Here is a 72,089-nt window from a genome sequence, read left to right as displayed (position 1 = left end):
TTCGTAGAAAAGTTCTTCCAGGTCAACGCCTTTGACCACAGGGCCATCAGGCAGTGGTCAGCACGTAAGGTCCTGCAGGCACTGCAGAAGAAGGACGTGATGGACACAATGGGTGGTTCCCTGAGCAGACCGTCCAGTTCATCTGGCAAAATGCCTCATCGCCAGACCTCACAAACAGGCACCAAGACCTCGCCTGAGGCGATGAGAGGGGCACTCCCAGTCAGATCGCTCCTGTACACCCGGGACGTAGTCTCCACATCCCACTGCCCACGGGAGAACTGCACTGAGGAGGAGTCGGTGACGACGTCTTTGCACACTGTGAGTTCGCTGAGAAGGTGTGGAGGAGGATGGAAGGGACAATGTCAAGATTCATTCCCAGCAGCTGCATAACAGGTCTTTCTGATCTACGGGCTGTTCCCGGGGACATATACAATGGCCAACATTCGGTGCTGCTGGCAGATCAACTTCGTGAAAGACGCTCTTTGGTCGGGCCGGAACTTGATGGTCTACCAGCACATGGAGATGTCCCTGGAAGATTTCTGCCGACTGGCACATTCTCGGCTGCAGGAATACCTGCTGAGAGACGCACGGAAACTTGGTGCAGCCACCGCAAGGACCCGGTAGGGAAGGACCACAGTTTAGTGTACTTCTCCCGCTGGAGCTGAGTGGTAGGGAGCATACCCCTCAAAAATGGAATGTAAGTATGAAACAACAGAGTGCCACGTGGGTGGCTCGAAACGTGGAAATGTAAAGACCGTAATGGAAACATTTGTAAAGGACTGAGAGACATTGAATGGTTTATTGTACATAATTTTATTTTTGTTTAAAAATCTGCTATCAGTTTAGTATCTGATACGTCCCTTATCTAGGGACCATATATTAAATTGATACTTGGAACAGGGAGATTGAATATGGGCTTGCTCCATCCGTTCTGCGTATCGACCCAGTATTGCAGTGCCTCCGGGAACAGTGCACCTCCCCTCAAGGAGATTAAACAACAAATGAAGAGTAGAATTCATTGTCCGTACGCGTTAAACTTCTTGGGCTTTTTTTTCCCCCGTTTCTTCCTCGTACAGGCCTCTTATCGCTGTTTGTTCTTAATGAAGACACTGGATTGCGTTGGTAAAATATTGTTTATGTACCGAATAGCTTCAGCTCAACAAGGAAGAGCATGTGTGTTGTAAGCGTTTCTGCTTGCTGTGAACCAGAGGTCTGTGTTGTCCCGTTGAGTATTTTAATTGTTTTATCTGACCCTCCTGCTGTTTGAATCTTCTCAGTTCTATCAAGTCAAGTCGCTTTTCGACCATAAATTGCTGGTACAGTACACAGTAAAAACGAAGCAACGTTCCTCCAGGACGATGGTACTACACGAAACAACACAAAACTACACTGGAGTACAGACCTGCACAGGACTACATAAAGTGCACAAAACAGTGCAGGGCAGTACAATAATTAATAAACAAGACATTAAGCACAGTAGAGGACAAATTACAGAGTGTAATTAAAGGCAAAGCACAAGTTTACACAGCTTTAACTGCTGCGCAAGCACTTGATTATGATATTGTGAAGATGCATATTCTAAACGCATACGAATTAGAAGCTTATAGGGAAAGATTCAGAAGTTTGAAAAAGTCTGTGGAAAAAAGATTATGTGGAATTTGCCTATGATAAAGCTGTGTGTTTTGAGAGATGGGTTTCTTCTAAAAATATAAATGGGGATTATGATACATTGAGAGAGCTGATTTTAATGGAGGAATTTAAAAGAAGCATTCCTGTTGAAGTAAGGACCTACTTAAATGAGAGGGATACTGATAAATTGCAGGACTGTGCTAGATTAGCTGATGAGTATGTTTTAATCCATAAGAATACATTTCCTCAGGTCAGAAATTTTAAGAGGGAAAATAACATGGAGACTCAAGGTAAATCAGAAATTAAATCAGAAGTTAATGAGAAAGGTAAGGAGGAAGGAAAACCTGCAAAGGAAAGACAGCTTGGTCTTATTTGTAACTATTGTAAGAAGCCTGTCCATGTAATAGCTAACTGTTTCAGATTGAAAAAGAAAGAGAAGGAAGCAGTTCCAGATGCTTGTGTACAACATACTGATGCACCTGTAAAGTTACAGGGGTTGATAAACACAAATGAGGCTTTGTTAGAGTCTGACCAGGTTAGAAAGGGATATGATCATTTTATAACTGAAGGGTTTGTATCCTTGAAAGAAAGATCTACTCTGGTGCCAATAAAAATCCTTAGGGATACTGGAGCTTCTCAATCCCCGATGTTAGACAGTGTGTTCAAGTTTAATGAAGAATCTGATACTGGTGAGGTAAATTACATAAGAGGTGTTGGGAGTGATTTTATGCCTGTACATTTACATAAAGTAAATTTAAAGTCAGGGTTAGTTACAGGATTTGTTGAAGTTGGATTACAGCATAGCTTACCTGTGAAGGGTATTTCTTTATTGTTAGGTAATGACTTGGCAGGTGGACAAGTATTTCCTGAAGTGCATTTGACAATGGAGTCAGAGGAACCAGAGTTGAATTCTAACACAGATTCTTCCTGTGTTGTGACTAGAGCTATGGCTAAAAAGATTGATGCGTAGAATGAGGTTGTTACTCAGGACTGTTCAACTCAGGATTCGAGTTTTGAGGATGTGTCAGAGACTTTCTTATCTTCGTTGTTTGAACAAGTTTCTTGGAGGAAGTCTGACTATGAAGATTTATCTCTGTCTCGGAAGGAGATGATAGCAGAGCAGAATAGAGACCCTGAGATTATAAAATTAAGAGAACAAGCTTTGCTAGGTAGTGAAATTGAGAAGGTGCCAGTAGGGTATTACTTGGAAAAAGGAGTGTTGATGAGGAAGTGGAGATCGCCTACAATTCCTGCAAGTGAGGATTGGAATGTTGTTTACCAGGTAGTTGTCCCGAAAGTTTATCGAAATGAGATTTTGACTTCAGCTCATAGTGTGCCTTTAGGTGGACGGCAAGGGGTAAGGAAAACTGTGGACAAGATTTTAAAAGATTTTTACTGGCCTGGTTTAAGAAAAGATGTGGTGATGTTTTGTAAAACGTGCCATACTTGTCAAATTGTGGGTAAAGCAAATCAAGTTACACCAGTAGCTCCATTACAACCTATTCCAGCATTTGGTGAACCGTTTTCTAAATTTATTGTAGATTGTGTTGGTCCATTACCAAAGACAAAAGCTGGTTATCAGTATTTGTTGATTATCATGTGTACTTCGTCTAGGTTTCCAGAGGCAGTACCACTTAGGAATATAAAAGCTAAAACTGTGACAAAGGCTCTTATAAAACTTTTTACTTATTTTGGATTACCTAAGGAGATACAAACTGATCAAGGCAGTAATTTTATGTCTGGATTGTTTCAACAGATAGTTTATAAATTGGGAGCTAAGCAAACCACTTCGTCTGCAAACCATCCAGAGTCGCAAGGTGCCTTGGAGAGGTTTCATTCTACGTTGAAGAATATGATTAGGACATATTGTGTGGAAAATGAAAGTGACTGGGATGAGGGTATAAACTTACTTTTATTTGCAGTAAGGGAATCGGTACATGAATCTTTAGGTTTTAGTCCATTTGAACTTGTGTTTGGGCATAGAGTTAGAGGACCTTTAGCTTTATTGGAAGAGCAGTGGATTAGTAAGGAAGTACACACTAATTTGTTGGACTATGTGTTGAAATTTAAGGACAGGTTACATAAAGCTTGTAGCTTAGCCAAGGAAAATTTAAAGTTGGCTCAGGAGAAAATGAAGACTTGGTATGATAAAGAAGCTAGGATGAGGATGTTTATGTCTGGAGATAAGGTGTTGGTTCTTTTCCCAGTGCAGACAAATCCTTTACAAGCTAGATTTCATGGTCCTTATGAAATTGTGTCTAAAATCAATGATGTGGATTATGTGATAAAAACTCTAGATCGTAGAAGGTCAACACAACATTGCCATATAAATATGATAAAACTATATTTTGAGAAACAATCTGATACTGTGACTGTTGTGGTTAGTGAGAATGAGTTTGATTTAACTAGGAACAGGACAGATAATTCATCTGACTTTCATTCTAAATCCAACATTGTTTCTGTTAGGTTACCAAATTCAACCATTCTGGAAAATATTGATGAGAAATTAGCACATTTACAGCTAGAGCAGAAACAACAGATGAAGGAATTAATTTTTAAATATAAGGAGTTGTTTCCAGATGTTCCGAGAAGGACTACTATAGCTTCACATGATGTAGATGTTGGAGATGCCAAACTTATTAAACAACATCCATATAGGATGAACATAGAAAAATGTGAACTTGCTGAGAAGGATATTGAATATATGTTAGAGAATAATATCATTGGACATTCTAACTCAAATTGGAGTTTGCAATGTGTTATGGTGCCAAAACCGGATGGTAGTATTAGGTTTTGTACGGAGTATAGGAAGGTGAATGCTGTAACAAAAACAGATGCATATCCAATTCCTAGGGTAGATAATTGCATAGATAAAGTTAGAAAAGCAAAGTTCCTTACAAAGATTGATTTATTGAAAGGGTATTGGTGTGTTCCATTAACGGACAGAGGTAGAGAGTTTTCTGCATTTGTAACTCCATCTGGGTTATATGAGTATAATGTTCTTCCATTTGGGATGAAGAATGCCCCACGTACTTTCCAGAGGATGGTTAACTCTGTGATTCAGGGATTGAAAGATACTGATGCTTATATTGATGATTTAGTGACAGGAAATGATACTTGGGAAGCACACATTATTGTGGTGGTGAAATTGTTTGAAAGGCTTTCAAAAGCTAACTGAACTATTAATTTAGCTAAGAGTGAATTTGGACATGCCACTGTGACTTACCTTGGTTTTGTTGTGGGTCAAGGTAAGGTAGCTCCTGTTCAGGCAAAAGTTCGGGCAATTTTAGAGATTCCCACTCCAACGGGGAAAAAAACTCTCAGAAGATTTTTGGGAATGGTAGGATATTATCGAAAATTTTGTAAGAATTTTGCTAATGTTGCCCTTCCATTAACTAACCTTCTGCAGAAGAATGTGAAGTTTGTGTGGACAGTGCCTTGTCAAGAAGCATTTGAAAAATTGAAAATAATGATATGTCAACAACCTGTGCTTAAGGCACCTGACTTTGAAAAACCTTTTTTCATTGGCTGTGGATGCTAGTGATGAGGCTGCAGGAGCAGTATTAATGCAAAGGAATGAGGGTGATGAGGTTGATCATCCAGTAGCTTACTTTTCTAAGAAATTTAATAAGCATCAAAGAAACTATTGGACAATAGAGAAGGAATTGTTATCTCTTGTTTTAGCTTTAGAATATTTTGAAGTATATGTTGGTACAACTCAAAAACCACTTATTGCTTACACTGATCATAATCCGTTAGTTTTTCTGAGTAAGATGAAAAATAAAAACAGAAGATTATTAAATTGGAGTTTGATGTTACAAGAGTACAATATTGTGATAACTCATATTAAAGGTAAAGATAATGTGGTTGCTGATTGTCTATCTCGATGTTGAATGTACAATGCAACTTTTTTTTATGGAGTGGTTTTTTTTCAATTGTAACACTCCTACTGTATTGTGAGTTAGAAGCTGTTATATGATGGTATTGTATATTATGTCTGTTATAAAATTTATACATATGTTTTCTTATAAGCAATTGTTAAAAATTTTTGTTCTTGTCAGACCAAAAATGTTTTTTTTGGAGGGAGGTGTTACGTACTCGTGACATGACAGTGGTACCCTTGTCACGTGACTGGGGTTGAAGCTATACTGGACTTGAGGTAATGGTCTTGTGATGGTGGAGTGACGTCATTTTCCCGCCAGTAGAGATCATGTGACAGGTTTGTTTTTACAGGTTATAAAAGGAAGACCCCACCCTGTGAGGAGGGGCAGTTCGTGGCTGGATTTGCCATGTTGACTTCATGCCGCTGCTTGATTTAACTTGATGACGCAGGTTAGTTGAAAGATGAAGTTTTATCTAATGCCTAAAGTTTAAAAGGTCATTGCCAGCAGGTTCTTTACAATACTGCTAGTTTGAGAATCAGTGGAGAGTGAAGATCGGAGTTCGGGAGTTAAAGATCGAGGAGAATCTATTTCGACGGTGAAACAGGTTTGACCTTGTTTAATCCTTATTCGAAAGGAATTTGTTGACTGTTCTCATGTTAATCTCTGCGGGATAGCAGAAGATTGAGGACAGTGTGATAAAGGAAAGGTCAGTGCCTTTAAGCCGTTTCGTAAATTCTTTGTGGGAAAAGTTCGACGTCGGGGATCGAAGCAAAACAACGTGAAAGAGAATTTAAATCGTCTTAAAAAGTTTCCTCCTTAAATGGACTGTGAGCATTTCTGAACTTTTGGCAATACTACTTTAAAGAACTGTTTTTGCAACATCGCTTTAAGAACTATTTGGGCTGCATCGCTTTAAGAACTGTTTAAGCTGCCGCACGGTAGCTGATTTCCGGTTACGTTAGTGCTTGTTTACTTTTGGGGGGTTTGTTTTCAGTGTTTAATAAACGCGTTGTTTGTTATAAAAACCCTTGCCTAACTCATATATTTATTGTTGCCTGAATACGTAACAGCATATAGTATATATTTTATCTTTCTATGCATATAAAACACTTAAGAACATGTGCTTCAGTGCCGGGGTCAGGAACCGTTCCCGAGTGTGAGCCAGTGACAGACCGCTTTCGAGTGCGCTCTCCATCCGTGGCCGGTTGATGTGAAGGATCAAAAACTCAAACCCCAAAACCCAATAATTACCACTGTGTTGCTTAGTAATAATTGTAGTTTTCATCGAGGCAGAGCCTTTCTCATGCTATCCTTTAAAATTGTTCCGATTGTTGACTGATTGTAGCCTAATGGTTTTCCAATGACTGATGGCGTTTCACCTCTTTCCGATCACTTTATTATTTCCACTTTATTTTCAATCATGATTATTTTCATGAACTGAAACACTGCGTATACAGAGCTCCGCTGCTGGGTCCTAATGTCCACCACACTGAGACAGGTTGAATAAGGGACTTGAGCATCCACAAATTTTGGTATCCGCGAGGGGCCCTGGAACCAATCCCTTGTGGATAAGGAGGGCCGACTGTATGTTGCTGTCTGTGAAAAGTAATTATCGTAATTTCTAGATCAGTGAGGATTCAGAAACAAATTAAACAGGTCAGAACAGAATGAAAACTTGGCCACAGACTGCCCAAGCCCAGTTGCAAAATGAGGAGGTTAGCAATGCAGTCCGACAGAAACATCAACTGAATCACTAAAATCCTCAAACTTGGGATCGGAAGGACCTTCCCCTGGAAGACGATTGAAGTCAGGTGGTGAAAGGAGAAGCCACAGGGCTGATTAACCGTCGCCCTGGACAGGGGACTCTGATGAGCTGCTGTTGGCGGACTGTGCCCTAGTAGGCATGATGGGCTAAAGAAGAAGCAGAACAGAAATGAGGCCAAAGAGAAAAGCCTGGTTCAGTCTGAGGCAGGACTGAAAGGGGCAAGTTCTGAAAACAGAGGCACTAGAGACTGCAGATGCTGGAATCCCGTGTCAGAAACATGATGCTGGAGGAAGTGAGCGGGTCAGGTAGCAACTGTGGAGAGAAATGTAATATCGATTTTCCGGGGCGAGATCCTTCATCTGGACTGTCTCAACCCGAAACGTTGCTTGTCCATTTCCCTCCATAGATGCTGCCTGATGAGCTGTGCAACTCCAGCAGCTCGTTTTTACTTTTTTCGAGGTATAAATAGAGCCAGGCTGGGGTCTAACACTGTGGTTCAGTAAATATTTAAAATGATTATTAAATTAGGTCATGCCACGAAACTGGGGATGTGGAGGATATTGTGCTGTCAGGAGACAGATGCAGTGGTGATGACCGACCTGTGGCTGCAGGAAAAAGCACAGGACTGGACATTCTATGTCACAAGGTATTGGATTTGGTCCAGTACATCGTGGGGTGGAGCCCTCCCAAACATCGAGCACATCCACATGAAACTCTCTAGTAGCAAATCAGCATCCATCATCAGAGATGCTCACCACCCAGGCCAGGCTCTTTTCTCGCTGCTGAAATCCGGTAGATGGTACAGGAGCTTCAGGACTCGCACCACCAGGTTCAGAAACAGTTAATACACCTCAACCATCAGGCTCTTGAAAAAATCGCAGAAAACTATGCTGACTTGCACATACATTGAGATGCTTCCACAATGAATGATCATACTAGGCCTGTCTCAGAATGAGATAAATAAGAGACAGACATAATCTCTTAGGGCTGGGCCAGGAATGATGTTTCCTCCGGCTGGAGTGTGTAGCCAAGCACCACACACTCAAACTCCGAGGTCACCTCAGCACGACGGAGATGAAGGGAAATGTCCTTACCGAGTGCAGTGAATCATTGCAATTTTCTCGGCAAGATTTCTAAATGAAAAAGACATATTTAGGGGTTCAGCGATGATGGGAATGTTGCAGGAAAATAGCGCTCAGGTAAAAGATCAGGCATGCTGTGAGTGAAGGGCGGAATCAGAATGAGGGGCCATCTGCGCCTGCTTCTTATTTTCTCAAACAGGAGTTTACCTTTGCGTCTTGTTCTCTCTTGGCCTGCAGCCTGTCGGATTGCACAGGGTGACAGCTCCAGAGATCCATCGGCAGCCGCTGCGGTTATTTCATGTTCTCGTTATTTATTGCTACTTATTTATATTTGCATTTGCACAGTTTGTTGTCTTCTGCACTCTAGTTGATCTTTCACTGATGCTGTTATAGTCACCCACAGAATTATTTTTAGTATGTGCACAGGAAAATGAATCTTGGTGTTCTACGCGATGTTTCATTTGTTAAAGTTAAAGTCTGTCCTGAGCCTCTAGGCTCATCAGGCCAGCATAAATCATTATGCTGGTTTCTGCGACTCCCCCCCCCCCCCCCTCCCAGATAGGCCACCAGTCTGTCGCAACCCCCAGCAGTTTTGCCGGTACCCATTTTCAACTGGTTGGACAGGAGCAATGTGTTTAAGTGCCTTACTCAAGGACACAACATGCTGCCTCGGCTGGGGCTCAAACTCACGACCTTCAGATCGCCAGTCGAACTCCTTTACCAATTGGCCACACTGATTTATTTGTATTCTGATAATAAAATTTACTTTGTACTTTGAGCTTCGGGGAACTCCCTTTGATTCTGAGAACAAACTGAGATTGACATCTCCGGCTCCCGGCTGCAGCCCGTCCACTGACACAATCACAGTCAATCAGAGTCCACCGCTGGAACAAACATGCTCTCATTGGCGGAGCATGTCAGTGGGCAGGACGCTGTGCGCTCAGAATGGAACGAACTTTAGAACCAGAAGCGACTGGATCCAGTGAGAAGTTGGAGATTGGGAGCAGAACTTTGGGTAAAGTCTGCAACACAGGCTGGGGTCGTAATTCCTTCAGATGGCAAAGGTGAAGAGACTGGCCGAGATTCCGTGAGACTTTTCAGCAAATCGGAGGGTACCCAGCCTTTCCCCACCGGGGATCAGAGCCAATTGTCTGAAGCTGCCTCCCAGACCTGCTCCCTGTTGCTGGGAGATGCCCTGCAGTGGCTGCTGATGGATCTCCGGAACCCTCACCGCTTCTCTGTGCAATCCAACAGGCTGAAGCCGAAAGGAAAAAAGTGCACAGGTAATCATGCTTTAGAAAATAAACATGAACGGGTGTGACCATTCAGCCCCTCGCACCTTTTCTGTCCTTCATTCAAAACATGCCCAATCTTTGACCTCAGCAGCACTTTTCCGCAGCGTTTCCGTCACCACTGTAGCTCAAAATTTCCCTTTTGAATTTAGAAACCTTGTGGAGAAAATTCCAAAGATTCACTGCACTCTGGGTGAGGAAATTTCTTCTCATCTCCATCCCATGAGACTGTGTCTGCCTCAGTCAGACCACCTCTTATTTCTCTAATTTTGAGACAGTCCCAGCCTGTGCAATACCTCCGAGGACACAACAATTCTCACCCCATCAGTCAATCTGAGAAACCTTCTCTTCATTCCCTTCATCCCGAAGGCTGACTCAGGGAGGGAGATCAGACCTGTGCACAGTGTTTCATGTACGCTCTCACCAGGGTATCTTTAGCATCAATGTCAGAATGAATTGCTTCCCAGTCAGAACAGGTGGAGCATCTCACTATGGTGTGAACTTGCTGATATATCTTCAGACTGGATGACTGAGTGGTTCCCCTCCCTCACACTGAGTGGGTGAATGACCTCTCCCCACGGTGAACCCACTGGTGTGTCTGTGGGTAGGGTGTGAGTGAATCCTTTCCCGACACTGAGAGAAGGAGAATGATATCTCATTGTGATCAATTCTCTCGCAATTCAGAAAGGTGAATAAGATTATAAGGGCAGAGGCTTTTTTCCCAAGACTGAAATGGCTCACATGAGGGGGCATAGATTTAAGGTGCTTGGAAGTCAGTACAAGGGGGATGTCAGAGTTAAGTTTTTCACACAGAGAGTGGTGGGTGCGTGGAATACACTGCAAAGGTGGGAGAGGTGGATACAAGAGGGTATTTTAAGAGACTCTCAGATGGATACATGGAGCTAGGAAAAGTAGAGGCTCTGTGGTAGGGAAATTCCAGGCAGTTTCTCAGTTAGGTTGCACAACATTCTGGACAGAAGGGCGTGTAATGTACTGTAGATTTCTATGTTTCTATATGAACTCCTCATTGTCTGACAAGGCAAGGATCAGGCACCCAGAGTGACCATCAAATTCTCTGGCTGTATTCCCGTCTACATGAGAATGGGCTATTTCTGCCTTCAATCAACCCGTGACTTGGCTCAATTTGTCCTGTCCTTTGGTAGTATTTCAAGTTCTGGTCATGTTCCACAACACGACAAAGAGAATTTTTTTACTACATGTCTGATCTTGCTGATTTTCTAATCACTCAGATCCCGTCCCCCACCTGATTGACAGTGATGAACCCATTGATGGCAATGTCAATGACATGAAAGTAATTATTCTCATTGGAGTATGGCACTTCTGTGAAGTTTACCCAGATAAAACTAAAGATGACGGAAGCATTTCTTTTTGCAATACAGCACAAATTTACATTTTTACTGACTCGAAGGTAAACACTTCATCCGAAATTAACTGGGAAATATATTTTTGTTCCGAGTTACTAATCCTTGTAGTTACATAGCTGGAGCTCGGCAGTGTTTCGGACATACATCCGTTCCCATTTCCTCCGACTGTACGGGGACAACGCTGGTAGTGTCACACATGGCTGCCTCTTTACCCAGAAGGCCCAATGAACGAGAAACCTATCTGTCCGCCAGCGAAAGATCCAGCGATGCGCATGCGCCGCAGAAATGGCGGCGGCTCCAGCGCTCACCAGCCAAAAGTCCCGCGGGCCAGGGTACGGATCGTGGGGCTGAGAAAGAGAGAACGGACCGGAGCTGTCCTGGAGTGCAGGACCAGTGCGGCAGGAACTCATAGCAACAACCCTTCAATCGCGCTTCAGACGCCGCTGACCAATTCTCGCCTGGAGACACTTCCTACCTGTGGCCGAAACTTGGGAGCCTCTCGTCTGTTAAGCGCATGCGTGATATTCGGGATGACCTGAGACCTCTGCGCATGCGCATCTGAGCAAACGGGAGAAAATCTGCAGATGTGAGAATCAAAGGCAACATACGGAAAATGCTGGAGGAACTCAGGGGGACAGGCAGCAACCATGGAGAGGAGTGAATAGTCGGCGTTTCGGACGAAGTTCCTTCTTCAGGACTGGAAAGGAAGGGATAGAGTACGAATATGGCGGAGGTGAGGTGATGGGGTAAACCAGGAGAGGGGGAGGAGTGAAGTAAAGAGATGGAAAGTTGATTGGTGAGAGAGATAAAGGGCTGGATGATAAGAATAATCATAATAACGATAAATATTCTATTGATCTCGAATGGGAAATTCATTCGTTTCAGCAGCAACATCTAAAAACAGACTTTAACAGTGTGCGGACTTTACTAAAATATAGAGCATAATAATATAGACAATAATACTGTACCAATGTGCAATAATAATGTATGAGATAATAAAGCAGAGACGATTGAACTATGATGTGTGTTCGCCTGTCACAGAAAGATTAACTGTTGCATTTGGTAAGAAAGATTTTCTGTTATGACCCTGGTGAGAGCAGAGCTGAGTGAGTCTGTTCGAAAGGGGTCGGGTGCTTTGCTGCCTATTCAGTAGGTCATGGAGAGGATGTGGCAGATTGTTCATAATCGATGACAGTTTGTTTAGTGACCTCACTCCACCACTAACTCAAAAGAGTCCGGGTTGTGGCAAAGCATGGATTCAGCCTTTTTGATGAGTTTATTTTGTCTTTTTGCACCTCCAGCAACGATGCTGCTCCCTGAGCAGAAAACAGCAAAGAACTCAGCACTCGCAACAACAAATTGGTAAAACAAAGACCTGCACCAACCTGCCTCACACATTCAAGGATCTTGGCTTCCTTAAATAGAGTCCATTCATCCCCTTCTTGAAAACAGTCTTGGTGTTCGTTTTCCAGACATGTCTATTGCCGAGGTAAATCCCCAAGTATTTATACTCCTCCACCATAGTAACCTCTTCTCATAGAATGTATATAGGGCTCATCACAGGCTTCTTCTTCCTGAAATCAATCACCCCTTCCCTGGTTTTGGCCATATTCAGGAGCAGGTGATTCCCCCCTCACTCTGCCACAATCCTGTCCACCAGTCCTCTGTACTCTGACTCCTGCCCATCTCTGATGCACCCAACTACCACAGAGTCATCAGAGAACTTACGCAATTGTCTGATTCAGAGTCGTACTGAAAGTGTGAAGTGTACAGTGTGATGAGAAACGGAGACAGGACAGTCCCTTGTGGGGCTCCAGTACCATTCACCTCCACCTCAGGCAGAGAACCACCCAGTGGTACAAACTGGGGTCTGTCTGTCAGGAAGGTGGTGATCCAGGAGATAGTAGATTTGTCTGAGCCCATCCTTTGCAGCTTCTTGCTCAGGAGACGTGGCTGGATTGTATTGAATGCACGAGAGAAATAAAAAAATGTGCTTCCACAATGCCACCAGCATCATCCTGGTGGGAATGAGCTCGCTCCAACAGGGAGATGACGGTGAAACACTCAGACTCTGTTGGCTGCGCAAGTCTGGGGAAAACCATCTCTGGCCCAGCCAAACGTATGAGATTGAGATGTAAGCTGACTCGAGACCCTCTGTTTGGGTGGATGCTGCCTGATTATTAACCCTGTTACGAATCAGTACCACAAAATAATGGACAGTACACCATACAAAATTAAATGATTTAACTTTATAAATCCTAATTTGACTAAAGGGTTAGTAAAGAGAAAGCAAAGAAAAAGAAAGGGCCCATTTTAATGACGCAGTCTCATGTAGGAGTTCATGGTTTCCCCTTCGCCGATCCTCCTTCGATCACCCCGGCCTTCGTCGGATCATGGCACCGCTCCAGGTCGAGTACTATGACCTCTCCACTCCGGCATCCTCTCCCTTTGTCTCCCACTGAACAAAGACTTAGATCACCGTGGTGTCAGGCACATGGCAGGAAATATACTCCCTTCATTGGACGGCTCACATTCCAATGCACCCATTATCTCTAACAATAACCCAAACACTCCTTCTACAGAAAGAACATTGTGTTAGCACTGAAACCTTTTCGAGGGTGTTACACTGTTCCCCCCCCCACCAAAATTAATCATGTCCTCATAATTTGCCACCCCTTCATGCAAACCACAAAGTCCACCAATGGTGTAAATGGCGGTGACACAGCTCACCAAGGCAATAGGTGCCACACTCTGTTCCCCAGGTGCTACATAGGCCAGCCTATCTCGTAGTCTCCTGATTCTTTGAGACCTCCTTACCCCATCATCTACTTCTTCAGGTTCAGAAACTCCTTGTGATACTTTGGGTCTACATGGCAAAGCCTCTCCCAGTCTGTCACTCATGCCCTCCTGAAACTCAGACCCTTCTGCCACTTGGCTGAGCCCTGCTTCATCCCTTTCCAACGTCCCGCAGAAATTCAGTCTGTCTACATATAGCCACTCCCCTCCCCTCCGATTTCATTGAACTCACCACTCACCGTGAGAAGTGTTGGGAATCCCTTCCTCAAGCAGTGGGGAGTTAACAAAAGGCAGCACATACCACAACATTTCCTCATCCGCCAAAATAGTATCCCATTCAGGAATGGGGGCCAGCATAATCTCTCTTTCAATCGCTCCGTGTCGCTACAGAATCCCCTTACTAGGTGTAGGCTCCAGGTCAGGCTCTGGGTCAACCCGCAACTCTTGTCCCAGAGGCTGATGGTGGTTCTGATGGAGAATCTTGACAGGCTACTTCTCATCCTCTGGTTTCACCTGGAAAACTGGTACGTTTGACATCTGACTCTCCACAACACAGGATGCAGTCAACCAACATATGCTTTCCAGTTATCATCAAATTCCTTATAAGGACTCGGTCTCCTGGCATGCTGGCATGGATTGGGAGAACCTAACCTTTTGAACACAAAATGCTGGACGAGCTCAGCAGCTCAGGCAGCATCCATAAGAAAGAATGAACTGTCGGCGTTTTGGCCCGAGACCCTTCTGCAGGGCTGAGAAGGAAGGAGGAATCAGAATAAGAAGCAAGTTTATTATCACCAGCATGTGACGTTAAAATTTTTTAACTTAGGAGCAGCAGTTCAATGCAATATATAATATAGAAAATGATAATAATAAATGAAATAAAAATAATAGTCATGAATAAGTAGATCAATTACGGTATATGTGTGTTGAAGAGATTTTTAAAACATGCAAAAAACAGAAATAGAGTATATTACAAAAGTGAGTTAGTGTCCAAGGGTACAATGTCCATTTAGGAATCAGATGGCAGAGGGGAAGAAGCTGTTCCTGAATCACCTAGTATGTGCCTTCAGGCTTCTGTACTTCCTACCCGATAGTAACAGTAAGAAAAGGGCATGCCCTGGGCGCTGGATGTAACCAGAAGAAACCAGAATATAAAAATGGGGAGGGGAAAGAGGCAAGCTGGAAGGTGACAGATGGGTGGGAAAGGTCAAGGGTTGGAGAAGAAAGAATTTGATAGGAGAGGCGAATGGACCAGAGAAGAGACAGAGGAGGAGGAGGGGACCCGGGGGGAGTAATAGGCAGTTGAGAAGTAAAAGGTCAGACTGCGGAATAGAGGAGGGCAGGGTGGAGGTGGGGATGGTCTATCAGAAGGTGAGATCAATATTCATGCCATCAGGTTGGAGTACTCGGACCGAATATAAGGTGCTGCACCTCCACCCTGACAGGGGTCTCATCACCATGCAGGAGGAGGCCATGGATCGACAGGTCAGAACGGGAATGGGAATCAGTAATGAAATGTCTGGCACTGTGAAGTTCTGCTTGTGGCGGATGGTGTGAACCTGGTCGACGATTTGTTTCCCTAATTGATGACGTCATGCTCAGGATGGAGCAGCAACACCTTATATTCTGTCTTGGTTCCCTCCAACCTGGTGAGCTGAACTGTAGTGTACCAGTCTTGTCTATTTGAATCCTGAGCCCCAAGGGAAGCTGTATCTTCATCTGAATAATGGTCTTATTTTGACCTCCTGAAGACCTGCTTTTGAGTAAGAGTAAAGTTCCGCCTGCTATCCTATGCTGACTTTCTCAGCTGGTCTCCATCCCACTTCCCTCAGACAACCCTCACTTCTACCACACACCGGTTTTGGTGACATCCACAAATTCACTAACTGTTCGACCTATGTTCTCCATCAAATCATTCACACACTTGACCAACTGCAAGATGACAGAAAGAAGTGACAGTAGAGCTCAGCTCAAACAAAGAAGACAAGCAAAACAAAGAGCAGGAGAGTGGTAGTGGAAGGAAACTCGTTGGTTTTGATGTTCAGATGGAAGTGGAGAGCTCTGTGACTTTCCTGGTGGGAGGTGGATGTGTATGTGCACTGGGTATCTATAGTAAAAATAAGATGATCGGGGCCACAGAACTTAAAATCATTGAAAAGATATTTTGTGTGTTGCTTGGATTTCCAGCATCTGCAGATTTTCGCCTGTTTTCACAGTGGGCGAGGGGTGTAGGAATGCTTTTCCACCACTGTGGAAATGTACTTCACTTCTTGTACCAAAATGGCATTTTTGTCTGTAACAAGCTGGAATCTGTATTGTATTAGAGTGCTTTGCTCATAATGTTGGTGCAACATGATGCTGATGGTACCTGAGCTCTTGAATGCAGACCCGCAGCTGTGTTACTGAAAGAATGCCAAATACACTGATTCCGCAGACAACAGAATGCACCCTGTCCTAGAACTTGTGTTGATCGGAGTGACTGTACTGTCTGTGTTTAGTTTTTGGATAAAGCTAATACCAGCTCTTGTGCACTGCTAATCATCCCATCTTCAAGTAAAAACAAAAGCACTTATGATTGATCCACTCTGAGTTAATTGTTGTTGGTTGGAAGATGTAGTGAAAAGGTGCTTAACACTATCTCCTACCTGGAAACCCACTCTTACCTGCACCTGCAGCTACCTCCACATCGCTTCGGCATCTCACCGCTATACCGCTCGTCATAGGAACTGAAATACTCATTCCGTCCATTGAGTACTCTCCACCATTCGATTTTCCCTCTAAAATCCATACTGCTGCTTTCTACCCGTTACTTTTGACACCCTCATTAATCAACAACCCACCATTTACTTATTTAAAGCCCGTTACGCCGCTGGTGTTTAGGGCAGCAACGAAGAGGTTCACCAGGACGTTGTCTGGAATAGAGGCACGAGCTACTGTGTAACGAGAGTTCGGACAAATTTGGACTGTTTTCTGTTGAGTGGAGGAGGATCAGGGTGACCCTGAAAGAGCTTGATCAGATTACGAGAGATATAGAGAGAGTAGATAGCTGCCATTTTTAACCTTCCGGGTCACAATGTCTAACACCAGACAGCATGCATTTGGAGGGATGAGGGACCTGTAGAGTTCATTGCCATGGCTCAGAGGCCAAGTCATCGGGTTTATTTAAAACAGAGGTTGATCTGTGCTAGTTTAGTAAAGGTGTCAACGGTTATGGGAAAAAGGCAGGGGAATGGGGTTGAGAAAGAAAAGACACTGGGACAGGGACAGAAAGTGGAAAATTTAGAGTGAGATGTGTCAAGCACAGACAGATGGGACAGACTCAGACAGGGGTTCTTGTCTGGCACGGAGAAGTGGAGCTGAACACCGGTTCATTTTCCACTCTTGGACCTTCACTGAGACCATTTCTCATCAGTACATGTTTTACAAACAATACATTTCAAAGTTCATGTTCAAAGTAAGTTCATTATCAAAGTGTGTTAACCAGATGCTATCAAACAATTAATAAAAATGTTGGCAATGTAACTCAATACCCACCCCCAACCTGGTGAAGGGAACGTTATCAATTCCAGAGGGGGAGGGTTGGGTGAGTCTGAGACTTTATGAAGGAGCCCTACCTCCATCTTCCTCATTCACCTTTTCCCTTCTCAGTCCCCTCCCTCACACTCCATTGCATGTGTTTGTGTATGTGAGGGACAGAGAGAGGCATGTCAGCCCACTTCAGCCTCCATCAACGATGTCCCCTCTTCCCCAATGCACTCACACTCCTGGGCACACAGCAATCTTCACGGTCTCAAATGATCCAAAAGTCTTATGCCCTCCCTCTAGCACCAACTCTTTAGTCATGTGTTAAACTGTATATTCTTCCTATTCCAGACAGGTGGCACAGGTGGCAGTCCTGAGATCACAGGCCTGGACGAGCTGCCCTTTAAATTGGCACCCCACTCTCTGCACTGCATTTGCAGAACCTCATTACTCTACCAGCCCATCTCATTGGTCCCCACATGGACCACGATATTCACTGTCCACCCTCTTTAGGAATGCTGAGCGATTGACCAGAGATGTCCCAGACGACATAACATCCTGGAATCTCGTTCTCAAACACAGAACATCCAGTCAGTGTCATCACCTATGACCACAGCTTGCCTCTTCTCCACACTTCCCTTCTTAGTCTCAGAGCCAGACTAAGCTCCAGAGACCCTACTGCTGTGACTTTCCTTTACCAGGTCATCCTACCATCCCCAACAGTATCAAAAGTGATATATGTGTTCAGGGGGATGGACAGGGGGCTACACAGCTCTCACTGTTTCCCCATTTCCCCTTCCTCACTGTCATCCAGTTTCCTGTGCCGTGCACCTTGGGTGCAACTACCTCTCTATATGCCCTGCCAATCATATGTCAGCCTCCCGAATAATCTGGAGTTCATCAGGTTTCAGCTCCAGCTCCTGAATGTGGATTATTCGGAACTGCTGCTGGATGCCCTTCTCACAGGTGTAATTATCAGGGACACAGGGGGGTCTCCTGCCTTCCCACATCCCGCAAGAGGAACTTTCCACTATCCTGCCTAGCATCTCCACTGTCCTAACTGAGCAAATGCAAAGAAGGTGGCAAAATTCCATCTCCATCCTAATTCTACCTTCTCTGAGTGAAGGGCCTCTTTACTGAAACCTCAAAGTGGTAAAGCCTCAAAGTCTCCACTCTGACTCTGTCCACTCTGACACTGTCCGCTTCACTTGCTCCTGCCCAACTTTCAGATCTTCTTGATAATCGATCCTGAATGCTGATTGGCCACTGCTGAAAGTTCAAAAATAACCTGCCCTGAACCACTGCCGTTAATACTCGATTTGCAAACCTGAGTGAATTACGTTCTCTCAAGCTTCTGATCTCTCCAGTTAGTGATGCGTCAAAGCTCAGTAGGGTGACACAACGAGGAATGACTGATTGAAACCCATCCCACATTCAAACCAGGTTACCACCCTCACCACAGTGTGAACCCACCACTGTCTCTGCAGCGTGGATAAGTGAATGCCTTCCCACAGTCTGAGCAGGTCAACGTCCTCTCACCTCTGAAAACAATCTGGTGTGTAGGTGATGGAAGTGTGAATTCATTCCCAGTCGGAACAGATGAACGGCTTCTACTCAGTGTGAACTCAGTGATGTTCATTCAGTTGCGATGACTGAATTCCTTCCCGCAGTCTGAGCAGTTGTACAGTTTGTCCCCAGTGTTTACTCGCTGAAGTTCGTTCAATACTGGACTGAAAGTGATATATCTGAATGCACGCAGCATAAAAATTAAAGTGGATGATCTTGAAATTCAGCTGCAGATCGGCAAGTATGACGTTGTGGATATCTCTGAAACTTGGCTAAAGGATGGCTGCCATTGGGAGCTGAATGTCCAAGGATATACAGTGCATCAGAAAGATAGTTTAGCAGGCAGAGGGGATGGTGTGTGTCTGTGTGTAAGAAATAGTATTAAATCATCAGAAAGCAATGACATAGGATTGGAAAGTGTAGAGTCTGTATGGTTGGAGGTAAGAAATGACAGTCAGGATGTGGATTACAAATTACCACAGGAGACAGAAATTGCATGTCGGAAGGGTAATGTCACGTTAATCGTTGGGGATTTTAACATGAAAGTGGATTGTGAAAAACAGGTCAGTACTGGACGTCAAGACAGTGGGTTTGTAAAATGTCTCAGGGATGGCTTTTTAGAACAGGTTGCTGAGCCCACTAGCGGATTAGCTGTACCGGATTGGCTGTTGTGCAATGATCCAGAGGTGATAAGAGAGCTTAAGGTTAAGGAACCCTTGGGGAACAGTGAACACAATATGTTTGAGTTCATTTTGAAATTTTTGAAGGAGAAACTAAATTCCAACATTTGGTATTACAGTGAAATAAAGGAAATTACAATGGCATGAGAGAGGAACTGGCCAAAGTTGACTGGAAAGGGACAATAGCAGGAAGGACAGCAGAGAAGCAATGGCTTGACTTCCTATGAAAAATGTGGGAAGTGCAAGACAAATATATTCTAAACAAGAAGGAATTCTTGAATGGAAGACAGACACTACCGTGGCTGACAAGTGAAGTCAGAGCCAAAGTAAATGCAAAAGAAGGAAGCCAAAGCTAGTGGGAAGATAGAGGATTGGGAAGCTTTAAAAACGTGAAGGAAACTAAAAAGGTCATTTGGAAGATAAAGATGAATTATGAAAGGAAGCTGGTGTCTAATATCAAAGAAGATACTTTTTTAAGTGTATATGGGATAAAAGAGAGTTAAGGGCAGATATAGGACCAATAGAAAATGATGCTGGAGGTACTGTAATAAGAGACACAGAGATGGCAGAGGAACAGAATGCATATCTTGCATCAGTCTTCACAATGGAAGACATCTGCAGTATACCGGACATTCAAAAGTATCAGGGAAGTGAAGTACGTGCAGTGAAAATTACGACTGAGAAGGTGCTCAGGAAGCTTAATGGACTGAGGGTGGATAAATCTCCTGGACCTGATGGAATGCACCCTTGGGTTCTGAAGGAAATAGCTGGAGAGATTGCCGAGGCATTAACAATGATCTTTCTGGTATCGATGGATTGTGGCATTGTACTGGATGACTGAGAAATTACAAATGTTACACCGCTATGTAAGAAAGGTGGGAGGCAGCAGATGGGAAACTATAGGCCTGTTAGCCTGACTTCAGTGGTTGCGAAGTTGTTGGAATCGATTGATAGGGACGAGATTAAGCCAGCATGGTTTCCTGAAAGAAAAATCCTGCCTGATTAACCAACTGCAATTCTTTCACGAAATTACAAGTAGAGTAGACAAAGAAGATGCAGTAGATATGCTGTACTTGGATTTTCAGTGGCCTTTGACAACGTGCTGCACATGAGGCTGTTAGTATGATATGAGCCCTTGTAATCTGAGTGAAGTTACTAGCATGGGTGGAGCATTGGCTGATCAACAGAAAATAGAGTGGGATTAGTGGGATCCTATTCTGGTTGGCTGCCGGTTACCACTGGAGTTCCACAGTGGTCATGTTTGGACCAGCACTTTTTACGCTGTATGTCAATGATTTCAACTATGTGATAAATAGATTTGTGGCTAAATCTGCTGATGATACAAAGATTAGGTGGAAGAGTGGGTAGTGCTGAGGAAACAGAGAGCCTGCAGAGAGATTTAGATAGTTTAGGGGAATGGGTAAAGAAGTAGCCAATGAAATACAATGTTGGAAAGTGTATGGTCATGCACCTTGGTGGGAGAAATAAACAGCCAGATGCTTATTTATATCGGGAGAGAATTCAAAATGCAGAGATGCAAAGGAACTTGGGAGTCCTTATACAGGATACCTGAAAGGTTATCTTCTAGATTGAGTCAGTGGTGAAGAAGGTGAATGCAATGGTGTCATTCATTTCTAGAGGTATAGAATATTAGAGCAGGGATGTGATGTTCAGGCTGTATACAGGACTCGTGAGACCACACTTGGAGTATTGTGTGCAGTTTTGGGCTCCGTATTTTAGAAAGGATGTACTGACTTTGGAGAATGTTCAGAGAAGATTCACTAGAATGATTCCAGGAATGAAAGGGTTTCCGTACGAAAAGCATCTGGCAGCTCCTGTGCTGTATTCCCTGGATTTCAGGAGAATGTGGAAGGGGGAATGGTGATCTCATGGACACACTATGAATGTTAAAAGCTGTGAATAGACTAGATATGGGAAAGTCATTTCCCATGGTACGGGAGTCTTGGAGAAGAGGGCATGACTTCAGGATTGAAGTACAGCCATTTAGAACAGAGAACCACATTCAGGGCAGATGAACGACCTCTCTCTAGTATGAAGTCACTGATTCACCTTCAGTGTAGATGATCGAGTGAATCCCTTACCACATTCAGAGCAGGTGAATGGCCTCTCCCCAGTGTCATCTAACTGGTGTGTCAGTAGATGAGAATGCCGAATGAGTGAGCAGGTGGACGGCCTCTCCACAGTGTGAACAAACTGATGTTCTTTCAGATGAACTGAAAAGGTGAATCCCTTCCCACGTTCTGAGCAGATGAATGGATTCTCCCCAGTGTGAACTCGCTGATGACCCCGTAGGTTGGAGTGAGTGAATCTATTCCCACAGTCTGAGCAGGTGAATGGCCTCTCCCCAGGGTGAACTTGCTGATGTGACTTCAATTGAGATTACTGGGTGAATCCCTCCCCACTTTCAAAGCAGTGGAACAGCTTCTCCCCAGTGTGAACTCGCTGATGTCTCTGTAGGTTGGACAATTGAGTGAATCCCTTCCCATAGTCTGAGCAGGTGAACGATATTCTCCCCAGTGTGGACTCGCTGATGTAACTTAAGTTCGGATGACCGAGCAAATCCCTTCCCACATTCAGAGCAAATGAACAGCTTCTCCCCAGTGTGAACTCGCTGATGTAACTTCAGTTCAGATGATCGAGCAAATCCCTTCCCACATTCAGAGCAAGTGAACGGCTTCTCCCCAGTGTGAACTCGCTGATGTTCCTTCAAATTACCTGACTTGGTGAATCCTTTCCCACATTCAGAGCATGTGAATGGCTTCTCCCCATTGTGAACTAACTGATGCTCCTTCAGGCGAGACGACCAAGTGAATCCTTTCCCACATTCAGAGCAAGTGAACAGCTTCTCCCCAGTGTGAATTCGCTGGTGACTCTGTAGACTGGACAAATGAATGAATCCCTTCCCACAGTCTGAGCAGGTGAATGGTCTCTCCCCAATGTGAACTAACTGATGTTGTAGCAGGTGGCTTGACTGGATAAATCCTTTCCCACATTCAGAGCAGGTGAACGGCCTCTCCCCAGCATGAACTCGCTGATGTAACTTAAGTTCGGATGACCGAGCAAATCCCTTCCCACATTCAGAGCAAGTGAACGGCTTCTCCCCAGTGTGAACTCGCTGGTGTAACTTCAGATTACCTGACTGGGTAAATCTTTTCCCACAGTCTGAGCATTTGAATGGCCTCTCCCCAGTGTGAACTCGCTGATGTGACTTGAGTTCAGATGACTGGGTGAATCCTTTCCCACATTCAGAGCAAGTGAACGGCTTCTCCCCAGTGTGAACTCGCTGGTGTAACTTCAGATTACCTGACTGGGTAAAGCCTTTCCCACAGTCTGAGCAGGTGAATGGCCTCTCCCCAGTGTGAACTCGCTGATGTAACTTCAGTTTAGATGACTGAGCAAATCCCTTCCCACATTCAGAGCAAGTGAACGGCTTCTCCCCAGTGTGGACTCGCCGATGTTCCTTCAGATTACCTGACTTGGTGAATCCTTTCCCACATTCAGAGCATGTGAATGGCCTCTCCTGAGTGTGAACTAACTGATGTTGTAGCAGCTGATTTGACTGAATGAATCGCTTCCCACAGTCTGAGCAGGTGAATGGCCTCTCCCCAGTGTGAACTCGCTGGTGTCTCCGTAGGTTGGAAGAGTGAGTGAATCCCTTCCCACAGTCTGAGCAGCTGAACGACATCTTTTCAGTGTGAACTCGCTGGTGTTCATTCAGTTGAGACGACTGTGTGAACCCTTTCCCACATTCGGAGCAGGAAAATGGCTTCTCCCCGGTGTGAACTCGTTGGTGTCACTGTGGTGTGGTTGAGTGTGTGAATGCCTTCCCACTGTTGGAGCAGGTCAATGTCCTCTCACTGGTGAATTTTCTGATATACCTTCAGCATCAAGAACTGACTGGCTTCCTACTTGCAGAACAGGTGGAGTATCTCACTATGGTGTGAACTTACTTATGTATCTTCAGACTGGATGACTGAGTAGTTCCCCTCCCTCACCCTGAGTTGGGTGAATGGCCTCTCCCCACGTTGAACTCACTGATGTGTCTGCGGGTAGGGTGTGAGTGAATCCCTTCCCACAGAGAGAAGGAGAATGATATCTCACTATGATCAATTCTCTGGCAATTCAGAAAGTCAGACGTTTGAATCCCTTGTACAATCAATGCAGTTGAAGAACTGATCTCCAGTGAACAAATGCTGGTGTGTTCTCAGCTCTCGGTTACAGAGAATTTCACAGAAAACTTCATTTCAGAGACAGAATACATTGCCAGCCAGGATGAGATAATTCTTCATCTCCAAGGATCAACAACAGATATGTTGGTGTTGCAAAGAAAATATCTGGTCACTCCTTAAATATCCAGACAGAGTCAGCAAAACTGATGTGTTGTTGTGTTTGAGATTCCCGTACACAAGTGTTCTGCCATTTCAAACCTGTAAAAATATTTGCAAAGGACATCAATGGGTGAAGGACAATATTTCAGGAGAGATTTTAATCTGTGGTGAGCACTTATGAACATATGAAATAGGAGCAGGAGTAGGCCATCCAGCCCATCGAGCCTGCTCTGCCATTTAATAAGATCATGGCTGATCATGGCCTTTTCCCCATAACCCTTAATTCCCCTACTGTGCCAAAATCTATCCAACCTTGTCTGAAATATGTTTACTGAGGTAGCCTCCACTCCTTCATTGGGCAGAGAAATCCACAAATTCACCACCCTTTGGGAAAGGCAGTTCCTCCTCAACTCCTTCCCAATTTCCCCCAAATCTTGAGGCAATGTCCTCTAGTTCTTGTCTCATCTACCAGTGGAAACAACTTACCTACCTCTATCTTACCTATTCTTTTCATAATTTTACATGTTTCTATATGATCTCCTCTGAATGTGAGCTCTGGCATCACAATTTTACCAATTTCAACTCAAGCTGGGGGTATCCACTCCCCACTGAACATCAACGGCTCCTTGGTACAGATCGTAAAGAGCAGCAAATTTCTTGTGGTTCACTTGACGGAGAATCTCACCTGGTCCCTCAACACCAGCTCCATAGCAAAGAAAGCCCAGTAGCATCTCTACTTTCTGAGAAGGCTGAGGAAAGTCCATCTCCCACCCCCATCCTCATCAAATTCTACAAGGGTTGTATTGAGAGCATCCTGAGCAGCTGCATCACTGCCTGGTTTGGAAATTGCACCATCTTGGATCGTAAGACCCTGCAGCGGATAGTGAGGTCAGCTGAGAAGATTTTCTTCCTGCCATCATGGACATTTACACTACACGCTGCATCCGCAAAGGAAACAGCATTATGAAGGACCCCATGCACCCCTCATACAATCTCTTCTCCCTCCTGCCGTCTGAGAAAAGGCTCTGAAGCATTTGGGCTCTCATGACCAGATTATGTAACAGTTTCTTCCCCCAAGCTATCAGTCTCCTCAATACCCAGAGCCTGGACTGATACCTTGCCCTATTGTCCTGTTTATTATTTATTGTAATGCCTGCACTCTTTTTGTGCACTTTACACAGTTCTGTGTAGGTCTGTAGTCTAGTGTAGCTTTCCCTGTGTTGGTTTTTTTATGTAGTTCAGTCTAGTTTTTGTACTGTGTTGTGTAACACCATGGTCCTGAAAAACGTGGTCGCATTTTTACTATGTCCTGTACCAGCAGTTATGGTCGAAATGACAATAAAAGTGACTTGACTTGACTTCAACTTGAGGTATACCCCCAGGCTACTGTGAGAAGTGAGGGAGGAAATTGCTGAGCCTCTGGCGATGATCTTGGTACATCAATCCAGAGAGGAAGAGTACCAGAGGATTAGAAGATCTTTTTCCCTTTTCAAGAAAGTGAGTAGAGATATGCCAGGAAATTACAGACTAGTGGTTCTTACGTCAGTGGAGGGCAAGTTTCTGGAGAAACTCCTGAGAGGCAGTATTTAACAGCATTTGGAGAAGCATAATCGGATGTGGGACAGTCAACATGGCTCTGTCTAGGGCAGATTATGCCTTACAAACCTGATTGGATTATTTGAGGATGCAACAAAACACACAGATGAAGGTAGAGCATTGGATATAGTGTACTTGGCTTTCAATAAGACTTTTGATAAGATTCCTCATGCGAGGCTCATTCAGAAATTAATGAGGCAAGAATCCAAGTAGACCTCGCTTTCTGGATCCAGAACTGGCTTGCCGACAGAAGCAAAAAGGTGGGTGTAGATGGTTTATAAGGTGACCGGTGGGGTTCCACAGGGATGTATTCCGAGATTCCTTCTCTCTGTGATTTTTATAAATGATCTTGAAGAGGAAGTAGAAAGGTGGGTTAGTAAGTTTGGTGATGACACAAAAGTTGAGGGTGTTGTGAATAATCTGGGCAGTTATCAGAGGTTGCAGCGGGACATCGATAGGATGCAGAACTGGCAGATGGAGTTCAACCCAGATAAGTGTGTTGTGGTTTATTTTGGTGCATCACGTGAAGACAGAATACAATATTATGTTAGGACTCTTGGCAGTGTGGAGGATCAGTGAGATCTTGGGATCAATTTTACACTCAAAGCTTCGGCACTGATTGACACGTTGTTAAGAAAACCTTCATCAACCATGGAACTGAGTTCAAGAGTGGTGGGGTAATGTTACAGCTACATAAAACCTTATTTTGGAAGGATGTGGATACAATAGAAAGAGTGCAGAGGAGATTTACAAGGATGTTGCATGGATTGGAGAACATGCCTTATGAGAATAGGTTGAGTGAACTTTGGAGCAACGGAAGATGAGAGGTGACTTGACAGATGTGTATAAGGTGATGAAAGGCATTGACCATGTGCATAGCCAGATGATTTTTCCTACGGCTGAACTGGCAAACACGAGGGGCGCAGTTTTAAGGTGCTTGGAAGTAAGGTCAAAGGGGATGTCAGAGGTAGGTTTTTCACACAGAGAGAAGTAGGTGCATGGAATGCACTGCCAGCGATGATGGTAGAGGCAGATACCATAGAGTCTTTTGGGAGACTCTTAGATATGTACATGGAGCTTAGAAAAGCAGAGTACAATGCGGTTGGGAAATCCAAGGCAGTTTCTAGAATAGGTTACATGGATAGCACAACACTATGTTTCTATGTGCACTCATCTTCTAACAAGGCACGGATCAGACATTCTGACTGACCATCAAATTCTCTGACTATTCCTGTGTGTAAGAGAATGGGCCACTTCTGACTTCAATCAATCTATGACTTGGCTCAATGTGTCTCTGTCCTTTGGTATTATTTCAAGTTCTGGTCATGCTCCACAACACCAGAAACAACACTTGTTATTGCATGTACGATCCTGGAGATTTACTAATTACTTGGCTCGCCTCCCATCAGCTGATTGACAGTGAGCCATCGATGGCAATGAATATAAAGAGGAGGGCAGTGGTTATTCTCATTGGAGTGCGGTACTTTGGTGACGGGAAAGCCACAAATCACGTGTCATCCAAGCAAAGGTGGTTCATATCGTTATTAACCCAGAGAGAACTAAATCTGACGGAAAGTTTTATTTCCTGACTGTAAGGTAAACTCTTCAACTGAGATTAACTGGGAACTATATTTTTGTTCCGATTTCCTAATCCTCGGATTTACATAGTGGAGCTCGGCAGTGTTTGGGAGATACATCCGCTCGCACTTCCTTCGACTGTACGGGACAACGGCGGTACTAACGCCCATGTCTACCTCTTTACCCAGAAGCCCTCACGATGAGAACCCTCCCTGTCCGCCATCGACAGATACAGCATTGCGCATGCACGGTCAAACAGGCGGTGCCAGACAGCTCCAGTGAGTCGAAAACTGCCTGGGGGCCCGGGTACGGATCGTGGGGCTGGGCGATAGGGCGAGGACCAGGACTGTCGTGGGGTTCAATACCATTGTGGCTGGAAATCACAGTAATTGACCTCCGGTTGCGTTTCAGACGCCGGTAATTAAGACCCCGTCCGCTGTCCACTCTTACCTTTGTCCGAATGTTGTTAGCATCTCGTCTACTCAGCGCATGCGCGATATTCGGGATGGGTGGCGCCGACGACACATGCGCATTGGTTTAAACAGGAGAAAACCTGCAGATGCGAAAATCTAAAGCAACACCCACAAAATGCCGGAGGAAGGGAGGGAGTAGGAATGTGGGGAGAGATGAGGTGAGTAAAGGCGAGCTGTGGTTGATTGGTGAAAGAGATATAGGGCTGGAGAATAATAATAATAAATACTTTATTGATCCCGAGTGGGAAGTTCTTTCGTTACAGCATCAGTATTTAAAATCACACTTAGCAGTGTGTAGGCTTTACTAAAAATAGAGAATAATAATATACACAATAATACTGTACCAATGTGCTATAATAATATACGAAACAATATTGCAGAGACCATAGAACTGTGATCTGTCGCAAAAAGATGTACATAATTGACTATTTCTTACTTCCTTCACATACATGTGGAGTAAAAATATTTACGATATGTCTCTGTCTAAATGTGCAATCATAGTAATTTATAATAAACAGAACAGTCAATGTAACATAGAAATACTCTCAAATCAGCGTGAGTTAAACAGTCTGATTCCTGGTGGAAGAAGCTGTCCCGGAGCCTGTTGGTCCTGGCTTTTATGCTGCAGCAGCATTGCCCCGATGGTACTAGCTGGAATATATTGTGATTGGGGTGACTCAAGTACCCCATGATTATGCAGACCCTTTTTACACACCCGTCTTTGTAAATTTCTTGAATCATGGGAAGTTCACAACTACAGATGTGCTTGGCTTTACATTCCAGTCAGTAAAAATTTCAATTAGTGATGTATGAAAGAAACATAAAATCCTTTCATCAGCTTTAGTTCTTGAGAACATCGCCTATGTTGAACCTCCTCCTGTTCCAGACATTTCTACCCGTGAGAACATATTTTATACCATTCTCTCTGGGAACATAATAATTACAAACACCATTGTCCTGAGTAACAAGAGACCTGTAGAGTTCACATCACAAAACGTGACACTCCATTGTGGAAAAACTAGTGCCCTCCTCCTCATATTCATTGGCACTGCAATCGATGGGATCACCACCGTCAATCATCTAGGGTGGGTGGGTCAGAGTAATTGGAAAGTCTCCAGGACTGGCTGTGTAATATCACAGGCACTTCGATGCACTGTGAGACATGACCATTGATCTGAGCAGGACATTTTTACACAGTCTAAAACCTTCACGGCACTTTCAATTAACTTTCAAAGAAATTTCTATCAATGCAGCACCAAATGCGATGCATGGGAGTATTTCAGATACTGTGCAGCCATACACAGACGCAGTTTAGAGAGAACAGTGAATATCATCAATGGAGAGAATCAAACTGAGCCAAGTCACAGGCTGCAGACGGGCAGAAATGTCCTATTTTTATACAGAGAGGAAGCCTGTCAGAGAGTTTGATGGTCAGTCCAGATGCCGGCACTGTGCCCAGTTAGAGGATGACTCCTTCACCCAGGTTAGTTCGAACCTCACTGTCACAGTGTGATGTAAGAGCCCAGGAGAGAGATGAAAGCTAATTCATCTGAAATAAGACCATAAGATTAAAGGAGCAGAACTGGGTCATTTGGCTCATTGAGTTTGTTCCTCTATTTCATCATGGCTGATCCATGTTCCCTCATAGCTCCAATATCCCTTCATGACTTGACTAACAAGAAGCTAACAATCTTTAAAATATGCTCAATCACTTGGCCTTCACAGTTGACTGAGACAACAAATTTCACAGATTTACTACTCTATAAAGAAATTCCATTTCCATTCTAAAAGGACATTACTCGATTCTGAGGCTCTGTCCTCTGGTCTTTGACTCACTCACTACAGGAAATAGCCATTCTATCTAGACAATTCAACATTTGAAAGGTTTTCATTGAGGTCCCCATCATTATTCTGAATTACAGTGAGTCGAGGTCAAGAGCATCAAATGCTCGCTCCTCATATGACAAAACTTTCATTCTAGGAATCATTTTCGTGAAACTTCGCTGGGCCCTCTTCAATGTCAGCACATCCTTTCTTAGATATGGGGCTCAAAACTGCTCCCAATGCTCCAAGTGAAGCCTTGCCAGATCTTTGTAAAGCCTCAGCAATGCGTCCTTGCTGTATGCTCTCATGCTTTTGTACAATGTCCTGTTACTCAGAATGGCTTCTTTGGTTTGTTATGAGCAGGAATGCTTCTTTGTCGGATAAGTGTTTCTCTCGCCGTTGTTTTGCTTTAGAATGGCTGATATGGTAATTGTATTCATTTGTTAATTAATGGGGAATGTTATTGTGTCTTGTGATGCTGGGAACTTGGGGGAGGGGTTTTCGCGGGTTTTTGGTGTGAGAGGGAGGCCGAGGAAGATGCCGAGGAAGGTATGTGCTGGACTGCTCGTAAGACCACCGGGGTGGTCCCAGGTGCGACGGCCGGATGGGTCGATTGGTTCGTTGATTGAGCTCCAACGAGTGCACTAAACAGACTGAACTTTGATAAGTTGGCGCCTTTTGTTTTTTTCCTTATATATATATATTGTATTGCCTACTACTCTTTTAATTTTAGTAAAGTGTATTTCATAACGGTATTTGTCGTGGGTTTGATACTGTTGGCGGGCGCGAGGCATAAACTCAATTCTCACAGCACCTGCATGTACGGGAGGTGGGTTGGTGAGTTGCTGGAACTCCGTTTCCCCTAGACATATACCAGCCTTTTGGGTAAGTGTTACATTTGTGGGGGCTTGTCCGGGATTGGATTGTAAGGGGCTGTGGAATCGCGCAGGCAGCAGAGAGGAATGGACAGAGATAAGATTTTTTGTTGATGCCAGTTTGAAGGTGTACCAGTACAGTATGCATGCGTAGTGAGCCGAGTGGATTTTCGAGTTTTGGGAGGCGTGGTAGTGCGGGGTTTAATTTCGGTGAAGGGTATTGGGCAGGTAGAATTGGTAGCTAGATGGTGTGGTAAAGAGGTAGAGTCTAGCTGGGTGTTGGTTCGTACGAGTGCTGAAGTCAGGACGGTGGAACTGCCGGTGACGGTCAGTGTACCGGGGGAGGAGGGGCTGTAGTGGCTCCACTCCTTCTACAAGGATGAGGCTGAGGAGACATCGGAGGAGGAGCTGGAGCTAGAGGTGGACCCCAGAGAAGTGCCTAGCACTAGTAAAGGGAGGTGGGAGGAGGGAGTCATGACTAAGCCCCGCTCCCCAGGTAGGGTGGAAGCCTCGGAGCTGGCAGCCACACTTAACTCCCTGGTGGGGGTGGCCGAGAGGCCACGGCTGAAGCTGGGGGTGTTCTCCGGAGCCAAGCCTACTCCGGACGGGGAGGTGGACTATGAGACCTGGATCGAGCATACGTCTTTGATGTTAGAGGAGTGGCCAGGCTCAGAGGAGGAGAAGAGGCAGCAATTGGTGGGAAGTTTGAGGTGTTTAGCAGCCGCAGCCGTCCAGGAGTTGAAAGCTGAGAAGCCTGGGGCCTCAGTGGAGGAATGTATAGAAGTTTTGGAGGGAGCATTTGGGTTGTCAGGGGAACCCTGTCTGCTTTTAGCAGTGTTCCAACGCCTGGAACAATGGAGAGCGGAAAAACTCTCCGAGTACATATTTAGGATGGAGGGGATGCTCTCAGAGCTGCGGCGCAGGGGGGTAGTGAGGGCGACTGACGTGGCTAGCGTGAGGATGAGTCAGATATTCAGTGGCTCTCTGGAGGAGGACAAGGTGTCGTGGAATATCTGGCAGGCTTATAGGAAAGGTCCCCCTCCATCGTTCGGGCAACTGATTAGAGAGGTGCGAGAGGTAGAGAGAGCGTTGGGGCGGAAAAGGGGCGCGGGCCTATGGGAGCGATCCACAGCAGTACAGGAAGTGGTGGCTGGGTGGAGGAATGACAATCCCCTGGGGAGTAGGAAACCCCCTTTGGAGGGGAGGGACGGGGAGGTACCTACTCTCAGGGGCAATCAGTGCAGTGGATTGGGAGCGGGAGCCGTGCTGGGAGAGGAGGGGCGGCAGGCAGCATGTGCTTTAACTGTGGGAAAGAGGGACATTTCAGGTGGGACTGTGGAAGGCCGAGGGTGTGCTATAGCTGTGGAGAAGAGGGACACTTTATGTGGGATTGTGAGAGACAAGGGGTCCCGTGGAGGACAAGCTCCCCTACGACTAAAAAGGGAGAGGTGTCGGGAAACTTAGGAGAGGCACATTGAGGGAACGGATTGGAGCCTCTGCGGGAACACGTTCCCAGAGATCAGCCGGAAGACCACCGGGTGCCCACGCCTCTATTCCGGATGGGCTGGTAGGACCCCGTGCCAGTGTGGGTCTACGGATAGAGGGAGTTTACGCAAAAGCTGTTCTTGATACGGGATCGCAGGAGACCTTATTGTACCAGTCTTTCTAAAGCATTTGCTCGTAACCCCATCTGACGCCCTGCAGATTTGGGGTTTGAGCAAGGGTGACTATCCGTACGATGGGTACCTATCGGTGAGATTGGAGCTCTCGGAGGGTGATGTGGGAGTGTCGGAAGCTATTGAGACGTTGGTGTTGGTGTGTCCTGACCCGGTGGAAACCGTTGGTACTGCCCTCCTGGTGGGGACTAACTCCCCCATTGTGCGACGGCTCCTGGGAGCTTGTAAGGAGAAAGGGGGGAAGACTTTCTGGTGACCCTCTCAGTGCATCCAGTGTTTCCAGCAGTGTTCGCAGAAGGGGTTGCCTCCCAAGGGCTGGACCCGGAGTGTAAACGAGGGATGGTGTGGTGTACGCAGGCGAGGCCCAAGGTGATCCGACCCGGGGAGGTAGCACTAGTGATGGGGACCCCCAGATTCCCAGGAGTGCCAATGGGAGAAGCCCTGTTAGTAGACGCCCCAGACGATCTCGAAGGGGAGACATGATTTCCGGCGGGGGCGCTGCTGAGGCCCGAAGTGCAGAGACCAGGGGTGGTACATGCGAGGCATATAGCTAAAAGTGTCAGGAACACCACGGCAAGAGAAATCACCTTTAAGAGGGGAATGCCGCTGGCAGTTCTGTTCCCGGTGACGGTAATGTCTAGCGCACCAGTGAGGACCCCTAACAGGGAGGGATCGGAGCATCGAAGGGAGCTGACCGCTGAAGCCTTTAACTTCGGGGATTCCCCTTTGTCGCTGGAGTGCAAACACCGACTAGTGGAGAAGATGCTGAAGATGGAAGCTGTTTTTTCTTGGGGTGAGTTTGATGTTGGCTGCTCCAAAAGCACTCGCCACACCATTCGGGTGACGGAGGACACCCCGTTCCGAGAGAGATCCTGGCGGCTGGCTCCAGCAGATGTTGAGGACGTGCGACAGCACTTGTGCAAGTTGAAGGAGGCCGGAATCATAGCTGAGTCCCGAAGTCCTTATGCGTCCCCAATAGTGGTGGCACAGAAGAAGAATGGGCGAGTCCGCATGTGGGTTGACTACAGGACGTTGAATCGGCGAACTGTCCCTGATCAATATACTGTCCCAAGAGGATGCGCTGGCCTGCCTGGGTGGTGCAAAGTGGTTCAGTGTGCTGGATTTAAGAAGTGGGTATTACCAGATCCCGATGAGTGCGGGCGATAAAGAGAAGACCGCTTTTATCTGCCCGCTGGGGTTCTTTCAGTTCGAACGAATGCCCCAAGGCATATAGGGAGCACCAGCCACCTTCCAGAGGCTCATGGAGAGAACTGTGGGGGATATGAATCTGTTAGAGGTGCTGGTGTACCTGGACGATTTGACAGTGTTTGGATCGACTTTGGAGGAACATGAGGAGAGGCTGTTGAAGGTGTTGGGCCGGCTTAATGAAGAAGGGTTGAAGCTTTCCCTGGACAAATGCCAGTTCTGCAAGTCATCGGTTAACTACATTGGCCATATCATTTCGCGAGAGGGAGTGGCTACTGATCCAAGCAAGATAGAGGCCGTGACCACCTCACCGAGACCCCAGAAAGCAGGCGCTCTGCGCTAATCTTTGGGGTTCTGTGGGTATTAGTGGCTATTTGTGAAAGGATACGCCAAAGTGTGTCACCTGTTGACTCAGCTGTTGTGTGGCTATCTCCCGGTGAGAAAGAAGAGGACGGGGGACCAGAGGCAGGACGCTGGAGGATACTGGAACCCGGCGGAACCTTTTGGCTCAAGATGGGATGATCAATGTGAAGAGGCGTTCCGATCTTTGAAAAGGGCACTGACCCAGGCCCCGGTGTTGGCTTTTGCCGATCCCCAGAAGCCATATGTGCTGCACACGGATGCCAGCCGAGAGGGTCTCGGGGCTGTTCTGTACCAGGAGCATGGCAAAGCATTGAGGCTGGTAGCCTTTGTCAGCTGAAGCTTGTTGCCATCGGAGAGAAACTATCCCACTCACAAGTTGGAGTTCCTGGCGCTGAAGTGGGCTGTGGTGGACAAGCTGGGCGATTACCTGTACGGAGCCAAGTTTGAGGTGAGAACGGATAACAATCCTCTCACTTATATTTTGACTTTGGCGAAGCTGGATGCCACAGGACATCAGTGGCTGGCGGCCTTGTCGGTATATGATTTCAGCCTGAGGTACCGCCCTGGAAGCAAGAATGTCGATGCGGATGTGTTGTCTCGTTGGGAGCCGGGGGAACAGGAAAGGGGCGAGGAGTGGGAGAGTGTCCCTGCCCCTGGAGTGAAGGCGATGTGTCAGTTTGCTATCACCGTGAAGGCTGAGGGAAGAGGGAGGCTGGAACGAGCCGTGGACCATTTGGGGGTTTTTGACGACGCCATACCCCTAGTTTACTGTGACCTGACTGCACTGCGGACTAAACAGTTGCTGGAACTGAGTCCGGGGGAAGTGGCAACTGCTCAGCAAAATGACCCGGGCATTGGCACAGTGTGGAGAGCGGTCGAGAAGGGGGATGGGGCGTTGGCTGAGAAGGTGAAACACACATGCGTACCTCTGTTGTTGAAGGAGTGGTCTCAGTTGAAGTTAAAGAACAAAATCTTGTACCGGGTAATGGCGCCTCCGGACCAACCCCGCTGTTGGCAACTTGTACTGCCGGAGGAGTATCGCCAGGCTGTACTCCAGGCCTTACATGATGATTCTGGACACTTGGGGGTGGAAAAGACCTATGGATTACTCAAAGACCGGTTCTACTGGCCCCGGATGAGGGGGGCAGTCGAAGATGCAGGGGATGCATCCGGAGGAAGACCCTGCCAGCGTTGGGGGCTCCACTGTCGCACTTGCAGAGTGCGGGACCTCTGGACCTGGTATGTATGGATTTCCTGTCGATTGAGCTTGACACCAGCAACACCGCGAATGTGTTAGTCATCACCGATCATTACACTCGCTGTGCTCAGGCATTTTCCACTAATGATCAGAAGGCGACGACAGTGGCGAAGGTGTTATGGGAGAAGTATTTTGTGCATTACGGCCTTCCCAGGCGAATCCATAGTGATCAGGGGCGGGACTTTGAGAGCCGCCTTATCCATGAATTACAGACTATGCTTGGGGTTGAGAAATCCAGGACTACCCCTTATCACCCACAGGGAGATCCACAGCCAGAGAGGTTCAACAGGACCCTGGAGATTGGGCAGGAAAGCAGGTGGAGTTGTCATATTGGACAATTGGTTCACTGTTACAATTGTACTCGCAATGATGCTACAGGGTATTTGCCCTATTATCTGATGTTCGGGCGGGAAGCGAGGTTGCCCATTGACGTGTGTTTTGGAGGTGAAGCGGGTGAATTACCCAGGATGTCCCATCTAAAGTACGTGTCTGACATGAAGAGGGAGTTACAGCGGGCGTACGAGTTGGCCGAGGCGGCGGCTGCCAAACAAAATCAGAGGAATAAGATGCGGTATGATCGAAAGGTGAAGTTTGTCCAATTATTGCCCGGCGACCGGGTCCTTTTACGGAATTTGGGACTCCCTGGTAAGCACAAGTTGGCAGATCGATGGGCGGCCAGCCCCTATGTAATAGAGAGCCAGATGCTGAACCTGCCAGTTTACCGGGTGAAACCTGAGGATGGGAAAGGGCCTATCAAGGTACTCCATCGGAATCACCTGCTGCCACTGGGTCAAGCGGTGCAGGTGGATATGGAGCCCAAGTGGGAGGTTATGCCTAGTACAAGGAGTCTGCGAGGGCGCGGAGAAAGGGAAGAGCCCGCTGCTGAAGAGCGGGGACGGGTCCCTCACCCGGGAATGGCTACCGATTCAGAAGAGGATGACTCAGATGAGTGGGCCCTGTTCCCATTCGCTGGTGCTCCAGTACCAGGAGAGGAGGCTCCTGGCCCTTCCCATACTGAATTGGGTGAGAGGAGGGAAGGTCTTGAGGGTCAGATGGAGAGGCAGCCAACATTGGTGGGAGAGAGGGTGGAACCCGAGCGTGAGCCGGAGAGATCTCAGGTGAGGGAGGATCCCTGTGAGAAGGGGGTGCGGGTCTGTCAGGTAGACCTGGGGTGTCCGAGACAGTGGGTTCGCAGATGATGAGGGAGCCCAGTGGGGCAGAAGGGGTATGGAGATCTCAGAGGATTAGGCGCCCCCCGGAGCGGTTGACATACGTGGTACCGGGAGAACCAAGTGTGATTTCTACTGCTCTGGGTAGTTATGTCACTGCTTTCTGCACCTGGGTTGGGTTTTGTGTGTTGCAAGAAGCTTTGGGGAACTCTAGTAATGCCATGAGGGCATGACATTTGCTGGTGGGGAGAGAATGTACAATGTCCTGTGTATGTTACTCAAAATGGCTTCTTTGGTTTGTTACGAGCAGGAATGCTTCTTTGTTGGATAAGTGTTTCTCTCGCTGTTGTTTCGCTTTAGAATGGCTGATATGGTAATTGTATTCATTTGTTAATCAATGGGGAATGTTATTGTGTCTTGTGATGCTGGGAACATGGGGGAGGGGTTTTCACGGGTTTTTGGTGTGAGAGGGAGGCCGAGGAAGATGCCGCGGAAAGTGGACGTGTGCTGGACTGCTCGTAAGACCACCGGGGTGGTTCCAGGTGCAACGGCCAGATGGGTCGATTGGTTTGTTGATTGAGCTCTAACGAGTGCACTAAACAGACTGAACTTTGATAAGTTGGTGCCTTTTGTTTTTTACCTTTTATATATATATTCTATTGCCTACTCTTTTAATTTTAGTAAACTCTTTAAAGTGTATTTCATAATGGTATTTGTTGTGGGTTTGATACTGTTGGCGGGCGCGAGGCATAAACTCGATTCTCACAGCACATGCGTGTACGGGAGGTGGGTTGGTGAGTTGCTGGAACTCCATTTCCCCTAGACATATACCAGCCTTTTGGGTAAGTGTTACATTTTCAAAGTGAATGAATGCTAATTGGTCTCCCTCATCTCCGACCCAACCTGCAAGTTAACCTGCACGAGCATTCAGATGTCTCTTTGACAGTTTTGAAAAGACTCTTCACTTTTATTTCTTCCACCAAAGTTCATGACCGTGCATCCCAAAATTCAATCTTTCCTTTTGTAAATATTTTTACAGGCAAGAAACAGCAAAAATCATTTGTGTCCAGCAATCTCAAACACAGTGACACTCTGTCCAGATGTTTAATGAGTGACTAGATGTTTCTTTTGTGACACCAATATAACAGTTGTTGATTTTTGGAGACTAAGATGTATTTCATCCCAGCCGGAATCGTGCTTTGACTCTGAAATGAAGTTTTCTGTTTTAATTCAGTGAACTTCAGGGGAAGCAAGGTGCCAAGAGGACACCAGCATGTATTCATGGAAGATCAGTTCTTCAACAAGACTGATTGTTCGAGGGATTCTCTAGGTCTGGCATTTGACTTGATGAAAAATTGATACAAAACTATTGGAAGTAATTCACTCACTCACTCATCCCCGCTAAAGGCACAACCACAAGTTTTAGCTGCTCAGACTGTGGGAAGGGATTCAATCAGTCATTCAACCTACAGAAAACCAGTCAGGTCACAATGGAGAATGCCTATTCACCTGCTATCGTTGTGGGAAGAGTTTCACTCGGTCATCAAAACTACTAGCACGCCAGGCAGTTCACACAGGAGAGAGGCCATTCACCTGCTCAGACTGTGGGAAGGGATTCACACGGTCATCCAACCTACAGAGCCACCAACAAGTTCAGACTGGGGAGAGGCTGTTCACCTGCTCAGACTGCGGGAAGGGATTCATTTGGTCATCTAACCTACTGGCACACCAGGCAGTTTACACTGGGTAGAAGCTGTTCACCTGCTCTTGATTGTGGGAAGGAATTCACTCGGTGATCTGATGTAGTGGCATACCAGTCAATTCACACTGGGGAGAAGCCATTTCTCTCCTCAGTCTGTGGGAACGTATTTACTTAGTCATCTAATCTGAAGGTTCACCAGCGAGTTCACACTGGGGAGAGGCCATTCACCTGCTCGGATTGTAGGACGAAATTCACTCGATCATCCGACCTACAGACACACCAGCAAGTTTACACAGATGGAAAATGAAAGGTGCAATCTCTTCATTATATTCAAGTTTCCTGTCTAGGACCGTCCTATTTTCACCATTGATGCACACTCCTTTTATCCACCACCATACCCAACTAAGAAGGCCTCAAACTCTCCATTTCTTTCTGGACACAAATTACCCTCCACCACCACTCTCCTCCATCTTGCTGAACTAGTCCTCACTGTCAATAATTACTCCTTTGGCTTCTCCCACTTCCTTCAAACAGAAGTTGTATCCATGGGTACTCAAATGGGTCCCAGCTATGGGGAACAGTCTGTTCCAAGCCTGAACAGATGTCACCCCACACTTTCCCTACACCACATTGATGACTCCATTGGTGCTGCTGTCTGCACCCATGCCAAACAAGTCGACCTCATCGACTTTGCCTGCAACTTCCACCCTGACCTTAAATTTAAACAAAGGGGCTTCCCTACTTCCACAATCCACTCTGCTCTCAAATGCATCTCTCCCATTTCCCGCACATCTGCTTCACCCCATCTACCTGCCACCCCACTCAGGATAGGGTTCCCCTTGTCCTCACCTACCACCCCACCAGCCTCCAGGTCCAACGTATAATTCTCTGGAACTTCCACCACCTTTAAAGGGATCCCACTACCAAGCACATGAATCCCTCCTACCTCTTTCTGCTTTTCGCAGTGATTGCTCCCTACATGACTCCCTTGTTCCCCCCGCATCCCTTCCCATCTACACTCTGTCTGCCAGAGAAAGCAGGATCTCCCAGTGGCCACCCATTTTAATTCCACATCCCATTCCCATTCCGATAGGTCTATCCATGGCCTGCTCTACTGTCAAGATGAAGCCACACTCAGGTTGGAGGAACCACACCTTATATACCGGCTGGGTAGCCTCTAACCTGGTGGCATGAACATTGATTTCTCTAACTTCCGTTAATGCCCCCCCTCCCCTTCTTACCCCATCCCTGATATACTTAGTTTCCCCCCTTTTTTTCTCTCTCTCTGCCCATCACTCTGCCTGTTCTCCATCTCCCTCCGGTGCTCCCCTCCCCCTTTCTTTCTCCCTAGTCCTCCCGTCCCATGATCCTCTCCCTTCTCCAGCTCTGTATCCCTTTTGCCAATCACCTTTCTGGCTCTCAGCTTCACCCCACCCCTTCCGGTCTTCTCCTATCATTTCGCATTTCCCCCTCCCCCTCTTACTTTCAAATCTCTTACTATCTTTCCATTCAGTTAGTCCTGATGATGGATCTCGGCCCCAAACATCGACAGTGCTTCTCCCTATAGATGCTGCCTGGCCTGCTGTGTTCCACCAGCATTTGTGATTGTTGCTTAAATTTACCTAGTCCATTTCCAACACCTCTCTCTACTTTCTCAATCTCTCTGTCCCTATCTCTGGAGACAGTTTATCTATTGATGTCTATTACAGCCCACTGACTCTCACAGCTACCTGGACTATACCTCTTCCCACTCTGTTATTTGTAAAAATACTATCCTCTTTGCTCATTCCTCCGTCTCCGCTGCAAATGCTCTCAAAATGAGGCTTTTAATTGCAGGATGAAGGACATGACCTCCTCTTTTCAAAGAAAGGGGCTTCCCTTACTCTACCATCAACACTACCCTCAACTGCATCTCTTCCATTTCAGACAAGTCTGCTCTCACTCCATTCTCCCACCACCTCACCATGGATAGGGTTCCTCTTGTCCTCATCTAACTCCCCACCAGCCTGTGTGCCCAGCACATAATTCTCTGTAATATCCACTATCTCCAATGGGATCCCAGTAGCAAGCACCTATTTCCCTCCCCCTCCAGCTTTCTGCTTTCCACAGGCATCACTCTATATGAATCCCTTGTCCGTTTTCCTCTCCCCACTGATCTCACTCTTGGCACTTATCCTTGCTAGTGGAACAAGTGCTCCACTGCCTCCCTCATGACACTTCACCCGTGAGCCTGTTGGGGGTTATCTATCATATCTCCATTCCCAGTGGGACCTTGTGTATATCGGCTAGCCAAGCACTCCATCTGCCAGAACAAGCAGGATCTCCCTGTGATACCAATTTTAATTCCACTTCTCATTTGCATTCTGATGTCAACTCATGCCCCCCCCCCCCCACTATTGCAATGAGGCCACACTCAGACAGGAGGAACAACACTTTATATTCCGTCTGGGTAGCCTCTAACCTGGGGTCATGAATGTCAATTTCTTTGAACTTCCAGTAATGCCCTGCCCCCACCTCTATTCCCTATCCCCCTTTCCCCTTATCTTGCCTGTAGATCACCTCCATCTGGTGCTGCTCCCCCTTTGTCTTTCTTCAATGGCCTGTCCTCTCCTATTAGATTCTTCATTCTCCAACCCGATATCTCTTTCACCAATCAACTTCCAAACTCTTTTCATCACCCTTCCCAGTTGCACCTCTAACTTTGTATTTCTCCCTCCTCTCCCCCCACGCTCTGACACTGACCCTTCATCATTTTTGTACAGTCCTGCTGAAGTGTCTCGGCCTGATTGTACTCTTCCATAGATGTTGACAGAACTACTGAGTTTCTCCGGCGTTCTGTGTGTGTACTTACAGAGTGAAGTTCAAAAGTGACTGTTGGTTTTGAATACTTTTTTTCATCAAACATTTTATCAGTTGTTGGCATCCCTTACATTATTGTTTGAGACTGGAAAGTGCTGAAGAAGTGTCTCAATGCAAAATATCAATTGTTTTCTCTTTTTTCATGGATGTGCCTGCCTTGCTGAGTTCCTCTAGCATTTTATATGTGTTGCAATAAGTTGCAAGCTTTGACTAATTAAGAGTGTGCAGTGAAACCTCCCCCATCCACTGTTGAGAAACCTCATTGCATAGGCCGTGGATGGCAGGATCCACATCTCTCTCCTGTGAGAAATCTTCCTGATGTGCCATGGATGTGGTGGGATCACCCCTTCCCCTGTGAGAAACCGCTCCCATCAGCCATCGATGTATTAGGACCACCAACCTCTCCTGTGAAAAACCTCCCCCATTGCCAGAGGATATGCTGGGATCACCCCTTCCCCTGTGAGAAACCTCTCCCATTGTACATGGATGTGGTGGGATCACCAGCCTCCACTGTAAGAAACCTTCGCCATGGACTGTGGATGGGCAGGGACCACCCCTCTCCCCTGTGAGAAACCTCCGCCATTGACCATGGATGCATAGGGACCGTTACCTTCTCCTCCATATCGGCCATCCATGGGCGAAATGGGAACATTCTGGGAGGGACTAAGTGGGAACTGCAATCGCATCGGTAAGGTTGTGGACCAGGTCATTCTGTCCCACCGTCCCAGGCTGGTAGCTGGAGCTTAGCCCGTCCTCCAGCTGAGCCGCTCATCTCCATCATTCAGCACTTGCTCTCTGAACCCATCCCTACCTCATGTCCTGGGCACAGACAGTCATGGTGAAATAAAAACAGAAAATCATGGAAAAATCAGCAGGGATGAGACCTACTGTCTGGGAGAGACTGGTGATGGGATCTTCCATCTGGGATAGACTGGGAACGGGACCTTCAGTCCAGGAGAGCCCGGGGATGAGACCCTCAGTCCAGGAGAGACCCTGTGTGAGAACATCATTCCAGAAGACACTGGGTGTGAGACCTTTAGTCCAGCAGTGACTGGGGATGTGACTTTCAGACCGAGAGCGACCTGGTGTGAGACCTTCAGTCAGAGAGAGACTACATGTGGGACCTTGAGTCCAAGAGACCTTTAGTCCGGCAGAGACTGGTGATGGGATCTTCAGTCCCAGAGAGACTGAGTGTGAGAGCTTCAGTTTTGGAGAGACATGGTGTGCGACCTTCAGTCCAGCAGTGACAGGGGATGTGACTTTCAGACCGAGAGAGACCTGGTGTGAGGTTTTCATTCCTGGAGAGGCTGGAGGTGAGACCTTCAGTCCAGCAGAGACTGGGGATGAGACTTTCAGTCTGGGAGATTCTGAGGATGAGAACTTCAGTCAGGGAGAGACTGAGTATGAGACCATCAATAGGTCAGTCTCTGCCAGACTGAAGATATCATCTGTCATCTGTCACTTTGTCATCTGATCTGCTGACTGAACCGCGAGTTCACACTGGGCAGACACCATTCACCTGCTCCGACTATTGTAAGGGATTGACTCTGTCATCCAGCCTACAGAGACACCAGTCAGTTTACACTGGAGAGAAGCCGTTCACCTATTCTACTTGTGAGAAGGGATTCATTCTTCATCTCACCAGTATCAATATACCAGTCAGTTCACACTGGGGAGACACCATTCAGACTGTGGGAAGGGATTAACTCAGTCATCCACCCTTGTGAGGCACTACCGAGCTTACGCTGGTGTAATGGCACCTCTGTAACTTTAACTGCTGAGGTAATGGTTTCTCTGTAGCCAAAGTGTTTGGGCTATGACTAGAGATAATGGGACTTTGGAATTTAGTGGCTATCCAATGGGGAAAATATTATTATTTCTTCTGTGTCTGGAAGCTGATGGTTTCGCGGGTATTTGCCAGGAGGCGTGAGAGGGTTGAAGAGAGAAGACGTGAATGGAGATGCGGTAGGCCGTCTGACAGGTTGGAGACTGAGTGGGGGTCCGAAGGTCGCCGATGCTCAGAGGAGATCGAATGGTGGAAGGAAGACTACTGAGTGATCTCCAACGATTGTGCACAAATTGTTTAATAAGATTACCGCCCTTGTCCTTTTATATTTTCTTTCTCTACTAACCACATAGTCAAAGTAAGAGTTATAAAGCTTAGTCATTTAATTGCATATGGTGTACTGTCTGATATTTTGTGTTGGGGGTACGTTACACAGTATCCACACAATCGTGATTACTTAGTTTGGCAGGACCGCAGACTGATTCCCCTAGACGAACGTGAACTGGCCGAGCCTGAGGTTACACTGGCAAATAGCTTTAAATAAGTTGCTGGGTTTGATGAACAGCAGCATTATTTGCCGAGTTTGGCAGCAATTTTGAACTTGCCTCTGAATTCAGCAACTATGATGGAGAAATATCCAGCATGCAGTTGATTTAAAATGTTTCCCCAGTGTGAATTTGGTTGTGTGTGACAAGGTTGGTTGACTCAGTGAATCTATCCCCACATTCAGATCGGGTGAACAGCAGTGTGAACTGACTGGTGTTGCAGTAGGTGGATAGTGAGAGTATCCCTGCAGTGGATAGTGAGGTCAAATGAGAAGATCCTCGGGGTCTCTCTTCCCTCCATTACGGACATTTACATTACGTGCTGCATCCGCAAAGCAAACAGCATTATGAAGGAGCCCACACACCCCTCATACAAACTCTTCTCCCTCCTGCCGTCTGGGAAAAAGCACCGAAGCATTCGAACTCTCATGACTAGACTATGTAACAGTTTCTTCCCCCCAGCTATCAGACTCCTCAATACCCAAAGCCTGGACTAAGACCTTACTGTCCTATTGTCTTGGTTTTTTTTTAATTTATTGTAATGCCTGCACTGTTTTGTGCACTTTATGCAGTCCTGGGCAGTTCTGTAGTCTTGTGTAGTTTTTATCTGTGTTGTTTTTTACATACTTAAGTCTAGTTTTTGTACTGTGTCATGTAACACCATGGTCCTGAAAAAACGTTGTCTCATTTTTACTCTGTACTGTACCAGCAGTTATGGTCGAAATGACAATAAAATTGACTTGACTTGAGGTGGGATGATTGAATGAATGTCTTCTGACAAACAGAACAGGTGAATAGACTCTCTCCAGCTTCCTTAGACTGAATAAGTGTCTGAATCCCTTCCCACAGTCTGAGCAGGTGAATGGCTTCTCCCCAGTGTGAATTCACTGATGTTTCCATCAGATGAGATGAAAACAACAATGTCCACCCTGGAATATATTGGCACAGTCAAACACCGTGATAAGCAAAGCATGAGTTAAGATTTCAGCAGAAAAAAGCTTATTACAAAGGGCAAAATAAATTTTCTTAGCAACAGGATGATAGCCATTCTGAAACTTTAATTGTGTTACCAGTGTTTAAGAGTACTTTGGTTTTGTTGGAGACAATTGCCAAAGAGAAGGATGCAGTCCAGGGGAGCATGCTAATATAGGTATTAACTTCACACCCCACAGCTCCAGAAATAGGAAGACTGGGTTTCAATTCATGCCGCTGTTCTCCCCGTGAGTACACGGGTTTCCTCTGGATGCTCTGGTTTCCTTCCACATTCCAAAAGATAAACGGGTTCGGGTTAGTAAGTTGTGGGCATGTTACGTTGGCACTGGAAGTAGCACTTGTTCGGTGCCCACAGCTCATCTACGGGCTGTGTTGGTCATTGACTCAAACAACGCATTTCATTGTTATTCAATATTCCGATGTACTTATGACTAATAAAGCTCATCTTTCTTTCATCATTTCTGTGTAATGCATTTGTTTTCTTTTGTTTGAGCAATAGTTCAGAGTAGGTTTACTAGGCTATTGAATGAAGTAGGCAGATTGTCTAATGGAGAATGCTGGATTATCTAGTCTTGTATCTTTTGGATTTAGAAGAGCAAATGTAGAAATGACATTATATTCCATACCTCATGTTGCTGTATGAAGGTTATTCATTTGAAATTCATTAAACAATGTTTTTCTCTTTCAGAAAGCTATTAGTCCTTGGAAATTTCTTCATTTAAGGATGTTTGAAACTGTCTTTGGTTAACTTTAAGCCAAGATTACATTCATAATAAGCAACAGAACGATGGAGAACGGAAAATTCAGGTTACATCTGGACCACCGTTAACATTAATAACTGGCAGAGAAGACCCAAGTATCTCACTCCTGCTTCTAATTTGTATTTATGTTTGTAAGTTATCACGCACTGGAGAACTGAGCAGGAACCAAATAACCAAAGTTGCTTATTCAACTGAAAACAATGCAGTGTGATAAAAATTCATCTCGTCACAAATTAATTAAAAGTTAAGGAATAGATCTGAAAACATCAAGTCAAAGATAATAATGATAAAAATAGTTCACTCTTTGAAGTGTTTAAAACCCATGAACATATAATTTTATTGGGATTAGGAAGTGCTTGAAGAGCATGGGTGATTATAGAAAGCATTGCTGTGAATTCACTGGTGTGCCAGGGGGTCAAAAGATCCAATGAACCCTTTCCCACAAGTGGAACAGGTCTCTCTCCAGTGTGAACTTTCTGATGCCTCTGTAAACTGGATGACCAAGTAAACCCCTTCCCGCATTGTGAGCAGGTGATTGGTCTCTCTGCGTTGTGAACTCGGTACTGCTTCACAAGGTTGGATGTCAGACATAGTGAATCCCTCGTACAATCAATGCAGTTGAAGAAATGATCACCAGTGAATAAATGCTAGAGTGTTCTCTGCACACCGGTTCCTGTGGATTTCACTGAGGTACAATATTTTGTACACAAAGCATGTTTCCGGCAGGGATGAGATACTTCTTCATCTCCATGGATAAACAACTAATATAATGGTGTGACAAAGGAAATCTCTGGACAGACTCCTTAAATTTCTGGACAGAGACAGCAAAACTGAGGTATTATGTTTGGCAATTTGTTTGCCAGGTGTTGTTTTCACTATTTCTTTGTCACTTGTAAAATGATTTACAAAAGATATCAATGGGTGAAGGTCAGCATTTCAGATGAGCTCATTTTAGTCTCCATAGTGAGCTCTTACATCACACCATTGTGGTGAATTTCAACCCATGCTGGAGAAACAACGTGATCGTTGTGCTGGTTGCGTTCAAACTGTCACTGTGCGATGGGGACCGGGGTGATTGTCCTGAAGATAAGGTAGTAGGATTACAGATAGAGGCAATGTGTAGTGAAATTCCTAGTGAAGAGAGGCTGATTGCCGGGCAACACTGCAATCAACAGGATGAGCTGCCAATGTAAAAGGTGGACAACATCGAAACAAGCGAAGGTGTGAAACTTGTATCGGCACAGTATATGGAGAAAGATGAACGTAGCGCAGATACTGATTAGAAGGTATCACTAAATCGTTGCTGAAGGAAGTTTATAGCTGGGAACTTAATGACCAAGGACACTCATTGCATTGAATGGACAGACAGGATGGCAGAGCGGGCGCCATGGCTGTGTTAGTAAAATGTGAAGTTAAATCATTAGAAAGAGGTGACAATGGGTCAGAAGATGTTGAATCATTGTGGAGAGAGCTGAGACACTGAAAGAGTAAAAATACCCTAATGGAAGGTATGTACAGATGACCAAACAGTAGTAAGGATGTGGTCTACCAGGCCCAATGTGAAATAGAAAATGCTTGCCAAAAGGGCGAAGTTGCAATAGTCATGGGGGATTTCAATAAGCAGGAAGATTAGGAAAATAAGTTTGGTACTAGTTTCAAACTGGGGGAATTTATAGAATGCCTACGAGATGGCTTATTGTGGTTGAGCCCATTAGGGGATCAGCTATTCTGAATTGGGTATTCTGTGATGAAATTGACCAGCGAGCTTAAGGTAAAAGAATCCTTAAGAATTCAATCCGAAATTCGAGAAGAAAAGGTAAAATCGTATGTATCAGTATTACAGAGGTGCAAGAGAGAGGAGACGGCCAGAATTGAGTGGAAAAGAACATTGGCAGTGAGGATGGAAGAACAACAATAGTTGGAATTTCTGGAAACAATTTGGAAGGCGCAGCATATATACACATGCCAAAGGAGACACATTCTAAAGACTAGATGACACAACCATGGCTGTCAAGAGAAATCAAAGCCAACATAAAAGGAAAAAAGAGAGGCTATATAATAGAGAGAAATTAGTGAGTTGTGACGTTTTGGGTACCAACCAAAAGCAACTAAAAATCACTAAAGATGTAGAGATGGAATATGAAAGTAAACTAGCCACCAATATTCAAGGGGATACCAAAGTTTCTTCAGACACATTAACTGTAAAAGAGAGCTGAGAGGGGAGATCAGACCGCTGGAGAGTTAGTAATGGGGGGGGGGGGGAGGGGTGCACTGAATAAGTATTCTGCACCTGTCTTCACTCTGGATGACACCGACAAAAGATGGAAGTTACTGGTGTGAAGAGACAAGAATTGTGTAAAGTAATCATCTGTAAGAAGAAGGTTTCTGATCTCAACGTTCTGAAAGAGGCAGCTGCAGAGATTGCACGATGATTCTGCAATAGTTCCAGAAGACTGGATAATTGGAAATGTCACTCAACGCTTCAAGAAGGGAGGAAAGCAGAAGAAAGGAAATTTAAAAGGACATTCAATCTGACCTCGGTTGGGAAGATGTTGGAGTCGATTGTTGAGGATATGGTTTCAGGGTACTTGGAGGCATATGATATAATAAGCTGTAGTCATCAGTGTTTCCTCAAGATGATAACTTGCCTGCCAAGTTTGCTGTAATGCTTTGAAGAAATTACAAGCAGAATAGTCAAAGGAGAATCTGTTAATGTTATGTACTTGGATTTTCAGAAGACCTTTGACAAGGTGCCACACATGAGGCTATTTAACAATCTATGAGCTCATGGTATTACAGGAAAGATTTTAAGAGACTGACGGGCAGAAGGCAAAGAGGGGGAATAAAGAGAAATTCTTGTGGTTGGCTACCGGTGACTGGTGGTATTCCACAGGGGTCTCTGTAGACCCCGATTCTTTTTATATTGTATGTGAAGCAGCCTGATTTCCTGGGCTGCCTGACTCCATAGAAGTCTATTTCCGGCGCCGCCAAACATGAGATCGAGGCGAGTGCCCACCCCAAACCCTTGTTTGTGTGGATGCTGGGTAATTCGCCACCCTGTGACAAATGGGTGCCACAAAATAACAGATTGATCGTTAAAATTCTTAATTGGACTAAAGAACAAAAAGGAAAAGGACCCATTTTAATAAAGCAGTTTAATGTACAGAAGTCGGAACTTACAGTTTCCCCAAATCACCGATCCTCAATCGACCTCACCCCGGGCTTCGTCGAATCCCGGCCCCGTTCCGGGTCAAATCCTACGACCTCTTCTCCGCACTCTTCTCCATTCAACCGTCTCGACCCAAACGAAAGAAAACCAAGCCTACCTTAGTTTCCCTCAAATGAGACGCCAGGCCGTTCCCTCACTGGGTCTCTTCTAAGTTCCCGACGCCTCTCTATCTCTCGCTTAGGTACCCGGGGACTCACCCTCCGAGAGGTTTCCCGTCGTTCTCACTCCCGCCTGAAGTGTCCATACACCACAGTTATAAAAGACAATACCGGCCCCTGCCCTTCTCGCGGGATCTCTGCCACTAGCAGCGCTCTGCATAGTCCATCCCTTAAGGGAGTCCGCCTCCCTATGAGCCCTGTCGTTTGGGTGGGGGGGGGGGGCGCACCCGCAGATGGCAAACGGGACATCGCAGTTCTCAACTCTGCCACGTGGTCCTTTACCACACCCCGGGGTGGGCTGTCAGTTGTCATTTCACCGCAGGAGACTACGGCGAGGACAGTACATCCCCCCCCCCACGTGACTCCGAAGCATTATCCTCCTCTCTTACTTCTCTAATCAACTGAACAAAGGAGGAAGTAAGGTGCGACTTAAGAGACAGTCAGACACTAAGAGATCGTGTCCTGTGACTGTGCGCCTTTCGCTATTTGGGCCATTCTTAACAGATTCACCTCCGCCGTTTTGAATGGCCCATCTGCGCCAGAAACAACTCACCTGCCTCTCTTGCCGAAAAGTAGACGGAAGGTTTCTCCTGAAACATATTCGGACCTCCCGTCCCGCCAAACACATTTTCTACTACTTACATGTAGCCCGCAAAAGCAGCTGACGGGCTTTGTCTCTTTACTGACCTCACTACATCAGCAGTCGGCCCCCTCAAACTTTCAACCAATCATTGTCTTTTACGTCATCAAAACACTGCTGCTCATCCAGCATCTGAGAAGTCATCTCTGCCTAATTCCGATACTCCTCTTCTCCTTCGAGCGTCTCCCTCGCTCCGGAGAAAATTCTCAGCTTTTGACAGCGAGGCTCTGCTGCTTTAAGGGTATTTAAAGTTGTAATTAACAATTCGTCGGGGATACGAATGTTTACCGCATTCAATACTCACGTACTCGTTACCGGTAACCCCGTGGATTCGCACCACTCCTCAACCCCAGCAGCATCCACAGCCTCATATTGGAATCACTTTACCGGTCAGTAGATCAGCACAAACTTAAACACACAAGCCACTGGACCAATGCCCACGGCAATCACACAGCATGCAACGAAATCGATCCGGGGCGAGCTAACGACAATGAAACAATCTGGTTTCTTCTGGTGTGTAAATCCAGGGAAGACACTGGACCAGAATAAATACCAACAGACTCGTGAATATGAAACGACTTTCCCGCCCCAAACCCCGGTTTGTGTGGATGCTGTGTGAATTTCTACCCTGTTACAAATTAGTGCCACGAAATGACGGACAGTACCCTGCATACGATTAAAGGACGTATATCAATGAATCTGAACTTAAGTAAAGGGTTCGTAAAGAAAAAAAAAAAGAAATATGCACAGGTTGGAGCTTAAAGTTTCAACATAGTCACTGATTCCAAATCGATCTCGGCTCCGGGCTCCGTTGAATCCCGGTCCCACACTGGGTCGAATCCTGCGACCTGTTCTGTCCAGAGTCTTATTTCCCCATCTCCCCCACGAGCAAAGACACAGGCCCAACCTTACTGTCCCTCACCAGAAATGAAAACCTCCCCGAAGTTCTACCATCCTAACTGGATACCACACATTCCTCATCATCCCTTATCTTCAACAATAACCCAAACAGGCTGAATGCACAACAGACTGCTCTTACCGAACTGCTAAATGAAATGCATACAGCATGACAGTAAAAATATGACCAGGGAATTCCATTGGTTTCATTAGTTCTGTTCGTTATTATGGCTGTGCGGCTTATGGATCAGCTTCATTTTCAACTGTAAAATACCTGGATGTGATAAAAAGCACAGGCTTTAAGATTGTATGGTGGAACAGTAAGGTCGTCTCCTGTTTCGGATTGACTGGCTGAAATGGGACAACTACCCGTAAACTTGTGGATATTGCAGTTATGCTAACATACTGGATTAATTTGAGGGGGAAGAGAAATAATCTTCCTGTTAACGTTGTCCTAGGACTGTGTTATGCCTGAGGATCCGTTGGTTCATCAATATATTAACGAAACTTGATATGTTAACCATTGTTGCAGAGGAATCAAAAGGCAATTTAACTGTGAATGATGGTGTGGCTGTTTCTTTTTGTGTCCGAATTAATGATAACGATAAAGAAACAACTTATCAACTTATGAACAGCGGAATATGTGGCCATCATTTTAGGCTTATACAGAGTGCAGGAAGTTTGTCCTAAAGTTGTAACTTGTTCAGATGCCTTTTTCGGTTTTGATGAATTTTAAAACGGGTCGGTCAGTCTGGAACTAGCTGGACACTAGTAATCGGACAGATTTACTATTGGAAACTCATCAAACATTATTTCATCTGCAAAGTATGAAATTGGCCTTACTATAATGAATTATTCCTTACTTCGTATTGGAAAACTTCATACTAGGTCGAGTAGATTTTGTCATTGTAAAGCATTTGAACACACACTATTTCAGGATGAAGCTGTTCAAGTAGATGGAAACCAAATGCAGTTTTCATTGCAATCGTTTGAGGTTGATATCTTTCATTTCAGTTCTGGGAACGAGTTGAATCTGATTCACTATATTAGGTTTCATTCGATACAATCTATAGGATTTTTGGGGGTAATTTAGTTTTCATTAAAAAAAAAAGAAGCATCGAGGGTTTTATTTCCTATTTCTCTACAGCATATTCCAGTCCAGTTACTGGCGGGAACGCGCATTAATTCGGAAGGTCAACCGACATTTATCCCAAGCCCACCTTATTCATGTTGGCCAATGACTGAAGGGGAAGGCTGAAACTGGTGTCTTTGACAATGGATGAAACAACCAGCATCAGACTAGAACTCCCGCTGTCTTGTGGGAAAGTCGAATCGTTGGAGGTGGATGATTTTCATTAATTTTTAGTATTAATGGTAAGACTGTTGGCTGTGTGGAGGTTCAGAGGGATCTTGAGTTCCGAGTCCACGGGACGCTCAAACCAGCTGTGCAGGTTGACTCTATGGTTAAGGAGGCGCACGGTGTATTGTCCTTCATCAATCGAGGAATTGCATTTAATAGCCGAGAGGTAATGTTGCAGCTATATCGGACCCTGGTCAGACCACACTTGGAGTACTGTGCTCAGTTCTGGTCGCCTCACTATAGGAATGATGTGAAAGCCATAGAAAGGGAACAGTGCAGATTAACAAGGATGTTGCCTGGATTTGGGAGCATGCCTTATGAGGATAGGTTGAGTGAACTCGGCCTTTTCTCCTTGGAACGACGGAGGATGAGTGGTGACCTGATAGACGTGTATAAGATGATGAGAGGCATTGATCGTGTGGATAATCAGAGGCTTTTTCCCCAGCATTGAGAAGCTGCTGAATTTGGAGATATGTGGAATTTCAAGGTTGTTTCGAATCCGCCAATATATATGAAAATCATTATATATGAAAATCATTGTGCAGCCATAAATCTCTGCTCACCGGCAAACCCTCATTCAACTCTCAAATCAGTGTGCACCCCCAAAGCAAATGACACCCCAAAATCCCTGTGTACTCACACAATCGTTGACATACTCCGAAATATTCACACATCACCCCAAATCCGTGGTACACCTACACGAGTCTATCCCAGAGCAGGAAGCATTTCAAACACTTCACAAAATAGCTGCCTCCACTTTAAAAGTGGCAAGAACAAAGTTCAATCACCAAACACACGTCCACATGCGTGTTCACTCGCATATTCGTTGACGTCCCATTAAGTCACCGCACAATCCAAATCTGTATCTGCAGAATCAGTGTGCACACTAATTCCATGTGCAACGTAAACCCGCTGACACCCCGACATACAGATCAGATTATACCAGAGCAACCATCATTTCAAGCAGGTCCACCTTAATAATTCAGCAAGAAAACAATTCAAAGCTCAAATTGCATTTAATGTCAAAATTATCTATAAATAAAATAACTTCTTGATTCACCACGGCGCCACATTCTGTGAACCGTGAAATACGTGCACATGCCAAATCCATGAACACCTCCAAATCTACCAATTCCCAAAACCCGTGTGGAACCCCAAATCCGCTGACATTTCCAAATCTGCGCACCTCCGCAAACCACGGCAGTAGGTGCCCCCAAATCCACTGACACCCCCATATTCGCTGACAAGCCCCTGTTTCTGCGTACATCCACAGATACTTCTGCACCCCCATAGTCGATAAAACACCGCTAAATCAACTCAAATCAATCTGCACCCCCAATTCCGTGCTCAACCCGAACCTGCCAACACCATAAAATCCAACAACATACACAGAACTGTTCGCACTCTATCCCCACGACACCCCCACAACTCATTGACTCATTTCAAACAATTCACAGAACAGCTGCTTAAATCAAATAGCAACATCAAAGTTCGAAGTGCATTTGTTATTAAAATATTTATAAATGAAACAACCTTGAGAATAATCACACCCCCAAATCACACAATAGATTAGTTCTGTGTGAGGGCAGCTTGTTGTTCTAGCTGTCGGACGTGGGAGGTCCTGGAGTCTCCTAACCTCCCGGACATCCACATTTACACGAGGTGCGCCGAGCTACAGCTCATAAGGGATCGTGTTATGGAGCTGGAGCTGCAGCTCGATTACCTTCGTCTGGCCAGGGAGAGTGAGGAGTTGATAGAGAGGAGGTACAGACAGGTGGTCACACCGGAGCCATGGGTGGCAGACAAGTGGGTCGCGGTTAGGAGAGGTAAGGGGAAGAGTCAGGTACTAGAGAGTATTCCTGTGGCTGTACCCCTTGTGAATATGTACTTATTGGCAGAGGAAGGCAGTAGTAATAAGGGTCTCGATAGTTAGGGAGTCAGATAGGGGATTCTGCAGACGCGATCAGGAGACCCAGATGGTAGTTTGCCTCCTTGGTGCCAGGGTCCGGGATGTTTCTGATCGCGTCCAAGATATCGTGAAGTGGGAAGGTGAGGAGCCAGAGGTCGTGGTACACTTGGGTACCAATGACATAGGTAGGAAAAGGGAAGAGAGTCTGAAAAGAGAATATAGGGAGTTAGGAAGGGAGTTGAAAAGAAGTACCTCGAAGGTAGTAATCTCGAGATGACTGCCTGTGCCACGCGACAGTGAGAATAGGAATGGAATGAGGTGGAGGATAAATGCCTGAATAAGGGATTGGGACAGGGGCAGGGATTCAAGTTTCTGGATCATTGGGACCTTTTTGGGGGCAGGTGTGACCTGTACAAAAAGGACGGGTTTCACCTGAATCCTAGGGGGACCAATATCCTGGCGGGGAGATTTGCTAAGGCTACTGGGGAGACTTTAAACTAGAATTGTTGAGGAATGGGAATCAAATTGAAGGGACTAGGAGAGAGGAGGTTAGTTAACATAAAATTGGTCCCTCAGAGAATCAGAATGGACAGCTATGTGTGGTGCCGAAAGAGATGGGGGAGATTTTGAACAATTTATTTTCTTCGATATTCACTGAGGAGAAGGATATTGAATTGTGTAAGGTAAGGGAAACAAGTAGGGTAGTTATGGAAACTATGATGTTTAAAGAAGAGAAAGTAATGACGCTTTTAATGAATATAAAAGTGGATACGTCTCCGGGTCCTGGCAGGATATTCCCTGGGCCCCTGAGGGAAGTTAATGTAGAAATAGTAGGGTCTCTGACAGAAATATCTCTACTGTCATTAGAAACGGGGATGGGGCTGGAGGATTGGTGTATTGCTCATGTGGTTCCATTGTTTAAAAAGAGTTCTAAGAGTAAACAAAGAAATTTTTGGCCTGTAAGTTTGACACCAGTGGTGGGTAATTTAATGAATAGTATTCTTAGAGATGGTATATGTAATTATCTGGATAGACAGGGTCTGATTAGGTACAGTCAGCATGGATTTGTGCGTGGAAGGTCATGTTTGACAGATCTTATTGGATTTTTTTGAAGAGGTTACTAGCAAAGTGGTAGAGGCAGGTTCGATATTGTCATTTAAAAAAAAATTGGATAGTAAGATGCACAGGAAAGGAATGGAGGGTTATAGGCTGAGTGCGGGTCGAGGGGACTATGTGAGCGTAAGCGTTCGGCACGGGCTAGAAGGGCCGAGATGGCCTGTTTCCGTGCTGTAATTGTTATATCGTTACAAGGTTAACGGCAGATGCGATCTTAATGACTCTTCACACGGATTTAGACCAGCTGGACAAAGCCCTATGTCAGGATGCGGGCGTTTCATCGACCATAGCTCAGCGTTTAATTCCATCATTCCTACAATCGTGAAAGAAAAGTTGCAGAACCTGGGCATCTGTACCTCCCTCTGTAATTGGATTCTCGACTTTCTAACCCGAAGATCACAATCTGTGCGGACTGGTGATAACATACCCCCCTCGCTGACAATCAACACTGGTGCACGTCAGAGGTGTGTGCTTAGCCCACTACTCTACTGTCTATATACTCATGACTTTGCGGCTAGGCATAGCTGAAATCCCATCTATAAATATGCTGACGATACAAACAATGTTCGTACAATCTCATATGGTGACGAGAGCGCGTACAGGAGCGAGATATGCCAACTCGGGGAGCGTTGTCGTGGCAGCAACCTGGCACTCAACGTTAGTAGGACGAAAGAGCTGATTGCTGACTTCCGGAAGGGTAAGACGAAGGAACACATACCAATCCTTATAGAAGGATTAGAAGTGGTGAGAGTAAACAGTTTCAAATTCCTGGCGTATCAATGCAGTTTTAAAGAAGGTGAGACAGCAGATATACGTTATTAGGAGTCTGAAGAGATTTGGTATGTCAACAAATACTCTCAAAAACCTATACATGTACGGTGCAGCGCATTCTGACATGCTGTATCACTATCTGATATGGTGGTGGTGGGTGGTGGCAACTGCACAGGACCGAAAGAAGCTGCAGAGAGTTAAAAGATTAGTCAGCTCCATCTTGGGTACTAGCCAAAACATTGCAACCATCAGGTGGGTGTACAGAAGCCTGAAGGCACACACTCAGCGATTCTTTCCCTCTACCATCCGATTCCTAGATGGCCATTGAACCTGTGAACACTAGCTTACTTCATTTTGACATATAGTATTTATGATTTAGCACGATTGTAATCTATTCAATATGGGTATACTGAATAAGATTTACTTATTTATTATAATTATTTTATTTTTCTTCTATAATATGTATTGCACTGAACTGCTGCTACTAAGTTACCAAATTTCACGTCGATGCCGATGATAATAAACCCGATTCTGAATATCTCTTGAAAATATGAAAACAAGACACGATGATTTTTGTAGTCGGTGTTGAACAGTTCGACATGGAGGGGATAGGATAATCTTAATTTAGGAAGGATCCGCCCAGGTATTGCAGGGAAAACAGAAGCTGAACTACTGCAAAGGCAATGCAGATAACTTTTGAAAATTAAAATTACAAGCGAATACATAACAAGAATAATGGGGCCTCGATGTGTCGTCATTTTAGTGTTGGATATCCGATCGTTCCGACGGAATAATTTCTTTGTGTGCTGCGATATAATGCATTTCACGTGACAACAAAGTCCATATAGCCCCACGAAAGCCGAATGCCTGTTCGTGTTCTTACAAGTCATTCAAGTTAACGGTTGGGTGGATTTATGCCTTTAAAGGTAAGTAGGTCGTGGCGCAAGTTGCTTTGTTACACAACATTCTCCGCGGTCACCTTCAAGACTAAAATTGTCCGTGAGACGAGTCCGTGACGGGATTCGGTCAGGTTCTAAATTAACGCCGTTCCCTCATTTTTATAAGACCAAGTTTAGCGCCTACCTTAATGATAATCGTCACATGGGGCGATTCATAAGTAACATTGATGAAGAGAGTAAACTTTATTTCAAACAGCAGAAACATCATGTCGAGGAGAAACCTTGCAACATATAGGAATAAGTTGCACCAAATAGTCTCCATACTAATCGAGGAATGAAATGTAATTCACAATAGTACAACCGACAAAAACAAAGTTAATTGACTTCGTTCTGTGGGTTGTGGCTGATTGGAATCGTGAACTGCTCGCGGATTGTCCCAGTGGATCTCCCTTCTACAATATAAAAACTGTAGAAGTACTTTGTCAGTACAAGGAGTATTTGGAGCAACAGTGAACCACAGCTTTGAGATTCTTATGAGAATGTCATATGTAACTATCTACGACGTAGCACGTGTCTATTATCCGATCCTTGCAGCGGTCGGCATTCCAGGTAGGACAATGCATCTGATTGTTATTTGTACTGATTCGTCTTCCTATTGCTCGTGACGCATAAAATCATCAACTTTACCATTTTACTTAGTAGTAATGCTGACCTTTACCCGACTACTAACAGTGCGTGAATCTCAGGTGATTTGGGGATGCATTTCTATTGTATGAGTTCGCTTTGACCTCGAAACAGTTCTTATAGAGACAAATCCTCCATTATCAGCCGCAGCAGCTCCTGCAACCTGATTTGCATTTAATTGTGGAGATTTGGATATATCTGCATAACACGGTGTATTATTCTTTACTTTATGTACGTTTCTGCTAGACTGGATGTGAAAAGCAAACACGAGAAAATCTGCAGATGCTGGAAATTCAAGCAACACACACAAAATGCTGGTGGAACGCAGCAGGCCAGGCAGCATCTACAGGGAGAAGCGCTGTCGACGTTTCGGACCGATACCCTTCGTCAGGACTAACTGAAAGGAAAGATCGTAAGAGTTTTGAAAGTAGGAGGGGGAGAGGAAAATGCGAAATGATAGGGGAAGACCGGAGGGGGTGGGATGAAGCTGTGCTGGAAAAGTGATTGGCAATAGGGATACAGAGCTAGAGAAGGGAACCGATCATGGGATGGGAGGCCTAGGGAGAAAGGAAGGGGGAGGGGAGCTATAGGGGGAGATGGAGAAGAGGCAGAGTGATGGGCAGAGAGAAAAAAAAACAAAAAAACTAAATATGTCAGGGACGGGGTAAGAAGGGGAGGAGGGGCATTAACGGAAGTTAGAGAAGTCAATGTTCATGCCTTCAGGTTGGAGGCTACCCAGCCGGTAAAGCGGGTCCAGAAGAATCACGGTGGGCGTGTCCATCCATTAGACACATTCCGGGTTCTCCACTCTGATTGTGATGAAACAACTGAGATGAACTGGACACAAAACGGGATTGTTCCTCTTCACTGGAAAGCCGCGTTAAAAGATTGGTTGGACCTGCACGAAGTGGCAGTCTTCCTCAAGCACGAATGTGGCTAAAGCGACCATTCACTCTTGGCTCTCATTTCGGGTGATGGGAGTGGTCACATCTGAGTGAAAATAAAAAGAGTACAGTCCAAGCAAAATTTCTGCTAGATTGGCTCTTTCCTTTCACACTATCTCAATGTGAGTGCAGACCGATGTGTCTATCGCTCCATTCCGGTGTAACTTTTTCTGCCAATCTATCTCTGAACGTTCGTGTCTGCGGTGTCATGCCCCACTTTGACGAGACACAAGTTTGAACCACAGCTCTCCATCCCCACCAAGAACAAGGCAGTCTTCAGGAACGAATATCAGATATCTTATTCTGGATGGCAGGCACTCCCAACGGTATCGCATTGCCCCGTTCTACTGCAGTCCGATCACCTGTAAAATTGTCACTGTTTTGTTCCTCTCTCTCCATCAGCGCAACCTGAACATCAGCTGAGTTGGCCACTTTACGACTGCAAACTCGGCCAATCTGTTTGTTTTCTCTCACTACCTCTTTCTTCCACAGATATCATAAATTATTTATTACCAGGCTTCTGGAATAGAACTCCTCCATACCAGGCAGCATTAGTGACGTCAGATATTTGCACCCTGACTTCGTAAGGGCAACTACGCCAGTATACAAGCGACAATTGCAGATATTGGCATGCGTTTGGTGTGCTCAGCATCTTACCGATTTGCAAATCGGGGGGAAATAGATTCGTATAAAATTCTGTGAATTTAACCTTCTGCTTTCTCTTTATATTGCAGTGAATTTAGCGGCGATTGTAATCCTGTCCCGTGGGAAATGTGGACTCTCCAACTGTATCACACGTTACCTAGTGGGAATGGCTGCGGCAGATCTCATTGTCGTTGTCATTGCTATTATTGTCGAGGATATCAATAATCTCTACGTGTACGCCAGATTCTTGCACATTACTCCGGTCTGCGCTCTGACCCTCCTGCTTAAAATTGCAAGTTTGGACTGCTCTGTTTGGCTAACAGTTGCTTTCACATTGGATCGCTGCGTTGCGATTTGCTGTCAAAATCTACGGAAACTGTACTGTACAGAGGGAGTGGCGACCGTAGTCATAGTAATAGTGGGGGTTGTGGGCTTTGTGAGGAGTATTCCGTTTTACTTTGTTGTGGAGCCTTATGTAATAATTAACAATGTACCTTGGCGTTGTGTCCCCATTCCCGAATAATTCACTTCATCAGTGTGGAAGGCCTACGAGTTGTTTGACAGCATCAAAACTCCGTTATTACCAATATGCTTAATCCTTCTATGTAACGGTTTAACGGCGAGACACATTATAGCAGCAATTAGAGTCCGTAAGGGACTCCGCTGCAACACTGAAAATCAAAAAGACCCTGAAGTGGAGAACCGGAGTAAGTCTATTATTTTGTTGTTCGCTCTGTCAGGTAATTTCATTTTACTGTGGATGCCCTATATAATACACTCTATGAACTGGCAAGCGATGAATTACTCCTTCACAGACAAATATTTGAATACTCCGATATACGTCTTTCAACAATGTGGTACTATGCTAACGTCACTTAGTACCTGCACCAACACTTGCATCTATGGCCTGACGCAGAGGAAGTTCAGAGAGGAGCTGAAAAATGGGATGAGAAATGTGTTGACAGTAAATGGGCTGCTATGTAAATAACATAAGTACCATCCGCTAGAACTTGTTTCAAATTGCAAATAAATATTCCAAAGGCTTTATTGTTTTCGTCTGCTCAATTATCTAATTGATGACTTTGCCAGTTCCCGACATTATTCACAGGGAATGGGTTATGAATAAGCAAGACATCCCTGCTGGAAAATTAAATGCTCTCAGTGCATACGATATGGGAAATTTTATTATTTTACTGTGCATTGACTGTCGTCAACAAATTGTGCTATTTAAGTAATTCATTCTCAAATAACAATGATAGAGAATCTGGTATTGCAGACTTTACACTACACGGCACAGCCCCATTTGTTAAGAATTAAATTTTGACTTTTACGCCAAATAGTTTAGGTAGCATTTCCTTAGAAAAAAGAATCCCTCATTTATTAATTAATTCTAATATGAGAAGCAGTTTGTCGCTTTCTTACATTGGCTCCGGAACTTGTTTATTTTTTGGGTTCCTGGGTTAGTTTGCTAAGTTATCAAAATATTTGCTATTCTGGTCGCCTGATACTTCGGGCTGATGTAAGTCCATTATCGATCACCCCCGTCTCTTTTTTTCTCCACGCACAGACTGCAATTCTAATCTTCCAGAGGACCAGTTCTGTCCCTTCCATTCGTTTCGTTTCTAAAATATCTGTACAGTCCATTTGGATTCTCCTTCACATTACCTTCTAGTACACCTCAAACATCTTCCCGCTTGATTTGTTTTTCTGAAGTGTTCTCCTCCACATCTTATACACATAATCATCGCATATATTCCTACCTGCCTATAACTGCTATATACAACCGTTTTTCTCTCAATCAGCTCCTTTGATATCCCTTGAAATCCAAAGTTCTCTAAATGTGTTATCATCACATTTTATTCTGACAGGCACGTAGACGCTTTCTACACTCAAAGGCTTACTTTTGAAATCCTCCCACTTACCAACTAAATGAGAAAACACCCTTTCCTAACCTACATTTTCCAGATCCTTTCTCATACCAGCTAAATTGGACTTTCTTCAAGTTAGAATCTCAACCACGGGACCAGAAAGATCATTTTCCTATATTTAATTCGATGCTAATGATACTTTGATCAATTGATGCAATATGTTCCCTTCCAGAAAGTTCTGTCATCGGCCCGGTCTCATTCCATACTTGCAGATCAAGTACTTTCACTCTTGTAGCAACTTCTATGTATTGATGAAAGAAGCATTCCCGAACGTATTTGACAATCTGTATCTGATCAAGTCGATTTAATAAATGTTAAAATGTCAAAATGTCCAAAGTAAGGGAACTCCGGAATAGTTAGCTGCCAGTTCTGCCCTTCCTGCAAACAATTCTCACTAATTGCGACGATGTTATAATTCCATGCATTGTTGCATGATCTCAGCTGATCTGCCTTTCCTACGATACTTCTTGCACTGGAACATACGCTGCTATGCACATTTTCCTTGCAAAGCCAAGGCCTATCTCTGCAGGTAACACAGCTTAAAGGGCTCTGTTGAAGATGTCACAGTCAATTCCCTGTACAGTGGATGGAATAGATTGCCGAAGCGTTGATGAACTCCAACCAGACCATCGACTTCAAGAGACCGATGGAGACGGCAGATAATCTGCTGCTACATTTCAGAGTACATACATGTCATCACCTACAACTGTGATGTTGTTTTTCCTGTGTACATACTTAGCAAAATCCATTGAAAAATAACTGTAAGCAGTCTGTGAACACAAATTGTACGAATACAAATATAAATAAATATCAGTGTATGATAGTCCCAAATAAAATGCGGAAAGTTAAAGTTACCTGCGATAACAACCTTATGCTTCTTGCAACAGTCTGTCTGCGAATGTGTTCCTCTAAGCTGCACGGACTGTTAGGTGTTCTGTAGTACAGCCTGATGAAAATGGTCATACCTAACTTATTCCACAGTTCCACAGTTAGCGCCTCACTAGACGAATATTTCCAGTCTGTCATGACTGAGTAGGGCAATGACATTTTCCGTGACTAGCAACGCCACACCTCCCCCTTTTATTCCTCCCGCACTATCGCGTTTAAAGTAATGGAACTCCGTAAATTAAGCTGACATCTCCTGCAACTGAGTCTCACTAACCGCTACAATACTACAAATCCATGGGTTGGTTTATGGCTTGATCTCATCTGCCTTTCCTTCGATTCTTCATGCATTGGAATATACACTGCTATGCACACTTGCTTCTCAAAGACCAGCACTATGTCTCCGCAGTGAGAGCTCAGAAAGGCTAACGCGGGCAAAAAGGGCTGTGGTGAAGATGTATAAGACAATTCCCCGCACTGTGGATGGTACAGATTGCTGAAGAGCTCATGAACTCCAACCATACCATCGACCTCAAAAAGATGGTGGGGAGAGGAGATCATCGATGGCTTAATCTCTAATTTGGAGCCTGAGGCCCAGGTAAGGGAGTAAGGACATCAGTCGCACCATGCTGAAACATTTAATTTCTCTTTAAGGTCTTCACATCTTCTGTATTCACCAATGGTCCAAAATTTGTTTTGATAGTCGGTTTACATCCCCTGCAACTCTCCTTTACCCCTCACAATCCGCCCCGAGCAACACTAGAACTCATTCTCAGTAAGGCATTAGACTCCTCAAGTTCAGGTGCACGGTTTAACAAAATTGTTCCATGGAGAAATATATTGAATTGCTGAATTCTGCTTTTGATATTAAAACTAAATATCGCTCATTTTCGTAGGCTGCTGTAACCGCTACAACATTCGTTGACACAAAGAAAAGGTTGGCGACAACCGGACTGAGCCGCCAGTGCCGGTACTCAATTACATTCCATGTTTAACTTAAGAATGGACAAGTATTGAGATGCAGATAGTTAAAAAACGTCCATATGCGGGAAACCTAATAAGTGAGTAGGTGGAGATTCATCTCCAGAAAACCAGGGGTACGGAAGGCCTTCCCCCCACTCGCTGCTGGCCAGTCCTGGGAAACGTGTAGTACCTGCTTTGCAGACTGATCAATGTCACGTGAAGCCACGGCAGCAGGCGTAGGACGGTTGTATGAGCAGATAGTACATATTGGTTATGTGACTGCTGACGCTAGGCAGACAACAGGAACATAGAAATATAGAAAACCAAGAGCACAATATAGGCCCTTGTATATTGTACTTACTTTGGAAATTACCTACGTTTACCCATAGCCCTCGATTTTCTAAGCGCCATGTAACTATCCAGGAGTCAATTAACAGACCCTATGATATCCGCCTCCAACACCACCGCAGGCAGCCCTTTCCACACACTCACCACTCTCTGCGTAAAATACTTACCCCTGACATCTCCTATGGAGCTATTTCCAAGCACCTTAAAACTCTTGTGCTAGCCTTTTCAGATGTGGGGACAAGCCTCTGACTATCCACACGATTAAAGCTTCTCTTCATCTCGTTCAGTGATATCACCTGTGCCTCTAGAACTGATAAATAGATAAAAATACAATCGGTCGATCAAGGAAAATGACTTACTTGAATTTATTTGAATTTGACGCCATCTTCTCACACTCCATTGAATTTACTGCCTATCCAGCTGACCTCGTATCATTGTTTGCCCGTCTGCTGTAACCTTACACACTGTGAATTCACTGTAATCTCGAAGCGCTGGCAGAAAGATCTATACAGCTTTTTCATAATTACTCTGATCAAGCAGGATCGCTCGATGAACAGCGTGGACTGAAGATCACAGATCGGAGTTCTCTGGTCCGTTATACCAGCTATACAGATAACATCTGTAAAATGTGGAGAAGAGACAGAAATTGCCTGTAAACTCACGAGAGAGCGTAGACCATCAACTTTGTTTTTGTAGCAGTCATTTTTTTTTACGAAGTCGACTTGCTAGCTCGACGCTCAACCCAGCACGGATGGAAAGCATGCACGGAAGTCGACTAGATTCGAACTCGGGACCTTCCGCCCCAAAGTCCAGCGCTGATGCCACTACGCCGCTAACCAGCCAAAACTCTAACAACTATTTCTTGTATATTGTCTTCCCGACCGTCGATGTGGAAAGCAGAAAACAATAAAACCAGCAGAAATATCTCATGAACATAATTAGTCAGGACCTATAGTCCGAAAACCATCCTTCCTCTATCGTTCTCTGCTTTGTACCTTGAAGCCAATTATATATTCATTTAGACAATTGAACTTATATTGCATGCCAGCTAACTATTCAGGGCAGCCTGCCATGTAAAAGGCCTCCACATATCGAACACGCCTACCGCTATCCCCTCACAGAATGGAAGACCGCGACGACTATTCTTGGTCAGTGAATTCCAACGCAACAGCAACTTGCCTGTGTGGACTGTACGTGTGCAGGTTGTGCTCCCTACCGAGCCTCTGTCTCACCCGTTTAACGTCACGGCAATTGCCGGACTTCCCTGAAGGTGTGGGTTGGTCAGGGCGCGCACATGACCTGTGCACATGAGCGTCACTGAGTACCATGAATCCATCATTTCCAGCTGATCAACTCACCGAACAGCCCTCAGATCTTGGGTTACACCTGACTCTCCACACACGACGTTCGCTTCGCCTGGTTATCCGCCTCACTGCTGAATTATTGACCCACCTGACAGACCACCAGCCTGTAACCTCAATTGATTTCACCCTGTAAAACCTTGAAGAGGAATGGAACCCTCGACCTCAGCCAACGCCGACAGGCATAGCACGACTTAGCTATCGCCTTAAGCAAATGGAAATCCAGCACAACATGCAGCCCGATCGACCTACTTGCGGGTAGTACCTCTCCCCGAGGACGTCTGCTCGACCTCACTCATCATCAGACCCAAGACTTGAATGATTACTCGGTCAACGCGCCACAGATCAGTCACCCATCCCAGACCCCAGATGGCGCCCGAGCCTGTTTTAATCACGCAGAATGGTCCAGGCTTCATTAGACTGGATCTACGGGGTGCGTACAATGGATCTGCATCTGCCAGACGCTGAGTGGCACACGGCGGTCGTAACGGGAACTGGTCACTACGAATGCTTTTCCGACTTCCCAACAGTCTATCTGTTTTCCAAGCCTTCATAAACGCGATCCTCCTCGCCGGACTGAGTCTTTCCTCAGCTAATAATCGGCAGACCAACGGTGAGTCAGTAAGAGCAAATCAGCGCGTGAACAAGCGTCTGCGCTGCTTTGCGGACTCGAACCCTTCAACATGGAAGATGCATTTTCTCCGGGCCTGGCTAGCTCACTATTTACATACTTCCGCTGCTATGTTATCTTCAGTGTGACCAATCCCCGTCATTCCCTGCGGAATTGCCTACGGTGGAGGACCCGTCGGTCAAGGCCCTGGTACTCCACTGCCGGACCAGGGCACGGAATATCGTGCTAGCTGCCAACCGCACCTTCGCCGCCCAGCCAGATTATCCAAGTTTGAGGAACTTGTCTGAATGTCCTCAAGCTGCATTTTGTACATTTATGAGAAATTAAAATATGACATATATTAAAATATTTCAGTGAATGGGCAGGTTACCCCGGGACGACATTATTTTGATCAGTTGAGACTGCAGAAGCAACAACGTTATCAGTCGGGTTAATGATAGTCAGTAGGATTAGTAACTATGCTGTTGGACTGGCTAGCAATGATATTACAATTTCGGCTCAGTGATCATTCAGGGAAAGAGGGATAGTGGTCAGTGACGTGTTACAAAAAGCGCAGACTATTCTGCCTATTGAAGGGAAGTGCCTCTGTGAACTATACAGCAGCCCGTAATCAACCTGTCGTTTCAGCATGACAATCAATGCATATGCTTCTTGTCTGCTGTTGTCTAATCGCAATCCAGGAATGGACCTCCAGCAGCTCAGGCCGATGACCGTGAGTGTGCGGAGTGAAAAGTCAGTGCATATTCATCCGTCTGTCTTTCACATTACTGCCCATCTGCAGAGACCGCTTTATTCTGCTCCTTGCAATGTTTTATCTCTTTTGGGCAGTAATTACAAATTATTTCAAATTATATATTTTAAACATTTTTTGTACACAAACATATAACTGAGCATATTCCGGAATTCTGCAAGTGTCGTACTGTAATATGCATCTCATGTTCACAGTGATTAATCTGATTAGTGATGTACAATAATTCTCCCTTGTTGGTATTACACATCCTGATTGAAACAACAAAAAATGCACATTTATTCGCAGCATTCAGCACATTTGTCTTCAATAGCCAAGTATGTTTATGTATACATATGTTTATGTGTACACAGGGTATTTTAAATTACATTTCCTATTCTATTGCTGGCCTGAGGCATCAGAGAAAATCATATCGGTTGTGTAAAGGTCTAAGTGATGAAAGCTCGGCATTCTCATGTTCCCCGATGGTTTCCATTATCTGAAACGACTAAGTACAAGCTGCACCTATTTTCGTCATTGAGGCTCTTTATCCGCGAACCTACTGGATTTATTTCATCTGGCATGGCTAAATAAGAGTGTAACAGTACTTGCAGGTAAAAATCTTTGAATTTCATTTAGACGTACGTAAATAATACAAAACAATACGCCGGAGCCTCCAAATACAAACACGGCTGAATGTGATGACAGAAAAAAACAACATGAATGAATATCTCCCCTTAACCTGCTGGACATTATTGATATCAATACGGAGATATTATCAAAAGCCGAGTTTCAATGTGTTTCTGTTCCACCGCTCTTTCGGTCACTCGTTGGTACATCGTCCGTACTTCTCTTTCCTCTGATCTGTAGAACCCGTAAAATCAGGTTCATAACGACCGGTTGCACGGAAATGCTGTCCACGATACGTCAATCATCTCCTGCTGTGGTCGGTGTTATAAGTATCAGTAATGATTGCACTTTTAAGGAATTGATTCTACAGTCCGTAATATATTTCATTATCAACATTTTTATTTGCTGTAGGGAAGTGAACATTATTAAATAAAACGTGAGTAATATGTTCTGAAATCTACTGACGGTGTGGTCAGTGATCACTGGGCATCATCACTATCAGTGTGAGTTTGCCGAGCAGCATTTTTTATAAAGAGGGACATTTCGTATAGCCTTATATCTTGTTTGCGCTGTGTCAATCACGAGGCTGAGAAAGTAATGAAATGACCAGCATACTTAGAGGTGGTTCTGAATGAGCGGCGATATTCTTTGTGTGAGAGACCATGGGACGCAATGAGCTGTGATAAAGCATTGCAGTATTGGTGCAACTGGGCAGGCGGAAACATTATCTGTGTTGTCGGTAGTATGTCAGAATTAGTACTGATAACACCCGCGTTGTCTGTGATGCTCCCGGAGACCTGTGGCAGTTCTGTTCATTGCAGTAATGAATCAGTTGGAAGGAGGGAAATAACCTGTGTGGTCTAGGCACAGCTCAGAAAGGGAACCAAATGATCAGTGTCGTAAATGTAATCCTTCTCAATTTATCTACCTATATGCCTATCTATTTATCCACCAATGTATCTATCTATCTATACGCACACATAGGCAGTAAACTGAAAATTTGTTTCGTCGAAATAGCTCCGGTGACAATTTCTATGGAAAATACAGAATCATAACTCGAAAACAAGCGTGTACTTGACATGATTGTGAAAATCATGCAAGGTAAAATCCCGGGAGAATTTCAGTGTTAGCACTATGCTATGTTTTGGTTTTGTTTGTTTCTGATTTGGTTTGGTATTTTATTTCTATTTCTTTTTTAATCATTAATGGTTCGTGTTGATCGTCGTTTCCAACAATGACGTAAACCTGTTCGGGAGGAATTTTATTAGTGAAAAAGCCGTTGCTCTGGAGCAGTTCCACTCTCGGCGTCGAAGTTAAAGTCATGATGCCTTCTGTGCCTTGTTAGGGTGTTCCCTCTGCATGAAGCGTTGCAACACCACCCTCACTGGCGTTGGATCTTGTAGTTGATCTCATCCTCCCAGTCCGGGAACTGGCTTCGCACATCCCTTTCTCGGCAGGGCTGATTTTTTTCTGGCTTTCCTCACCAGATTTAGCCCGCCATTCGTGGCGGTGTACCAGGGTGTTACCACTGTAGCATGCAAACATTTACTTGGAGCCACAGCTGAAATCTCGGTGGCAGGTGTGGAAAAAAGGTGGATGAGCTGCCCTTGGGTGGAGCACGACATGTCCACCATCAGAGGCACCAAACAAGTTATTCCTTATGAAACCCCCTGGTTTCCTTGCTGCGTAAGCTTCGGGAAGGCGCTCGGGTCCCGCCAGACTCGGGAGATTGACAGATCTCTCACATTCCAAACCCCGGTTTGTGTCGAGGCCGTGTAATTTGCCAGGAAATAACAGACCATACACTGCTCACAATTAAAGGAAATGCATTTATGAATCTGTATTTAAGGGTTAGTAAAGAAAACAAACAAACAAAAAAAAAGAAAACGTGCCCATGTTTAATAAAACAGTCAAATATGCAGAAAATGGAGCTCATCATGAACTTCGCAAAAGAGCCGAGGGCCACGCATCGATAGTAGATTCACAATAGATACAGAAGTGAAATTTTCTCGGATGAACCTAGGGCTGTACATTGGTACGATTGCCATACTGGATACAGACTGGTGAGAGTTTTTTTTTCCAATAAGCCGAGATCTACAATTGACACAGAGTTGTGTACTGCAAGAGCAGAAGGAAGTGTGATTAAGAGGTGAATTTGAACATATCCTCTATTCTGCACATAGTTAGATTGGTGACGAAGTGGAAACTGAGAAGACACTGAATGGGGAAATGGAAGGGTGAAGGTCATGGAGTCATAGATTATTACTACAGAGAAATAGGCTCATCTGCCCCTCCAGATCATCCCGTTGCAATCTTCTACCTACTCACATTCATCTGCGCCGTCCGCCTGTCTCTCATTTACGTACCTACGCAAACTTCACTGAAATGTTAAAATTGAATCCGCATTGACCACTTACACTGACAGTTCCTTCCACACTCGCTCGAATATGTGAGGGAATAAGACTTCCCAGAGAGCCTTTTTGCGTGTTTCACCTTTCAACAGCAACCTATGAGCTCTAGTTCTAGATATACTCAGAGGTTGGGGAAAATCTGCGAGCATTCATCTTTTCTATAACTCTCATAACTTGGTGTACATCTGCAAGATCCCCATTCATTTCCCTGCTCCCAGGGAATAAATTCCTAACCTATGCAACCTTTCCCGATGATACTTGGCATCAATTACCGAAAACATCCTTGTAAAGGATTACTGCAATCTTTGGAACTCGTTGATAATTTTAAACAATAGGTAGGTGACCAGAGCAGCACACAATATCTTTTCTACGGCCTTACAAAGGTGTTGCACTGCTGTAACATAACCTCCCAACTCCTGTACTCAGTGAACTCATTGTGAAGGTCTGTACAATTAGAGCTCAATGCGTCCCAATCTACCCGTGATGTCGTTTTCCTGGAGTTATGGATCTGTTTTCCCAGGTCTCCTTTTAAATACTGCACAATAAATTCCTTCCATTCCAATATGTGCGTCGTACTCTACTGTATGTTTTTCTCCCAACACAGGCCATCTCACACTTGCCCGTATTCAATTCCATCTGCCACATTTCAACCCGTTTCCCAGTCAATCAATATCACGCTACAAGCTTCGATAACCTTCCTAGCTGTACAGGCCATCCCCAGTCTTGGGGCCGTCCGCAATTTTTATGATCCTGGTGTCTATATTTACATCTAAACCATGGTTATAGTTATACATATCAACGGGCCTAACCCCAATTACTGCGGCACAATAGTGAGCCAAAAAATCAACCATCCACTCTCTGCTAATCCAGTGTTAGATCCACATTGTTTAGTCTGATGAGTCTTAATGAAAATTGGAAGTCCACGTGCGATTTTTATATGGAAAAAATGAAGTGACTCAGCAATGTTTCATAGGGACATAATCTGAAGATTTGGGTTTTCAGCACACAGTTTCAGTGTGAATATAATGTATTGCATTTTATGTTGCTTAATTCGGTTTTCGTGGCAAATAATAGACCTATCTGGGAACTTGCGTACAGATCATTGATTTTAGTTTCTACTTCTGGTCAAGCCGAATATCGATAGGGAAATGGTGGTAGAATTATGCAGGTCTGGCTCAAGTCTTTAAAGATACATAGACTGGACCACACATCACGGGTATTGGGTAAAGTGGTCTCGGTTTTCAATGGGAGAGGTTCAGTGCCTCATACCGTACGCTCCATGTGCGTGCATGAAAAGAGCGTTCCGCAACTGGTCAACAAACCGCAGCTAATGTCGCGTGGGTGCATAGCATTGTATTATCAAAGATACTTAGAATATTGTTCTCGATCTCTTTTATATGCTCAGACGAACAGACGTACAACGTATTTTATTATGAAATATGTCATAAGCTATTACTTTCGTTATTCAAATGTTTCGAAATGACTAGAACAAACGAAAGAAAAAAATGATTCTATCTTCCCTTTCAAAAGAGTGTACTCCATTTCATCTGCCAAGCTAATGTCCCACTCTCAATGTTGGAAGTGAATGTGCTCAGCCGAATGTGACAAAGGAAATCTGTTTGAAGTGGAATATCCATTTTGATTGTTCAGAATGATTGTCTATGTTAGAAACAACACTGATCAGAAAATATCCCATTTCAGCAGCAGAAGCCAGGTGGCTTGGAAATTAAATTCGCAACATTCATGTTCCCTTTTGTTTAATAGTTAATGCATTGTAATATCCCTTGGGGAGACGACTTTACGGCACGGAGACTTTAATGTCAGTGTTTGTGTAGCTGATTGTCACCAATGAGGCTGATGTGATAACCACGTTAATTCTCTCAGTGGAAGCTCTCACTTGTATATAACTGTAAAACAGATCACCCATCCATATCAGCTATTGGAACGTTCCATACAACTGAACGCTGTTTCTACCGGATTGTGGGATATCCAGCGATTTATTACATCGCGGGCATTTTCTACCCTGCAATTGTCGCGATTGGTGCCCCTGGTAAGGTACTGGAGCTGTTCACTTTATGTGTAATGCCGCCATCTTGCTTTTGTTCCGCTGCACTGTATAGACTTTCACTCACCACAAATGTTGCCCTTTTCGGAAACATGTTCCCAGAATGGATTCAAGTATCTTATAGTTTTATCTTCATTTTCCATATTTTAATCGATGTGTTTGTTCTGTCATTTACGTTAGTGCCGATATTGTTTCATAATTTCACCCCGCTCTGCTTTCTGAAAATTCTCAGATACTGGTCTGTGCTTTTCTAGGTCGGAGTCTCTATCAGTAGAGACAAATCGACTTTAATACTACAACAGAGCAGCATTTTCAAATGACCGGCCAGTCTATTTTCACGCAGGTCTGTTCTTCCATTTGTCAGAAAATTATAATTTATGCTTTTTGTCTTCTTGTATTCACTTTGTTCGACTACAAATAATCCTTTCAACTGTTTCACCTCTAATAATAGAAATCATTATGTTTACTGGGGCGACTGACTTCTCACCGGTATGTGAGTCATGGAAATCGGATTCCCGGCTCTACACAGTCGGAAGGTTGCCAACCCATTGGCACTCCAGTCCATTATTGTCCACTAGCTCGATGGAGACCGCACACACTGGATTTCTGCCGGTCAATTGCAAAAAACAAAAACAAAAACATCCCATACCCGACACAGTATCGGGAGAATGGCGGGCATTCAGGTTGTTGCAGCTTATGATATTTCTGTTTTCCTTCCCAAATTTCTTGTTGTAAATTTAGCGGCGATTGTGATTCTATCTCGGGGAAAATGCGGACTCTCCAAATGCATGACCCGTTACCTGGTTGGAATGGCAACAGCGGATCTGATGGTGGTTATCGTTGTTGCTTTAGGGAACAGACCAACAATATCTATATTTTTTTCCAGATCCCTACTCATCACTCCTGTATGCGCTCTGACAGCTGTATGTAGGGCTGTAAAGATAGACTGTTCTGTTTGGTTTACGGTCAGTTTTACCTTCGATCGTTTCATCTCAATATGTTGTCGAAAGCAAGCGGAACGATACTGCACTGAGAAAACAGCAACGGTGGTTATGGTGACCGTGGCTATAGTGATCTGCGGTAGAAGAGTCCCGTTTTATTTTGCAGTTGAACCTTACGTCATCATTGACAGCATGCAGTGGCTTTGCGCCGTCATGTATGAATATGCCACTTTATCTTTTTGGAAAGGATGCGAAGTGTTGGACAGCATTTTAACAACATTGCTGCCAATTGGCTTAATCTAGTGTTCAATGGTTGAACAAGAAGACATATCATTGCGGCAAATAGAGTCCACATGGGGCTTCTGAACAACAGTGATAATCAGAAAGATACTGAGGTTGAAAAATGCAGAAAATTGATGATTTTGTTGTTTGCTATATCAGCGAATTTCATATTATTTTGGATTCCTTATGTAGCTCATTCCCTGAAATGGCAAGTAGAAAACTATTTTTCTCTGGACAGATATTTGAATTCCCCGGTATATATACTACAGCAATTTGGATTCATGCTGCAAATCCTCAGTATGTGCACCAACACCTTGATCTATACACTGACAAAGAAGAAATTCAAAATAGAACTGAAGAATGGAACGAAGTATGTGTTTACGTGAAATGGCAATCTGTGTAGATAATGCCCAGGTCCAAATGTAAACGGAATAAAACAGTTTTAAAAATGAGTAGGTTTAGCAAATCTGTCATAAATTCATATGGCTGGTTATCCTGAAATTGTAAGATGCAGGGAAGATTGCACACTTCATACAGTTAAAAGCAAACGTTCATTGAGCTGTCATGATTGCTTTATAGGTTGAAGTATACTGCGCACTTTCACTACAGTCTTGACAACCACGAGGGCGGAAATGGCGTCTGGACAATCCCGGGTTCAGATGTCTCAAAATGGACAGAGTCGGATGAAATAGAGTAAAATGAGTCCTTTTTCAAATACAGAAATAGTACGATATCTGTGATAGAATCAGCTGCAGAAATGGAGGACGCCGTGCAAGATTGTCTTTTGATAGACTGACTTGAAATCAGAAGCAGCAAGAGAGGTGTCACTCTCCTGGGAGTATTCTGTAGAGACCACCGTCCGTCTCCATCCCCATCACTGAAAAAATGGAGAGAGCGAGGAACTGTTCAGGACATAGATATTGTCGAGGTGCTATATCAACACGGTTGTTGTTATAGAAAACTTACACTCCACTAATAATCATTAGCACTTCCTCGGGTTAAAATGTTTAGATATGACAGAATTTCTTACTTGTGTCCAGGAAGGAGTGTT

The 72,089-nt window shown here is 44.9% G+C and overlaps 2 protein-coding genes, 1 long non-coding RNA gene and 1 pseudogene across 3 annotated transcripts; 2 read left to right on the top strand and 2 right to left on the bottom strand.

The window, feature by feature from the left end:
• Positions 1–807: 807 nt before the first annotated feature.
• Positions 808–980, top strand: LOC132394904 (U2 spliceosomal RNA; annotated as a pseudogene).
• Positions 828–12,314, bottom strand: LOC132394261 (uncharacterized). The gene is made up of 3 exons (XR_009512248.1): positions 11,513–12,314; positions 6,765–7,109; positions 828–1,364 (listed from the first exon to the last, which is right to left on the bottom strand). It is a non-coding gene; the product is annotated as an uncharacterized LOC132394261 (long non-coding RNA).
• A 2,286-nt stretch (positions 12,315–14,600) lies between these two features.
• On the bottom strand, positions 14,601–27,944 carry LOC132394259 (gastrula zinc finger protein XlCGF57.1-like). The gene is made up of 2 exons (XM_059970148.1): positions 27,575–27,944; positions 14,601–24,049 (listed from the first exon to the last, which is right to left on the bottom strand). Exon 2 carries the CDS (start codon positions 23,305–23,307, stop codon positions 22,027–22,029), a length of 1,281 nt encoding a protein of 426 aa, XP_059826131.1. The 5' UTR covers positions 23,308–24,049; positions 27,575–27,944; the 3' UTR covers positions 14,601–22,026.
• Positions 27,945–56,399: 28,455 nt separating this feature from the next.
• LOC132394260 (probable G-protein coupled receptor 139) lies at positions 56,400–58,897 on the top strand. Its single transcript, XM_059970149.1, has 2 exons — positions 56,400–56,689; positions 57,956–58,897. The coding sequence occupies exons 1-2, from the start codon at positions 56,560–56,562 to the stop codon at positions 58,387–58,389; spliced, it is 564 nt and encodes a 187-aa protein (XP_059826132.1). The 5' UTR covers positions 56,400–56,559; the 3' UTR covers positions 58,390–58,897.
• Positions 58,898–72,089: the final 13,192 nt, after the last annotated feature.

The sequence above is a fragment of the Hypanus sabinus genome, chromosome 5 (genome assembly GCF_030144855.1).
Source record: "Hypanus sabinus isolate sHypSab1 chromosome 5, sHypSab1.hap1, whole genome shotgun sequence".
NCBI classification, from domain to species: domain Eukaryota; kingdom Metazoa; phylum Chordata; class Chondrichthyes; order Myliobatiformes; family Dasyatidae; genus Hypanus; species Hypanus sabinus.
This window is presented reverse-complemented; position numbering and strand designations above follow the sequence as displayed.

Bases quoted from the DNA above. Each gene is read 5' to 3' on its own strand.
- LOC132394259 (XM_059970148.1), bottom strand. From the start codon at position 23,307: ATGTCGTTCAGCTGCTCAGACTGTGGGAAGGGATTCACTCACTCTTCC.
- LOC132394260 (XM_059970149.1), top strand. From the start codon at position 56,560: ATGCTGGAAATTCAAGCAACACACACAAAATGCTGGTGGAACGCAGCA. The intron at 56,690-57,955 runs GTAAGAGTTTTG...TTTATATTGCAG, and splicing joins ACTAACTGAAAGGAAAGATC to TGAATTTAGCGGCGATTGTA.